The sequence below is a fragment of the Equus asinus genome, chromosome 7 (assembly GCF_041296235.1).
Source record: "Equus asinus isolate D_3611 breed Donkey chromosome 7, EquAss-T2T_v2, whole genome shotgun sequence".
Classification (NCBI taxonomy): domain Eukaryota; kingdom Metazoa; phylum Chordata; class Mammalia; order Perissodactyla; family Equidae; genus Equus; species Equus asinus.
The window spans coordinates 14,294,327-14,366,415 of NC_091796.1; the positions used below are offsets into that span (position 1 = coordinate 14,294,327).

A 72,089-nucleotide genomic window follows, 5' to 3' on the forward strand; every position below is an offset into this window, starting at 1 on the left:
TGACTTTCATGGAATTGACATTTTGAAGAGTGCAAGCCAGTTATTTTGTAAGATGTTTCTCAATTTAAGTTGGTTTTCTTTCTTTTTAAGTTTCCTCATGATTAGATTCAAGTCATGCATTTTTGGCAAGAAGAATACCTAAGTGATATTGTGTCCTTCTCAGGGTATCACATCAGAGACCCACGATGTCCATTTGTCCCACTACTGATGATTTTAACTTTAATCATTCATTTGGGTGGTGTCCTCTAGATTTATCTATCTTAAAGTTACCACTGTCTTTTTTATTTTATAAAATAAGGAGGGAAATATTTTGAGACTGTAAATATTTTTGTCTTCATCAAACATTTTCAAATTGTAGCATCCATTAATGATTCTTGCTTGAATCAATTATTACAATAACCTTTTCAAAATAGTGATTTTCTAATTCCATTTATATTTATTAGTTAGTATTCTAGGAAGTCATTCTTAAAATCAGTAAGCCATTAGAAAAGCCTCTGGTTGAACATAGCTTATTTATATTTTGCTTTCAACCTCTCATCCAAACTTTTATTTTATTTTTTTATGTTGGAGCTGTCTAACCTCTTTTTTTTTTTTTCAGGGAAAGGTTAGCCCTGAGCTGACATCTGTTGCTAATCTTCCTCTTTTTTCTCCCCAAAGCCCCAGTTCCTGGTTGTATATCCTACTTGTAAGTCCTTCTAGTTCTTCTATGTGAGCTGCCACAATACGGCAACTGACAGATGGTGGTGTGGTTCCCAACCAGGAAACGAACACAAGCCACCAAAGCAGTGAGAGCACTGAACTTTAACCGCTAAGCCATCACGGATGGCTCTCATCTGAAATTTTTTAGGAAAAAGAATGTCATTTTGGGGGACATTGGCTCTTTTCATAGAAAATCTGTGGGTGTCCCACATGATTACGTGATTCTGGTCTGCCTTACTTTGCTGGTCTTAATGTGGTGTGAATGAGTCCATGTTTTGCAGTTTCAATTCGCAAATAAGTTTGATCACAGGCACTCACCTTCTTCCGCCACTGAGGCACTACACCAGGAGAAGCCATAACACAAAAGTGCTGTTGCAAAGTCTTACCATTACCGAAAAAGCAACTCAAAAGACTAGTACTGATAACTAAGGGACAGAGACATTGCATTAGAATATGAATGAGTACAAATCACTGGGGATTTCGCTTGGCTGGGTTACTCCTAAACATCTATTCTTTCTGCTGGGACAAAGAGAAAAAAAAATTGTGAACTCCAAGGTCCTTCCATGTTCCATTAGATTTATTCCCCAAAATACAAGAGTATTGTCAAAATCAGCGAGGTCTAGCTCTTCTGTGCTGGCCAACATCATACTTGTTCATGAAAGCTCACAAAACAAAACAACTTTGTAAGTAGTAAGTTAAGAAATCTGGTCCTTTTGTGTAATTGATCCTACTCTAAGGCAGAAAGACATAGCATGAAAAATTCAGGGCCCTCTCACGGTAATAAGTCCCTACAATATTCACAAGTAGTTTTGTTGTTTAACGAATTGTCTCCTTCAAAAATAGAGTATCAATTACGATAGATTTTATGGTTGCTTTGTTGTTGTTGTTGTTGTAAGTGGTTTTTTTTTTAATTGTATTGAGGTCATAATAGTTTATAACATTGTGAAATTTCAATTGTACACTATTATTTGTCAGTGACCATATAAATATGCCCTTTTACCCCTTATCCTCACTCCCCAACCCCCTTTCCCTATGGTAACCACCAATCTGTTCTCTTTGCCTGCGTGTTAATCTTCCGCATATGAGTGAAATCATACAGTGTGTGTCTTTCTCTTTCTGGCTTATTTAACATAAGTCTTAATATACTCAAAGTCCATCCACGTTGTTGCCAATGGGACAATTTTGTCCTTTTTTATGGCTGAGTAGTATTCCACTGTATATATATACCATACCTTCTTTATCCATTCATCCGTCAATGAGCACTTGAGTTGCTTCCACGTCTTGGCTATTGCAAATAATGCTCCAATGAACATAGGGGTGCATGAGTCTCTTTGAATTGTTGATGTCAAGATCTTTGGATAGATATCCAGTAGTGTAATAGCTGAGTCATATGGCATTTCTATCTTTAATTTTTTCAGAAATCTCCATACTGTTTTCCATAGTGGCTGAACCAGATTGCATTCTCACTAGTGTTGTATGGGGGTTCCCTTTTCTCCACATCCTCTCCAACCTTTGTTATTTTTTGTTTTGGTGATTATAGCCATTCTAACAGGTGTAAGTTGATATCTTAGTGTAGTTTTGATTTGCATTTCCCTGATAATTAGTGATGTTGAACATCTTTTCACGTGCCTATTGGCCATCTGTATATCTTCTTTGGAAAAATGTCTGTCCATATCCTCTGGCCATTTTTTTATTGGGATGTTTGCTTTTTGTTGTTGAGTTGTATGAGTTCTTTATATATTTTGGAGATTAACCCCTTGTGGTATATATGATTTGCAAATATTTTCTCCCCATTGGTGGGTTGTCCTTTCATTTTGTTCCTGGATTCCTTTGACTTGCAGAAGCTGTTTCATCTGATGAAGTCCCATTTGTTTATTTTTTTCTTTTGTTTCCCTTGCCCAAATAGACATGGTATTTGAAAACGTCCTTCTAAGACCAGTGCCAAAGAGTGTACTGCCTATATTTTCTTCTAGGAGTTTTATGGTTTCAGGCCTAACCCTCAAGTCTTTGATCCATTTCAAGTTAATTTTTGTGTATGGTGAAGAATAATGGTCTACTTTCATTCTTTTGCATATGTTTGTCCAGTTTTTCAAACACCATTTATTGAAGAGACTTTCCTTTCTCCATTGTGTGTTGTTAGCTCCTTTGTTGAAGAGTAGCTGTCCATAGATGTGTGGTTTTATTTCTGGACTTTAAAATCTGTTCCATTGATCTGTGTGCCTGTTTTTGTACCAATACCATGCTGTTTTGATTACTATAGTTTTGAGGTATATTTTGAAGTCAGAGATTGTGATGCCTCCAGCTTTGTTCTTTTTTCTCAGGATTACTTTAGCTATTGAAAGTCTTTTGATGCCCCATATGAATTTTGGGATTCTTTGTTCTAATTCCTTGAAGAATGTCACCAGGATTCTGATTGAGATTGTATTGAAACTGTAGATTGCTTTAGGTAGTATGGGCATTTTACCTATATTTATTCTTCCAATCCATGTACATGGAATTTCTTTCCATTTCTTTATGTCATCATCAATTTCTTTCAATAGTGTCTTATAGTTTTCATTGTATAGATCTTTCACCTCTTTGGTTAAATTTATTCCTAGATATTTTATTCTTTTTGTTGAAATTGTAAATGGGATTGTATTCTCGACTTCTCTTTCTGTTAGTTCATTATTAGAATATAGAAATGCAAATGATTTTTCTAAGTTGATTTTGTGCCCTGCAACATGGCTGGACTTGTCGATTATTTCTAATAGTTTTCCAATGGATTCTTTAGGGTTTTAAATATATAAAATCATGTCATTTGCAAACAGTGAGAGTTTCACTTCTTCATTGCCTCTTCGGATTCCTTTTATTTGTTTTTCTTTCCTAACTGCTCTGGCCAAAGCTTCCAGTAGTATGTTGCATAACAATGGCAAGAGTGGACACCTTTGTCTGTTTCTGTTCTCAGAGGGCTGGCTTTCAGTTTTTGCCTGTTAAGCATAAAGTTGGCTGTGGATTTGTCATAAATGGTCTTTATTATATTGAGGTGCTTTCCTTCTATACCCATTTTACTGAGAGTTTTTATCATAAACGGATGCTGGATCTTGTTGAATGCTTTCTCTGCATCTATTGAGATGATCATGTGGATTTTATTCCTCATTTTTTAATGCGGTGTATCACATTGATTGATTTACAGATGTTGAACTGCATCCTTTTGTCCCTGGTATAAATCCAACCTGATCATAGTGTTGGATCCTTTTGATGTATTACTATATTCAGTTTGCCAACATTTTGTGGAGGATTTTGCATCTATGTTCATTGGCAATATTGACCCGTAATTTTCCTTCTTTGTATTGTCCTTGTCTGACTTTGGAATCAGGGTGATGTTGGCCTCGTAAAATGTGTTAGGAAGTGTTCCCTCTTATTCAACTTTTTGGAACAGTTTGAGAAGGATAGGTGCTAAATCTTCTGTGAATGTTTGGTAGAATTATCCAGAGAAGCCATCTGGTCCTGGGCTTTTATTTTGGGGGAGGCTTTTTATTACTGTTTTAATCTATTTACTTATGATTGGTCTATTCAGATTCTCTATTTTGTCTCGATTCAGTTTTGGAAGGTTGCATGAGTCTAAGAATTTATCCATTTTTTTCTAGGTTATCCAATTTGTTGGCACATAGTTTTTCATAGTATTCTCATAATCCTTTGTATTTCTGTGGTATCTGTTCTAATTTCTTCTGTTCCATTTCCAATTTTATTGATTTGAGCCTTCTCTCTTTTTTTTCTTAGTGAGTCTAGCTAAGGGCTTGTCAATTTTGTTTATCTTCTCAAAGAACCAGATCTTAGTTTCGTCAATTCTTTCTGCTATCTTTTTGGTTTCAATTTCAATTATTTTTGCTCTAATTTTTATTGTTTTTCTCCTTCTGCTGACTTTTGGCTTTGTGTATTCTTTTTCTAGTTCTTTTGCATCTAGTTTAAGTTGCTTATTTGAGATTTTTCTTGTTTTTTAAGGTGGGCCAGTATTGCTATGAATTTCCCTCTTAGGACCACTTTTCCTGCATCCCATATGAGTTGGGATGGTGTACTTTCATTTTCATTTGTCTCCAGATATTTTTTGATTTCTCCTTTAGTTTCTTCAATCATCCATTGGTTGTTCAATAGCATGTTGTTTAGTCTCCACATCTTTGTCCCTTTTTCTCAGCTTTTTTCTTGTAGTTGATTTCTAGTTTCATAGCATTATGGTCATAAAAGATGCTTGATGTGATTTCAATCTTCTTAAATGTATTGTGGCTTGCCTTGTTTCCCAACATATGTTCTATCCTTGAGTATGTTCCACATGCACTTGAGAAGAATGTGTATCTACTGTTTTTGGATGGAATGTTCTATATATATCTATTAAGTCCATCTGTTCGGGTTTTTCATTTAATTCCACTATTTCCTTTTTAACTTTCTGTCTGGATGGTCTATCCATTGATGTAAGTGGGATGTTAAGATCCCCTACTATTACTGTGTTACTGTTGATATGTCCTTTAATGTTTGTTAATAGTTGCTTTATATACTTGGTGCACCTGTGTTAGGTGCATATACATTTATAAGTGTTAGGTCTTCTTGGTGGAATGTCCCTTTTATCATTATACACTACCCCTCTTTGTCTCTCATTGCCTGTTTTATCTTGAAGTCTACTTTATCTGATATCAGTATGGCAACACCTGCTTTCTTTTGTCTGCCATTAGCTTAGAGTATCATCTTCCATGTCTTTAGAGATGAGATGTGTTTCCTGGAGGCAGCATATTGTTGGGTCTTGTTTTTTAATCCATCCTGCCAGTCTGTGTCTTTTTTTTTTTTTTTTTGAGGAAGATTAGCCCTGAGCTAACATCTGCGGCCAATCCTCCTCTTTTTGCTGAGGAAGACTGGCCCTGAGCTAACATCCATGCCCATCTTCTTCTACTTTATATATGGGATGCCTGCCACAGCATGGCTTGATGAGCAGTGAATAGGTCCACACCTGGGATCCAAACTGGTGAACCCCAGGCTGCTGAAGTGGAACATGTGAACTTAACCACTGCACCACCAGGCTAGTCCCACTCTTTGTCTTTTGATTGGAGAATTCAATCCATTTACATTTAGAGCAATTATTGATATATGAGGGCTTAATGCTGCCACTTTATCACTCATTTTCTGGTTGTTCTGTATTTCCCTTGTTTCTTATCACAGGTATTTCAGATTACCAATTCAGTTTGGTAGTTCTCTATTATGATTTTCTCAGTTTTCTCTTTATTTATAATTTCTGTCTCTGTTCTGATTGTTTGTTTAGTGGTTACCATGAGATTTTTATTAAAAAAAATCATAGGAGCTGGCCTGGTGGCATAGTGGTTAAGTTTGCATGTTCCACTTCAGTGGCCCAGGGTTTGCAGGTTCAGATCCCATGTGCAGACCTAACACTACTTGTCAAGCCATGCTGTAGTGGCATCACACATAAAATAGAGGAAGATTGCCAGAGATGTTAGGTCAGTGACAATCTTCCTCAAGCAAAAACAGTAGGATTGGCAACAGATGTTAGCTCAGGGCCAGTCTTCCTCACACACACACACATACACACACAAATCACATAAGTGAGATAGTCCATTTTCTGATGGTCTCTTATTTCCTTAGTCTAAGCCAATTCTATCCTTTTCCTCTTCCCCTTCTACGTTGTTGTTGTCACAACTTATTTCATCTTGTGTTGTGAGTTTCTGGTTAAAATGGCAAGATTGTAGTTATTTTTGATGTTTTCCTCCCCTTTATTTTTCTGTTACAATTAAGTGTTTGCTAACCTGTTCTGATAGAGAGCTGCAAATTTCTGATTTTTGTCTGCCTATTTACCTCCTTGCTCATGGCTTTGTATACCGTTTCATTTTTTTTCAGGTATGAGGGCCTTCTTGATAATTTCTTGTGGTCTTATGGTGATGAAGCCCCTTAGAATTTGTTTGCCAGGAAAAGTTTTTATTTCTCCATCATATCTGAAGGATATTTTCACCGGATAGAGTATTCTCAGCTGAAAGTTTTTGTCTTTCAGAATTTTGAACATTTCATTTCACTCTCTCCTAGCCTGTCAGGTTTCTGCTGAGAAATCTGCTGAAAGCCTGATAGGGGTTCCTTTGTAAGTTATTTTCTTCTGCCTTGCTGCTCTTAATATTTTTTCTTTGGCATTGACTTTTGCCAGTTCTACTACTGTGTGCCTTGGAGAAGGTCTTTTGACATCGATATAGTTAGGAGTTATATTAGCTTCTTTTACATGTATTTCCAGCTCCTTCCCCAGGCTTGGGAAGTCCTCAGCTATTATTTCTTTGAACAAGCTTTCTGCTCCATTCTCCCTCTCTTCTCCCTCTTGAATACCTATAATCTTTATGCTGCATTTCCTAATTGAATCAGATATTTCTCAGAGAAATTCTTCTTCGTTTTTGGTTTTTTGTTTTTTTTTTGGTGAAGGAGATTGGCCCTAAGCTACCATCTGTTGCCAATCTTCCTCTTCATCTCCGCCCAAAGCTCCAGTACATAGTTATATATCCTAGTTTCAGGTCATTCTAGTTCTTCTATGTGGGATGCTGCCACAGCGTGGCTGATGAGCAATGCATAGGTCCATGCCCAGGATCCTAACTTCCAAACCCTAGGCCACTGAAGAGCAGAGCACGTGAACATAACCACTCAGCCACAGGGCCAGCCCTTCTTCATTTCTTTTTAGTCTTAGTTTTCTCTCCTCCTCCATGTGAAGCATTTCTATATTTCTCTCCTCCAAATTGTTAATTCTGTCCTCCATAATATCAGCTCTGTTATTTAGGGAGTCCAGATTTTTCTTTATTTCATTCATTGTGTTTTTATCATCTCCAATATTTCTTATTGGTTTTCCTTTATAGTCCCAATCTCTTTTGTGAAGAATTCCCTCTGCTCATTAATTTTGTTCCTGATTTCATTGAATTGTCTATCTGAATTTTCTTATAACTCATTGAGGTTTTTTGATGAAGTTTATTTTAAATTCTCTGTCATTTAGATTGTATATTTCTGTGCCTTCAGGATCGGTTTCTAAGTGCTTGTTATTTTCCTTCTGGTCTGGAGTATTAATATATTTCTTCAAATTGTTTAATGGTGTGGATTTGTGCCTTCACATAGTGACAGTATCTGGTCATAGATTCCACCTGCTGCCGTGGGAGCAGGGTGGGAACTCTGTATTCTGAGCTCGCCACAGTGCCTGGCATCTGTGCCTGTCCTTTGGAATCTACGTTGACAGGGCCTGTCTGCAGTGGCTTGCTCTCTCACTCATAGCTGCTGCTCTTCTAAAATATGTGCAAGCGCTCTGGCTAACTGGCTGAGCTGAAGCACCTGGTGGGGGGAGGGGTGCTTTCTTTCATGTGCACAATCCTGGGGTCATTTTTACTCTGCCCTCACTATCTGCTCTCCTGGGGTGCTGGCTTGATGAAGACACCCTCACAATAGCTTAGCCTCCTCTGTGTGGAGCTTTCCCACAAACTGTGAGGGAACCTGGAGAAAGAAGGCATTCACATGGAGAGCACCCCTTCCCTGGGTCCCTGCCAGAGAGGGAGAGGAGATCCCCTTACCTCATTCCACTTCCTCCTGGGGTGTCCAGCACCTCCACCTTAAACTTATGGCTGCATGGGTCTCTCAGATGTCTTTCGTGTTGTGTGAATGTCCTCTGTTGGTTTGTGAATGTCCTTTTCATTGTATCTTAGTGGGGGAGAGTCTAAGGGAAGAATTCCCTCCACCCTGATGCTGACATCCTACAAAAAAGCCATGAACTCCTAGAAAATAGGTCATCCTCCTACCAAAATTAAAGTCAATCAAATGGCTCTTCAGAATAGTGTCTCTTCCTTCTACAGTGAGTTTCTCATTTATATCAAAATATTTTTTTAAAACATTTTTTGCAATTTCAGCATAACTTTTCAAATAGCTTTTGGAAACAAATGCTTTAAAATTTTCAAATCAGAATTTAGATGAATGGTTAAAAAAATGGAAATTTAAAGCAAAAGCTTGACCCAAAACATCAGTTTTAAGTGAATGAAAACACAATAACTCAAAAGAATCTAAAAATCACCAATGGTTGTGCTTGATATTTTGCAGTCTCTGGAGTTCCCCACAGTGAAACTGAAAACCAAGCAGGTGAGAGGGAAGGAGAGTGGTAAATCTGAAACTGCACTTAGAGGCCTCTTTAAAAATAAGGTTTTAGTATATAGAGGCAAATAAACCTGAACCCTGGTGTTTCTTTTGGGGAAAAAAATACCCTATGTCATAAGGTGCTTAAATGTACCTTAAATGCATAAAACCACCAGTCTTACAAAGACATCTAAAATTCAGTTATCACATTATGGAGTCTTTAGAATTTTTTTAATTAAGATGATTCTTAGCTAGAAAAAAATGCAGTAAAAAATAGCATCAAATACGCAGTAAAAGACTTCTTGGAGATTCCCTTAAGGTCAGGTTCAAAATCAGTTGGAGGGTGAAACTCTCTATATAATGCAGAAAACTGTGGTAGGCCCTGAGCTCAAGATATGGTCAAATCCACTTAAGGGTGAAGAAGAGGCTGGAAAAGTGTTTCCATCAAAGAGCACATTTTCATGTGCTCAATAAATAAATAACTGACTTACTGGCTAAAGTAAGCCAAATTTTTTAATCTATAGCTTGGTGAAACATAATCAGGCCATTTTATGGGTTTTGTTCTTCATTTAAATACTGAGACTGTCAGTGAAGTCACATTCATTTGAAAATACTGGTAAAGAAGTTTTCAAGAAGGCATATGAGTTTAGTGATCAGGATATCAACTCAAAATATCACGCAGAAAAGGAAAAAATGGAATCAAGTCCATGGCAAGGAAAACTAGAAGCAACAGCCTGTGTCACTGTGATTCCAAATTCTGAACACAGCAGTCTTTCTGTGCATCCTAAGACCACCTCACCCCACAGACTTTTTCTCTAGAGGTGATATATATCCAGGGGAGAAACTATTGAAGAATTCAATCCACTCTCATTCAACCAGTATTCTCTTTATCTAAGCCTATTGCATAGCCCAAAAGTTTCAAAAGGCCATAAGAGTTTAGACCTACAAAGACATTGAGGAGGAGAAAAATCACCACCTCTCCAAATATGTACATTTCCCACAGATCTGGGAGGTTGCTATAATTTTACCCTTGTAAATATGTTCCTTTGGCTGTGGAAACCTAAGAGTTGGGAGGGAGCACTGAAAGGGGAGTGGAGAGGTTGCCAAAGTTACAAATATATCATTATAGATGGAGTTGTGCAAATTAATCTTTAAAATCCCAGCTCTAGGTCAGCAAAGAAGATTAGCACCTACTCATTACAATCACAAGGGAATCTGGACTGTCATGTTTTTAGAAGAATTAAAACTATGCCTCTGTTTCATTATCTGTAAAATTAAGGGGTTGGACAAAAGGAACTGTCAGCTCTGACATTTTGTAATTTCAGACTTGGTGTGAGGTATAATAAGGGGCCATATTTGTTCACAGGATAATTGAATGGGAGGACAATGACTGAACTGACTGATTATCACACCAAGATATCAAAGTTGAAAGGCCTCATTAAATGCCATATTCATGCTTCAACCTTCTTGCACACCTCAACCTCAAGAACTTGTCACTCATTTATTTAATAAACAAGTACAAGTGCTTACTATACACCAAGAATATATGTCGTAAGAAGCTTCTGTTCCTACCAAGGTCAACTTTTTCAAGCTCAATAAGGTTTAAGGACACACTACAAACATTTCCTTGTCCCTAACAAGCAAGAATGGGGATGGGGTTTGCAGTTGCTGTTGTTGTTGGTGGTGTTGCCATTCTTGTTTTCCTTATTTTTCATCATCTTCATTTTCAAACATCACTCAGAAGCCAGAATTTGTACCACCTGATTTGCAGACACACTCTTAGAGGTAGCACAGTGTTGTTCATAATAGCAACCCTTTAGCAAACTCTTTCACACTGAGCTTCAAGAATTATTTGCATCTACCATGGAGACAATCTCTTTCATCTCAAGCAACTCTGGTCTTGAGGAAGAATACAGGGAGGGGTGAAAGACAAAACTGTAGAATAGGCAAACTTCATCCAAAGCTTTCATCTCAATCTCCAAAATCCCCACTGCTCCTGGGGAGACCCAGCCCGGAACTCCACCAGGTCACACCCATTCCCTTAATCAGCCTTCTCCTGCTGTATCCCAAACCCCCAACATTCAGGCCTCAACCAGAAACTGACTTTTCCAACATTCCCTTTGAAGTGGAAGGTGCATCAACTAGCCCTTGATAAACTAGTGCTAAGTGGAACCTTTCCTATAATATATGTGGCCTTCTCTAGATACCCCAGCCTTGATGGACAAGCATTAACACATCAATGGGGAGCATTTTCAAACCTGTGAAAGAGAATGTCAGGGCTCTGGCAAACTTGTAAGTAAAGGCAGGAGATAAGCAACCCTTGAGTCTCTTGAACTAAAATGTATGATTGAGTCCTATATCTGTGCAGGGTGTCTGCCACCAAAATGATGTCTTCAGTCTTACCTGGTAGAATATAAGGAATAAGGAAGAGAAATTTGGAGTTAGAGTCCCATTGGCCTTGAGAACCATCTAATAGGGTTGTACTCATTAGAAGGATACTATTTCCAAGATCTCGAAAATAAGCTTTTAAATCAATGGGTATTATGTGATTACATGGTTACCATATCACATGGAAAGGCACCATTCCCGAATCACACTGGCTGGAGGTTCTTGAGCTATGCTCCCACAATGTCCTGGATGCCACAAATTGGATCAAAATGTTCCCTGACTGCAATTAAATAACAACATTTCCCCACTTCACAGAAATGAAATATTAATAGATATAATTGTTTAAATTTCAACGATTTCTTAAACCTTTGGCATTTGTCATGAGTCATTTATTTTAGAAATAGGTGTAAGACAGTATTTAATTTAGAGACTGGAAAAATGTTTATTCAATACAATTTGAGTTTCTGAACTATTCAAAGTCTACTGTCTCTATAAGGCTTTACCAACTCATTCTCCCCTCTCTAACCCACCTCTCCCATTAAAGATACTGTTCTAATTATTGCCCTTCTGCCAACACACACTTAATTATACACTTGTCCCTGTATATCCTTGAGGGAGGGCCTGTGCCCATAAGCATGATGTCTTACGTGATCTGTAGGAACCTGATAAGTACTTGCTGACTGATTATGTTGACGGATATAACTTGGTATCAGGCATTGAGGTCAACTCTTTGGAGGTAAGACATATTTTGAGGGCAGCAGTGTGACAGAAATTTCTGATTTTACCAATATTGTTTTGATTGATATCTAACAAGTTGAGTAAAGAAATATCCATCCTACGACAATTAACGGAAGCAAACCCTGAATCCAAGGGAAGGAGGATCTTCCTCTGCTTTAAAGGCTGAGACATGGAAGTTTGGGGAGAAGGGTAGGTCCAAACCTGGCCATCCTTTGACATCCCCAAATGGCTGTGAGTGTATACAAATTAACAAACAGCAGCAGCCACAAAATGGGAGTGTAACTGAAAAGAGTCCAGACCCGTGGTGGTGTGGTCTTCACAGCTGAGAAGAACAATGGGGGAAAAGGTCTCTCCTACTCTACCCTCAAAACACTGTCACATCAGCGATGGTAGCTGAAGCCTTAAGTCACCACAGAGCTTTGCTTCAGTGGACAGGGATGACCTACCACTGCAGGGTAACCTGGCTAGTGCCTTCCATGCCCAGGTCCCCTCAAGCATTTGGTGATGGATGAAGTCATGGCACCCAAGATGGCGTGTATTTCAACAGGGACAGTGACCATGGCGATAGAATGGGACTCCTCTACAGACTTAGATGGCTTTTTTGTTTTCTTTCCTCAGTGGTATCGTAACGAGCAATGACTCCTTGGAGTAAGTAAGCATGCTGCAGGTTTTAAAATTATTATGGGAGGGAGTACACAAGAAGGGAAGAAAGATATTCCTGCAATAAGTAAGATGACTAATCACAGAGTCATTTAATTTGAATAGAGTTTTTTTAAAAAAAGATAGCCTAATTTTGTGCCCCAAATTGATATTTTTGAATGATAAATTATTTTATTTTTAAATTGGCATAGTTGGGTTTTCACTGATTTGAACTCCTACTCCCACATCAAGCGGCCCTCCCCACCCCCTCCAAAAACACTCAACACTGTCATTTATGTTACCATCTTTCACGCTCTTACGAAAGGATATTCTAATACGTGATTGTATATTGAAGTGCTGATGTTGGAGCCAGCAGAAAACTGCCAACGCATCCAATTCAACATGTCCAAAGCTGGATTCAATCTGTTTCTCCCAAAGTGGCTTTCCTCCTGTGTGTCCTATCTTATAGAACGACCTCACTGTCTGTTCATTCACTGAAGTCTCAAATCTTGGAGGTTTTGTTAATTGTCCCTCTGTTTTACCCACCCCTACCTTCAACTAGGCATCAGCAGTCTTTGCTTCTACCTGCCAAGTTTCTCTACTTTCTCTCCCTTGTTCTCTGTTCCTTCTAGCACTGTCCTGATTTAAGCCCTCATTATCTTTATTCTGAACTATTGTGACAGCCTCCAGTCAGCTTTCCTATCTTCTCCTGAGTCCTCCTATTTCAGTCCGTCTCCCCTTTTCCCTCACGACGTTAATTTGCAAGCGCACACCTGCTCATCCCCGTAGCCAGCATGAAGGATGAGCTCCTGTCCAGGCCCTTCCCATCCAGGTGCCACCCCACATCTGTGGCCTCATTCCCCACCCTTCTCACACACGCGCACACTCACCACACAGGCCTCTTCTGTGCTCCCCACACACACCTTGCCCTTTCACTAGTCTTGCTTCCCTCTGCCAGAAGTAGCTTCCACCCCACCTTTATCCTGCCTGAGAAATACTCTTCATCCTCCTGGGCTGGGAGGGAACACCACTTTAGTCATCATTAGTAATTCTGGTCCCGTGCTCACTCCACAATCAAGACATTCTATCACCACTGAGGCTGCACTGTGGTGAGGCCGTGCCCTCCCTCACGTATGGGGGTGGGTCTCACCCAAAGGTTGAGGGCATCCATGGCATCACTCTCTGAGGGAGAGCCAGAGCCTCGCACCTGAAAGCAGAGCTAACAGGGAAGACATTGGTCTGGACAACAGAAGGTCCCCAGAGGCTAAGATACAGCCCCCTGATGGTAGGCTTGACATGGAGTACCACTCATAGAGACAGGCAGGGAGCTAGGAAGCAAAGTGTCTGTGAGGATGCACCAGCCCCACAGGGCTAACACAGCTTCCCAGCATGGGATGCTTGAAAACTGCTTCAGAATCACTTGTGGTGCTTGTTTCAAAATACTTATCCTTGAGCCCTGCCTTAGAAAATAAACCAGAACCTATAGTGATGGGGCCTAAGGATCTGCATTTTAACAAGACTCTCAGGAGATTCTGATGCACAGAAAACTTCTAGAACACCTAAAATGAGCAATAAGACATCTCATGACAGCAAGCGAAATAAGGCAAGCTCATGAATACCCAGGCTTCCTCAGTGGATTCTGCCCAGAAAACCCAGTTCCCTGACATAAAAGAGACTCATTATTTTCATCAGTGAATTGCGATAATGTACCCACGGTACTGGACTCTAGGGAACAAAGCTAGGAAGGCAGTCAATTGGTATGTCAAGCTGAAAGGGATGGCATGGGTGGGGTTGAAAAGGAAGGAAAGAGCGATTAGCAAAAGTCCAAGAAACAAAGTGAAGATCAAGGTACCAGTCTCTACCGCATAGGGTTTTTTTGCTGCAAATAAAGGCAGTAGTGTAGAGAAAGCATATGGCACATGTCTGGAACAGTGCAGATTCTTAACAGATGTCAACTGCCCCAGGATTGTTTCCACTTGGTTTTCCCTTCATGTGCATTTTGCTGAGCCTGGAGAAGGTTCCAAGGAAGCAAAACCAGATGGGCACCATCCCCCAGCCCCATACCTCTGGTGCTCACAGAGCTATGTCAGGTAAGTGAGGCTGAGCTCACTGGTCTCACCTGCACATGGATGCTCACGCAGATGGGGACACCCTTGGGCAGAGCATGCTCCTACTCGCTAAGGCCCAGTGCCGCTGGCTTCTGCGAACCACTCTACCAAATATTCTGGTCTCCCCATCCTGAATTGTAGGGGTAAATCAGAGTAAGACGGGATGCAAGATGAGGTCAAGAAAGACTGAAAGTAAAGAAATTGTGAAATCCAAGATGAATGTACATAGAAGGCAAAAGATGATGGCGTCCACCACACAATGGGTCCTGGAACTGTCTTTCAGCTCTTCTTGGTGCCAAGCGCCTCAAATATGACAGGAGGAAGTCAGAGTAGATTTTCACTCCCTTCCTGATGTGCATAACCTGTTGGCTGGGGCTCCCTTTGGCCCAGCACAGGGTGACCTGTAGGTCTTTCTAGGTGATACAAAAGTACCTCCAACACCACTGTGCTGGGGTGAGCACCTTGAACACAGAATGTCCCAAACTGAACTCACTTCTCCCCTAAACTTGTTCCTTCTCTAGTATTGCCTTTTCTGATTAATGGCATTGCCACCTGGCTACTGCAATCCAACGCTAAACCTGAATCATATTCCCCTCCCCTCTTCCTTTTTCTCTTCTGTCTAAAACATCCTGTCAACCCTTATTTAAATGCTATGTCTCTTTTCTCCTCCCCACCTCCACCGTCACCGACTTAGTTGGAATCCTCAACATTTCTCAGCTGGAATACTGCAATACCCTCCTGGCTGTATTTCTTGCTTCTAAAATCTTTCTCCCCTCTGATAGATTTGCTACAGTGCTATTTTAGTGATTGTTATTAATAAACAAGATGCATACCCTATCTTCTGCTAAAAATCTCTACTGTTTTCTCCATCGTTTACTGCACTGGTATCCAGGGGAAGATGCATAAGATGATCTTTCTATTATACCTCTGGTGGTATGGAATACTGGATCCTCTGAAGGTCCCTTTCTCTACAAAACAGCTTGCTCCTATAATGCACACTTTTTAATGCATTGTTGGGCTCCCATGGTGTAAAATTGATGTTCAAGAACAGTGCTGTCCAGTAAAAACGTCTGCAACGATGATAATGTTCTACACCCCTGCTGTCCACTGCCGTCACGACTAGCCGCGTGTAGCTATTGATCTCTGGAAATGTGACTATTGTGATCGAAAAACTGTGTTTTTTACTTAATTTTAATTTTGACGGTCAAATTTTACTTAATCTTAATAACCACATATGGCTAGTGGCTATCATATTGGACAGCACAGTTTCAGAATCTAAAACAACCACCACCACCAAAAAAAAAAAAAACCTGTGAGCTGAAATCTGAGCTTTAAAGGGTAAGGAAACTCAAGAAGTGGGAAACCTGATCCCTAGACCCCACATTAAGCTCTCGGGCCCCAGAACAAAGCTTTAAGGAATGTTCACACTTAAAGGGCAGGTGGGGGACAGTTTCAGAGTGTTGTGTCTTGGCGGTGAGGGGAAGAAATCTCGAAGAATGTCCCGGAGAAGCAGGAGCAGAGGTCTAAGGCACTGCCAGAGTTGATGTGACTTTTTTTTTTTTTAACTTGGTATGGTTTATTAAATATCATTTTAAATGAAGCTAACGCAAATCACCAGCATTGTAAGCCCACCACAGTTCATTAAATTGCATGGGATTATCCCACCACATTAAGAAATTTGGACCTGTGACTTGAGTTCCTTTGGAATTACCTTTTACTTAAAAAATACTACCTGCACCTTCAGATTACACACATCAGACCTCGGAAACGCACGAGTTCAAAGTTCAGTTTTAAATGCAGTCCAGTGTGGCCTGTGAGTGGGTGGAACAAGGAGGGGAGCAGCCAGCACGTCACCTGGGGAAGGTAGTGTATTTGGAGGAACACCCCGCCCTGCACCTGGCACGTAACTCCAGACATTCACGGCACATTAAGTTACACTTTTGGGGGGGAAAAAAAGTTACACCTTCGTTCATCTGCTGCTGCCTGATGCAGTAATGCAGCAACCACTACGGCATGTTTGGGCTTCAAACGCTTCCCACTCTGACCACTGATTACCCTCCGGGGATACCTGCTATAGAAACCCAAGGCTTTTGACTTCGCGGATATCTAAAGGCCATCGGCTGCCCAATTAACAAAAGCTTCAGTGCCCATCTCAAATGCTACCTTCTCCAAGATTCTTTTGAACCTCTCCCCCTTTCTCCAAATCTGCGTGCAACAGTATGGATATAGCGGAATTGATGCGTGTTAGAGAAAAGCTACTGCAACTGATTTGCTGGAGACGGGGAGCGGCACTGTTATCGAGTGGCGAACAGCACCATCTAGTGGAAAGTAGGATGAACAGACGAGAGAAAACCGATTCTCTTGATAGTTGATAATCGCATTGAGTTGGAGTTGGAATGAACCTCAGCGATAGTATTTTACAGAGGAAGCTTAGGCCCCAACGACTAAGTTTGATTCGCCCACAGGTTATGGCCGCTCTCCAGGGAGAAAGCTAGGACTAGTACCTGGCTTGTCGGTTCTCAAGCCAGGACCCTCTTTACACGGCACTGCCTCCAACGGGTTGTAGGCCACAGGCAGCTCCCAGACAGGACCAACTGTGAAACGTAAGACGAACTGGGGTCTCCCTGCTCCTCAGACCTGCACAAGGCTGGCATCAAATCCTCATCCGCTGCGCTGCGGAATGTCCCATGCCTTCCCGAGGCGTATATGAATTCCCGGACATCTCTGGTTCGAGAATCTTCCTCCAGTACATTCCCTGCCTCTACTCAACTTTTTAGGGCCGTTCCTTCATCTCAGCCTTGGCATCAACCCAAACATGGAAACAAACCCTTTCTATGGCGCCAGGGTTGAGAGAACAACCAAAAACAGACAGCCCCACGTGGCAAAAAGGAAACACCTCACCCAGGCCAACATGCAGATGAAGGAGGACTGAGCATTAAAAAGCCCGTTTCTTGACAGTATTTGACTATTCCACCACATTACACGGGTTTCCCTTCTGTCTCCTTTCTTCCCCGACACTTTCAGGAGAAAACAACTTTTTCACATTGTCTTCTATAGAAGTGTGACCATATAATTAGTCTTCCAAACCAGGACACTTTGAAAGTGAAAAGGACATCAAAAATAGTTAACGATACAGATATATAGATATAGACACCTGAAATCTGTACTTGACTGACAAACTGGTTTTATTTTTCTGGTGGGTGATTAAAATAGTTCTATAGAAAAACTATTTTCAAAAATAAAATTTTCCTGGGGCAGGCCAGTGGCACAGAGGTTAAGTTCTGCTTTGGCAGCCCAGGGTTTGCTGGTTTGGATTCTGGGCGCGGACATGGCATGGCTCATCAAGCCATGCTGTGGTAGGCACCCCACGTATAAACTAGAGGAAGATGGGCACGGATGTTACCTCAGGGCCAGTCTTCCCCAGCAAAAAAGAGGAGGATTGGCAGCAGATGTTAGCTCAGGGCCAATCTTCCTCAAAAAAATAAATAAATAAAATTCTCTTTCAAAATAGCATGAATCTGTGCACACTAAGCAAAATGTGAAAAATTTAAACGAACTTCCTTGAATTTATTATCTGAGCGTTAAAAAAAAACATAACCATAAGCAGGATAATTATTGTGTAATTGAAACAATGTTTCAGATGTACTGGTCTCTGAATCTTTGTCACAAGTATTTTTCCAAAGAATGCAATTTTTCAGTATAATTTATTACTTTTAATTCTTTCATAAAATTGCGAGAAATCTTCTTCAAGGCTGTATTTTATGATTAATAAAATTGAATTTATTGAGAAAAAGATCTCTCTGCAGGTGCTGAAGTCCGTGGGAAGCTCAGGGCAAATTCTGCTGTGTGAAGGTGTTCTCCATTCGAACTTTCCACATCTCAGGACTCAGCTAATCCAGCTTCAGTGATGTCACAGCTACAGTCTCTTTGCCTCTATTCAGAGAACATCCCTTCAACAAGCCAAAACTTATCAAATAAGTTATCTCTACCAAATTCAGATGATGCAAAATTGATGGCCTCAGTTTTATTCTATTCTGGTAAGAAATATAAATGTATCCAGTTGAAAAAAATGACTTCTATCGAAAAGATTCTTCCCCCAAGTGGAGATATTCTAAACTGCAGTTATAGAATTTCAAAATTAAATTTTGTATACACTTGAGCAACAACTGTTCTTAAATTTATTCACTTCCCCCCCTTTCTTTTCCAGTAATTAATTTAAATGTCTTCCTGTCTGAGAGTTTTGTTTTCAATAATTACAATTAGCTAAAAGCACCAAAAGCTGAGGTTTTAGGGTTCTCTGTTCGTTAAATGCTTTGATTCGAGTCTTCCAACTGATAGTGAACAAAATACAGCCGAAAGATACAGGATTCATTTGCCAAAAACAAGAAGACCTTAAGACTGTTGGGATGTAAGTTGGTTTCCAGCATAGTTCTTCAAAGATTCAAGCATTTCTAAAATCCAACTGGTGACGGCTTCTCAAAAATTTTGTAGTTCCTCTGTGTTTACGTTTAAAACTTTATAAATTTTTACAACTGCACCTTCTGTTTTGGTATAGAGTCGCACAGCATATTTGGGCACAATTACGAATTTTGTGAGCACCACAACCAACTCCAAGCCTACTGCTGTTTCATGAGAATTTTTTCAATTTGGGAAAGGAAATTGCTTTCATTATAACATTGAGGTGACTAAAGTATTTATGCTATCACTATAAAAATAAATAATTTTATCTTTAATATTGAACTTTTTAACTGAATTCACAATTGAAAACATAATAATGTCAGATGTTTTTCATTTGATAGACTGAAATTACGAAAGCTTTATGAACCAGCAAAAGACAAAGGGAGCCATTACTGAAATTACCGCAAATGATTGTCCATTTGAAACAGCTCGCGACACTGACATAAAAGTGCCATCATTTAACTGTTTGAGACGTTCTTCTTCCAATGGAACCAACACATCTATAGCTGTTGCTTCACTTGGCCTCTCTGCCCAAAAAACTTGGAATTGAAAATGAGTTAATTTAGAAAAATAATCACATGATCTGAATGAAAAATGACACTTCCAAGACTGCCCTCCTCAATGTGGTGTGTATAAACACACATATACATATACAATGGAATACTATTCAGCAATTAAAAAGAAGGAAATCCTGCCTTTTGTGACAACATGGAGGGACCTTAAGGGCATTATGCTAAGTGAAATAAACGGCTTCCATTCTCATGAGTCCCAACAACCAGGCCTAACCCTGTGCCTCTCTGCTTTGCATATGCTGTTCCTTCCCTTGCTTTCTTCACCTAATTAATGCCTGCTCATCCTTTAAGACTCAGTTCAGATCCTGGAGGATTGCTGCTCATCTTCTGTATGACTATGGCCTCTGTCTTATTCATGTTTTTCATCCACCACATTTTGGCCAGTGTCTAACACAATAAATGTTTATCCAATGAATTAATGAGTAAATGAATGAACTGAGGAAAATTTTCTTGATAATTTTGTGGACAAGTTGGAGATAGGAAAAGATGGTCTATTGGGTAAGTTTCATAGCTAGGTGGGCAAACAGCTTTGCCTCTTGGATGCTCAATACAATTTTATTTAATGAAGAAATAAATCCATTACTCAGTGGTTAATTCACTCCCTATTGGAGCTCCATTATTGGTGCCTGTGTTCCCACTGGGATGAATTTTATGGCAAAAAGAATGACACTCAGGATGATCTCACATTGGCCAGCTCAGTCAGGCTGACTTTCCTGCCAACAACGTCAAAATGCTGCCTCCCCAAGCATGGGAAAATCTGGTCTCCACCTGGAAACCATTGACCTAGTTAACCTACTCATTTAGTTCCTGCTTTCCCCTAAGTCAGCAAAGAAGAAGAATTAAGGGCAGGGGGAAACAGCTCATCCCAGCTCCCCATAACCCACCTTCAGTGTTGGATCCCACTTAGTAATCAAGACCAGGCTCTTGAAAAAGGAAAGGAGGCGTGTTGATTTGGGCACAGTGCACCAAGTGCCCAAGCTTTGGTCCTTAGGCATAAAACATCCTTTGTCCACGTGTCCTCCCTAAGGAGTGATGGAACTGGAGATGGTGATGGTAATGACCTCTTTTGAACCGTAGGTTGGCTGAGGAGGAGGCAAGAATGAAACCAAGGAGTTGAGTCAGATCTCAACTTGTCATCTCAGTGAGTAGGATGCTCATTCCAACAGTCCCTGCTGTTACCAGTACTCAGAATATATACAGAGATTCCCCTGCCCCCACTAGCACTCTCCCCCTGGGTAGTTATGGCCTCATAAGATAGCTTATTTCTCATAAGCTTATTTGCTCTTAAAATCAACTACTTCTCTTTTTTTTAATTGTGGTAAGAGCTCTTAACATGAGATCTACCCTCTTGACAAATTTTGAAGTGCACAATACAGTATTGTTAACTATAGGCACGATATTATACAGCAGATCTCTAGAACTTATGCATCTTGCATAACTGAAATTTTATACCTGTTGAACAATTCTCCATTTTCCCCTCCTCCCAGCCCTTGGCAATCACCATTCTACTCTCTGCTTCTTTGAGTTTGACTATTTTAGATGCCTCATATAAGTGGAATTATGCAGTATATTTCCTTCTATGACTGGCTTATTTCACTTAGCATAATGTCCTCCAGGTTCATCCATGTTGTCACGTATGGCAGGGTTTCCTTCTTTTTAAGGCTGAATAATATTCCATCGTATGTATATACCACATTTTCTTTATTCACCCATTGATGGGCACCTAGATTGTTTCCTTCTCTTGGCTATTGTAAATAGTGCTGCAATGAACATAGGAGTGCAAATATTTCTTTGAGATCTTGATTTCATTTCTTTTGGATATATACCCAGAAGTGGGATTGCTGGATCATATGGTAGTTCTATTTTTTATTTTTTGAAGAACCTCCCTACTGTTTTCCCCAGCAGCTGGGTCATTTTACGTTCCCACCAACAGTGTGCAAGGGAAAATCTACCTACTTCTAATTGGCCTAATTTTACATAAGGATCATTGTCCTAACAAAGTAAAATATTGAATTGATGATGGTGATATCAGCAATGGTAATTATAATAGTAGTAATAATGATTGTGTGAGGATGCTTTTATTTCTTTTGCAAATTTTACTGAGTTCAGAGCAGGGCCCCTGGTAGGCTACACAGCACCTTTGTGTGAATTCAACAGACGTGACCCTTCCTCAGACAAGCACAGCCCCACACTCTGATGCACTGCTATAGGAATAGAATGCCCTCTCACCCTCTCAGTGGGGTGCCCTTGTGCAGTGATCAACCTACATAACCATATGCAGTGGTGCTTATGTAAGAGAAATCCAAATAAAGAGTAAAAAACTAGGCCAGTCCGGTGGCACAGCAGTTAAGTTTATATGTTCCACTTTGGCAGCCCGGGGTTTGCCAGTTCAGATCGTGGGCGTGGACTCATGCACCACTGATCAAGCCATGCTGTGGCAGGCATCGCACATACCAAGTAGAGGAAGATGGGCGCAGATGTTTGCTCAGGGCCAATGTTCCTCAGCAAAAAGAGGAGGATTGACAGCAGATGTTAGCTCAGAGCTAATCCTCCTCAGAAAAAAAAAAAAGTAAAAAACTGGCTAGCCTGCAGGAAAACAGCCAGGTCTGTGTTTATAATTAGACAGAAAAAACAACCATATGTTGTCGAGGAGAAGAAGCTGATTTTATTGCCTTGACACTTCCCACCTCCCTTAGTAACTTCCTTCCTGGGACTGCTGGAAAAGGAGTCATTTGACCACTAGGGTCAGACCCTAGAATTGGCACAGGAGAGTCTCTGCCTCAGGTGTTTCCATCCTTTTGCTAAAGTGAGGGGTCGTAGCAATCATGCCTCTTCACCTTGGGGAGGCCAACCTTGATTCCCAATGTCAAAGAGGAGAGTCAGCTCAGGCAGCCCTTGACCATGCTTTGGAGGTGGAGGCAGTGCTTGGTTCCACGTAGATGGATGGGTAGGATTGGCTCAGGTAAAGGTTCGTCTTGGCTCAGGGGACTATTGGCGTCGCTAGGAATCTGAGATGACTGAGATGAGGGCCATGCTTGTATCAAGTAGAACCTGTGCCCCTGAAGGGCGAGCGTCTTGGACGCTGGAATCCAGGCTTCCTGCCTCCACACTGGCGTTCTTTCCACAGCACTCACCTGGCAACTTGACAAACCTGGATTTTTCTCCTCAAGTTGATTTCCCAGATAAGTTTACTTTTCCCAAAACTTGCTCCACAAAACAATAGCCCTCCAAGATGCAGGGTGAGCACCAGGGTTAGAGGTCACATAAATTCTAGAAACGAGGCCCCACACCCTCCCCGAGAGAGTCACAAAGCACCTTGACTCCTCAAAAGCTTAGAAAGCACACGGAATCTGTTTAATGCTGTTCAGCACAACCTTTTCAAGACTTTTTAACCGTGGGCTTGTATTTCACAGCACAGAACTACTGTTCCACCAGACACACTTTGAGAAATACTGAAATTTTTTTTTAAAGTCAGCAAAGAAACTTTTGTTAGGTAGAAGAGACAACCAAGACAACTCAAATACATGGGTTTATCTGCCCAATCAGGTGCTCTTTTCCCATCAATCAAAATTATGAGTTGATATTTACTATTTGTGGGAGGCCCAAGAGAGGCTGTGGTAGAGACAGGGCCGGCTCCGTTCATGAGCTCAGGCCACGTGGGCCTGACAGGCCTCCTGGAAGGCCGTGAGAAATTCTAGGCACACATCTGGGTCTATCTTGTGTCTAACAGGAAAAACACCATCTTCTTTTTCTGTTCCAGGAATTGGGTCAGAAACAGTCATTTACTCTTAGTAAAACACTTTGATGCCCTCGCTTGAAAACCCTCACCAACTGGAGCAGCTATTATTGTCAAGGCGGAGGATGGGGACAGGCTCAGAAGCCACTGAACAGGAAAACGCCCACCTACTAAATATTCCGTGACAGTGGGGTGGGGTTGAGGGCAAGAATGTTGAAGAAGCAGTTTCAGGTCTAAGAGCTAAAACCAAAGAAGGGAAGCCTTTTAAATCTGGTGTGAATGGTAGATGGCATAGAGTGGACTGAATGTGACCCCTGAGGAAAAAGCTCAGAATTTTCAGAAAATGTGTTACCTTTAACCAGAAATGTTTGAAAAGGAAACATTCCTAGAAGGTTGGCTGATTGTGTAAATATTTAGGTAAAGTTTATCTCTATCTACATTCATTTGTCTTCTATTTAACATAATATTTCATTTCTAACATAAAGAGAAGAAAATCTGCTCTTGAAGTTAGACGGTTTAATTCACAGAGTAAAAACTTTTTAATGTAACCCAATGTGTAGGGATGAAAAGAGTAGGCTCTGGAGTCAGAGGGCTGGGGTTTAAATCCTAACCACAGAGCTTACCAGCCACGTGTGTTCGGCAAGTTCATGCAGGCCTCTGAACCTCAGCTCCTTTCGCCTCAAACAGGTCTTCATAGGATTGTTGCGGAAGCTGAATTGTAATATATGTCATGCTTAGCACAGTGCCCACCTCATAATTACTGCAAGACGGGCAGTGGGTTGATAAGAGTCATAATTGGAAAAAGTAATCACCAATAGTAATAACTTAATAATAATAATAATAATAATAAAAGATAGGGAGGCACTGGGAGAACCACTTTGGAAAACTGTGTGGCAGTATCTATCAAAGCTGAATATTTGCATAATCTTTGGCTCGGTAACCCTATTCCCTACTGTGCGCTTCTGGGTGTGCATAAATATGCGGCTGTTATATTTTTATATCCGCATTATACATGGCCTTCCCACAAGCAGCTCTGGTGTTAATTCCATAGCCCTGGGCATGCTGTCATCAGGCAATCTGGACACCTGCTGCACAGCCGCAGTTTCAGTCTGGGCGCCTGTTGTTTCCTTCAGGTTCCACTACAATCCAGAGGCCCCCACAGGTCACCTCGTTTTTCCCTCCATAACCAGTGGGCACATGCTTCTCCCTCATGGGATTTCCTACCGCCTCGCTGTCTTTCTACATCTAACTGGTGCTCCCGGCCCAAACAAAATCCCACCTCGTTCTCAGTGCTTTCTGGGCCCAGCCACCTCAGGCAGAGGTATGCTCTCCTGCCAGTGAACACCAGTTAGCCTGTGCCCTCCCACAGGGCAGGAAAGGGGTCTTGTTCCTCCTGGTGTCCTGGTGGGGACTAGCACAGAGTCTGGCCAAGAAGATTTGTTTTGTTCTGTTTTCCTGAAGGACAAGCACAGTCTAATTCTTTTGGCAACATTGGGTGGCCAGAGGTGCCATGTGATGTACAAGTCAAAGCAAAGCCATCTAGAGGGCGCCTGCCCCAGTGTGTGGTCCAAAAGCCATGAGTCACAGTGGAAGGAATGTGGGCTCGGGGGTCAGAGAGAGCTGGAGCCATACCCTGCTGTTTACCAAGCTGGATGCTTCACCCAATTCTTTGAGCCTATATTTCTTCATGAACTAGGTGGCATAGCCCCTAAATCTGGGGTTATTGGGTGAGTGAGCAAATGGAGTAACATCCATAAAGCTCTTTCACATATAACACCTGGCCCATTAAAGATGCTCTATGCAACTGGGCTGGTTGCATCTAGGGATGTTTTGGTTGACAAGAAAGGGACTACCAGGATAAGACAAATATTTGGGGACTCTGAAATGGAGAAGGTATAGAGGAGAGAGGAATTCTTCTAGGTGCATTCAGTGTCCATTTTTCAAGGGTTAGTGCCAGTTGGAGGATGCTGGCATCAAGTACAGAGGTTAGGAGTTCTATATCTGAGCTTAGTCTGCATGAGTTCAAATCTAGCCACCAGCTTTCATTAGCTCTGTGACCTTGAGCTGATTATATATCTATTCTGTATCTCAGTATCCTCCTTTATAAGAGGGGATTTCCTTCTCATATGTTTTTTGTGATTATTAAATGAGATAATATACCTGTAACCAGTTTATTGGTGAACTGGGCTGGGCAGGTGGTAGGAAAATGCGACTTAATTCTTTCTTTCCAACGTCCTTGCAAGCCCAATCTGTTGCATCTTCCTCCCCATCCCCAGACCTAATCCCCTAAACTAAATGCCTTAGACAGCACTTCTCCAGTCACTTCCGTGTAATAAAGACATTTTCAGAGATGATAAAACCCAGAATTCTTCTAAATCAGAACTTCAGTCTCTCTTGATTTAAAGCTTCTCCAGCCACCACAGCTGGGGTCTGGTTCGGGCTCACTAACCCAAAGGGGAAAGGAAGTAGATGTGGGCTTCCTCACCATTTTGCCCACCACGCTCTTCCACCCCTCCCCACCCCCCTCCCCCCCCCACAATACCCAAGATAGGGCAAGGGAAGGAGGGAGGGGGGAGCAGCAGAAAGACCTGACTTGACTGGTCAGTTGTAATCTAATATTTGGTACAAGAGGTGCCAAATGTCATCTCCTTCTCACAGGGTGCTCCTGTGGGTTCTTTGGAGACTCCACACCCTCCCTGGGTAGAGCTTTTGAGCAGAGTCTCAAAATAATCAAGCCTGGCCACCTCCACGTGTCACTGTAGCTGATAGCAAGCCAGCATTCTCCTCTCCACTCCCGCTCTATCCTATTTTTCCTTGTTTTGCCTTAGGGGCCCCTCCAGCCGGCCTCTGTCCTGTAGTTCGAGTCCCAGGTTTCTCAGCCTCGGCTCTGTGAGATTATTCTCTGCTATGGGGGCCTGTTCTGGGCATTGTAGGATGTTTAGCAGCATTTGTGGCCTCTACCCACTGGATGCCAGGAGCACTCCTCCCCTTAGGTATGACAACAAAAATGTCCCCAGGCAATGCCAAATGTCCCCTAGGGGGCAGGATTGCCCCTAGTTGAAAACCATGGGACTAGACTCTTCCAGACAAGAGCTAATCAAAAATCTCAGTGCTTGCTAAATTCCAGGAGACACATTAAGCCCCCTGAACACTTGGCTTTAAGAGGCACTAATCCCTGCCCTCCTCTAAACACTCACTAAGCTTTTCCCATACTTTCTATTTCGTAGCGTGGCGAAAGGGGATAACGAGCCAAGAGTGGCGAAACCTGATTTGGGCACCCTCAGCAATCCTGCCCAAATGGTCTTTCTTTTTTAGCATGTGGGGGCATTTGACACTCTTTGTACTCAATAGACACATTCTATTTGAGTATGCCGCAGGGACAGGAAAAGGGCTGCGTTGAATACTGGGTTCAGGGACACCATAATTAATTTAAAACAAATGTACATGACACTGAGAGAAATGTACTTAATAAGAAATTATTTTAAGTATATATAGCTGAGTTACTAAAATCACATTTTGAAACTGAGTCCAAAGTGAAAAAGGCTGGAGAAAATTCCCGTGTCGTCCTGGAGGCTTCTGGTTCCATTGTGGACGTTTATGTGGTGGGAAGTCATTCTAGCACTCGCCTTGTCCTTTCCTCCCGAGGAAGAAAGGGAGCGGGAGGAGGAAACAGAGCTGGTTGCAGGAAGAAAGGGAATAGGGGCAGTAATTATCCTCGCTCCTTTTTGTTCTGCATCAATGCCCCCCACAGAGCGTTTACATACAGGAATTCTTTTGCAAGTGGATGGCTTCGTTCTCTTTCAAAATAGTAAATCCAACTTCATGGGGAAAAAAACAAAACTTGTAGTTCAATAATATTTTATTGTCAATAGCATAAAAGAAATTCAATATTGAACGTTCAGAGCAAGGAGAAAGTGGAACCTATTTACAATGAATGGCAGAAGGAAGGAATGTCACAAAATCTTCAGTAAATGTGCTCTTCTGGTAGCAAATTAATACAAACATGCAACACAGATAACCTATCAGAGCAACTTTAAGAATTACTATTAATGTAAGTTAATACATTAGCTCTCTAAGTAACTAAACCCATAGACTTTGAAAAAAAAATACATGTCAAGGCAGCGTGAACACTTCCATAGCTTTAGTGATATTTTCTACAGGCATTAAGTTCCTCTTCCTTCCCCATTATTACATTAGACAAAGAGACAAGTTCCTTCAGCACTCATCAGATTCTTTCAGGCGCTACTGTGAACGTCCCTGTGCATTTTAAGTTGCTGCTTGTCAGACATGCAAAACCTTGTCGAGTCAGTGAAAATTCCCTGCCTGCGGTCGACTGCCAACCAAAGGACGGGGCGGGCGTTCTATCAAAAGTGAAAGTGAATGTTTAATGAGATCTGAAATTCCCCTTGAGGTGCTTGCACTTCTGCTACTATAGGTCTGCAACTTCTTCTCCAACGTTCCAAAAGTTCAAAAAGCTCTGAAAACAAAGTTTTTTCATAAGCTGGTGGCACGCTCATTTGGCAGCAAAATCTGACTCTTATGGGCTACTTAGAGTCTTTATTTATTCGCTTTGTGTCAATATTCTACATTTTGTGGCAGGAATATTAAGGTATTGGTTTATAGGGTGCTGTCCAGACTCTATTAATGGAGTGCCACAATATACAGCATGCGCAACATATAATCTTTCTAAAATCCCAAGAAATCAGAGTTTGAAGAAAACATTTGTCCTGCAGCATTTAGCAAAAGGAGCTGTGGACTGAACACATGCGTGTACATGTGCCCAAGTCTCACTGGAGCCAGGAAAGTTTTGCAGATCCCAGGCACCACAGTTTCTGTAGTCTTTCAGGGAAGTGAGAATATCTGGAACATTCTGTATCCCCGTGAAGGAAGGCAAAGCTCTGACAGTAAAATCCTCCAGATCCTCCTTACAGGAATTTTCTTTGTGGAAGACTGGATTCCTGCCAATAACCCTAGATAGTCTGACGAATAATGAATACGTATTTTTCCTTTAAGGTGATTCCTTTTCATTAAAAGCATTGTCTTTTATGAGGCAGAAAAGGGAACAAAAGAAAGGACTGGAAAAGAAGGGCCTATTAGTGTGAGGGCTACTTATGACAAGTACCAGCTGCTTCCTGATGTAGCGAGAGTAACAATTTATTCTTTTAGAAAGTGATTCTCTGGATGCCCAGGTTACAGAAAGATCAGGTGGGACTTAACCAGGGCTCTGCCACTTAAGGAGAACAGAACTTGCCAAAGAAAATGATGTTTCGAGTTTTGTTGTGCCTGATGATGTAAATAAATGGGTGGTCAGCATTGAATTCATCCTTGTGTTGTAGGATGCGTGATCCTGGCACCTCTATGGAATCCCCACCATCCTCAGTTATTTCTAAGCACACTCTGTGAATAACATTTGAGAGGGCCACTCCCTTGGTCTCTGACATTCCAGAGAAATCAGATGTGTTCTCGTTAAAGATATTTTTCAGCCCTAGATTTTCCAGACTAGCCTTGGGATCAATCATCTTTTCCACCTTAAATTTTGGAATGGAGAGTTTGACTTTGGCATTGGCCATGATGCTGGGATTGGTCCACTGCAAGAGCGTCTCTGAGTCAAGTTGTTTTTCAATCTGAAGGATAAAAAAGGAGAGGAAATTATGTTTTTATTCCAATTGTAAAAGATCCTGCTTGACTAAAAACATGAAGCATCATTGCGAACCCAGTTTTGAAGCAGTGTAGATGCACCATCAAAGGTGGAATTGGCCCTGTGGTTTTGCTATGTGACTAATTTCTCTTATAAAAGATCCACCCAACCACCGAGCATTGTTCTCCTCCACCCCACCCTACAACAATGGTCGCTTTGCACTGAAATTTATGACGGCATTTCTTTTCTATACAGTAGCTCTATAGAAATGAATACATGGATTATGATATTGCATAAATAATAGTGAAATAAATATAAAATTAGAAGAGTTTTTATGCATTTCTTGAATGCTTATTTTGATTTCTCTGCTAGGAAATCCAGAATATTCATGTACTAGGCATGGCATCAAATTTGATAACTCACATTAAAGCTAAAGTTACTCTTTATTTTTAAATGAGAATTAAACTGTCGATCATTCTTTAAGATCACAGGTGATGAATGCATCCATTTCAGTTGGTTATTTTAAAAATGAGAGCTATGCAATGAAGCATAAAATGGTTCAGTCATAAAATTGTTCATTGAGCAAATCTTAAATTGTTCCTTGCCCTTCCAATCTCCCCACTGGCTGGAGGAGAAACATGTACAGCAGAGAATGATAATACCTTGACTATTACTATCATGGGACAGTCCTGCACTGAAGTCACTCACGTGAAACCTATTAAAATCAAGCAGATGGCAAGGTCACAGGCTGGTCACAAATTTGTTTTTTAATGGAGGTGGGAACCATTGGATTCTCTTGCTAATCTATAGTTATTTTTTCAATGGTACTGTTTCATTTAGAACAGATTATCAGGACCAAAAGATTATCATAAGTAACTAGAATTCTTGAGCCAAAAGATATATCCTCTTGCCCATTTACTACCTTGAAGTGAGAAGAGAGGAGAAAATTCATCCATAACTCAAAATGATCATTTAGAAGAAAAAAAAAGCTTTTTCCTCCATCTTGTGTATTATTGGTCAAATTATGTCCCCTAAAAATTCATATGTTGAAGTCCTAACCAGCAGTGCCTCATAATGTGATCTTACTTGGAAATAAGGTCCTTGTAGGTGTAATGACAGCCATAGGGTACTTAACAACAAGGATACATTCTGAGAAATGTATCTTGAGGCAATTTTGTCATTGTGTGAGCCTCACACACACAAACCTAGATGGTATAGCCTGCTACACACCTAGACTACATGGTATGAATTTTATGGAACCACCATCGCACATGCAGTCCATCATTGACTGAAACGTCATTACGCAGAATACGATTATAGTTAAGATGAGGTCATTAGGGTGGGCCCTAATCCAATATGACTGGTATCCTTAGAAAAATGGAAAATTTGGACACACATACAGACACACATACACAGGGAGAATGCCACGTGAAGGTGAAGACAGAGATTGAAGGGATGCGTCTACAAGCCAAGGAATGCCAAAGATTGCCAGCAAATCCCCAGAAGCCAGGAGAGAGGCCTGGAGCAGATTCTCCCTCACAGCCCTCTGAAGGAACCAGCCTGCCGACACCTTGATCTCAGACTTCCAGCCTCCAGAACTGGGAGAAAATACATTTCTGTTGTTTAAGCCTCACAGTTTGTGGTGCTGCATTATGGCAGCCAAAGCAAACCAATACAATACGTATTCTTGAATATCCCTTTCTGAGACTCGGAAGATCATTTCCTCTCTTTCCGTACTTTAATAAGAAAAAACTTGGCTTGAGAGTACTTAAAGTAAGTAAGGTAAAGTGCAGGACAGCTGAATAAGGCTGCAAGAAAAAATGAGGCCACAGCGAGAGGCAGAGTAAGAAAGAGAGAGAACAGTGAATAAAAGAAGAATGAAGATGGGAATTATAATTCAGTCAATAAAGTGATGGATAAAACGTAATGACAACTGAAGTAGCAAGCAAGATGGAGACCGAGGGAGAGTGTCCCCTGAAAGTCAGGGAGTGCTGAGGTGGGACAGGAAATAACGCAGGTGACCCCTGGTTCCTGAGAGGGCCCCTCCTTCCTCCTAGCCAAGGGCTGAGGCCCACTGGAGGGGAGAGCTGAGGGGGAACAGGTGGACCAGGGGCGGCTGGATGGGGCTGATGGTGCAAACAGAAGCTAAAACGTCATTCACCAGCAGATAAAACTTCTACTGGTATTTAAACCTTGTGCCTCTAATAACCTGTGTAAGATGAAGCATAATACAATCTCATATATGTGTATGTATAAAAGGACTTTTTAAAACCCACAGAATGTATGACACAGAGTGAATCCTAATGTCAGTGGACTTTAGTGAAGCGTGTGTCAATATTGGCTCATCGATTGTAACAAATGTCCCACACCAACGCAAGATGCTGATCACAGGTACCCGAGCCTAGAGTTAAGACCACAGATTCTAACTTCCTGGGCTCAAATCCCGATTCTACATACCGCCGACAAGTTATGTGATCATGGGCCAGTTCCCTACCCTCTGTGCCTCAGTTCCCTTATTGGTAAACAAGAGTATGGTAATACTTTCTAAATCACAGGATTGTTGTGAGAATTAAATGAGATAGGACACACAGGGAACTTACAGTTCCTGGCACATTGTAAGTGCCAAATAGATGCTGACTGTTTTAATATTAAGGAGGAAGTCTTGGAAAGGACCACGAAACCCTTGGAGACAACCAAGCAAGTGAGATGTAAGGCAGGGCCCTTTGCACAGCCCCACGCAGCACCATCCACACGTCTCCTTGCTACGGCTGGTGGCACCATCATTCTGAAGACCTGCCTCCGTCCTCACCTTCTCCAGGCCCGTGGACTCATCTTCCACATCCTTGGGTAGCAGGATGAGCATGCTGAGGTGCTTATTCTGAAAGGGAAGCTCTATGATCTTACAATTGATACCATCGATGTTACCCATACAGAAAGTGGCCTCCATACTCATCATTTGCACTGGTTTGGTGTCCGTCTGTAAAAGGAGGAGAAACGTGGTTTGCATACTTTTCAGTTTACACACTCACACATATACACATAGATATATTTATAGATACACACAGATACACATACACACATGTATATACACACACACAAATATATATACACACATCTGTGTATACACACACACAAATATATATACACACATCTGTGTATACACACACACATATATACATAAATTTGCTTTTCTTATAGTTTCAGATCATTATGGCTTAATGATCCATCACTGGCATCCAAACTGTAATGTAACCAAACCATCAGAGACTGTCCTGTAAGAGTTTATGACTTCCTTTGAAAAGTTATTCGCATACTTTATAATTTCACATGTTATATATTACAAGAACTATACCTAATATAATACTATATTTGCTCATATAAAACATTAAAAATAAGATGGTATGACTGAAAATATAGGCAAATTTTAACTTAGTCTTTGTAGATACCTATAATTACAAGGTCTTTAAACCATTCCTGGTGGAGCTGACTTGAAAGGAAATTCTAGCACAAACCCACATACCCATTTATATAGCTTTTCCTAACAAAATACCTAATAAAGAAAACTTAGCAACTAGCAGGACAAAATCACATTTGTTTTCTCCTCTGTCACCTTTGGTTTTAGTCACCTCTCCCTCAGTCACCTCCTCCCTGCACCGCCACCTGCTCTGATCCGAGCACATGAAGAGGGCCTAGATTAAAGATAAGAACCTGGTGACAGAAACAGATGCCGTGACCTTGAGCAAGTCACTCAACCTCTCTGGGCCTCCGTTTCCTAGTCAGGAATGAGGGGATCGGAAATTTCAGGATGCTGTTACCTCTGGAAAAGAAGGGAGAAGGAGACAGGAGGGGAGAGGGCTACACAGACAGAGCAACTGTTGCTATAGTTTTTCTTTAAACTATCTGAAAAAAATAAGGCAAAATAGAAAGGTTTTGCAACGGTGGTTGTGGGGTTTTATTATTCTCCATAATTTTCTGTATGCTTAAAATATTTCGTAATTTTTAAAAAATGAGAATGTTAAAAAAATCATCTTTAAGTCCCTTCCGGATTCAACACCCCTCCCCCCGCCATCATGCAGGGAGCCTGGGAAAGGGTCTTATCCTCAGGCCTTTTCTCTTCTCTGTCCTCATTAATATCTAACCTTGTGTGTCTGATACAGAGGTGACTGATTTTCTGAAGGAAAATTAATTCATACTAAGGAGAAAAGACTGATAGTAATTTAGCATAATTTATTATTTTGATTTATACCTCCCATGGGATATTTGCTGTTAACTGAATCTCTTCGAGGAGAGATTTCAAACTTCATGTAACCCCTGCAGGGATAATATTGCAGTAAAACTTCTATCTGAAATCTTCAAACTGTAAACTGAATCTTACTCCACACCACTCTTGGAGCTAGACCTTACCTATTTTATTTTTTGTACATATCTCTATTTTAACATGTCACATTGTTAGAAATATTTATTTGTGTGACTGTCTTTTCACTCCCCACCCAACTAGCCTGTAGTCAAAGCAGAAACCATGTCTTATTATTTGGTTTACGCCAGCACAAAGTGGTTGCTCACTAAAAGACTTGGTTGATAAATAATTGAAGACTTTGACTTGCTACATAACTGGAAACAGAATTATGAGAGAAAAACATACTTTTGAAATTAATTGGTAATTTTTACATTGATTTCTCTTAAAGAAGATATACATTTGTCTAAAATTCCCCATCAAGTTAGACTGCTAATAGTTTCTGAATTTGCATACTGTTATGATCTCTGAAATTTGTCATCTATTTCATTTATCAGCACTGAACATGGATACAATAATCCCATTTTCTGAACCATAAATCAAGATATAAATTCTGAAAACAGGACTAAATAAAGATGATCTCAGAAAACACCAGATTTATATACGTGTGTGTGTGTGTGTATGTGTGTGTATCTACCTTGGTGGGAATAGGCACCATGCTAAACTGTGTTAATAATATAACTCCATCAGTTTAGTCTAGCCCTTAAAGGAGACACCACAGGGCAGGAGAAAGGTTTAGTAACGTCACTGCAAAACTTCAGGGGCTGACAGAAGCAAGTCAAAGGAAACAGAGGACAAGTAATAGCCTCTGCATTCAAAAGGAGGGTGTCTCCCCACGCAGCCTGAGTTGTTTTATTGCTTTGTCAGGTGAAACAGAGATCAATGACACTTCAAATCCTTATTAATTCTCTTTTTAGAGTCTGAGTTTCCAGGATGTGAAACAATCGAGCTTTATGACTTAATAACAAGAATAAAGGAAGAGCACACATTCTTCCTCCCTTCACAAAAGACACGCATTAACACTTTCTTAAATGTAAAAACTACAAATCTGAGGGTGGTCGGCGCAAAAGTCCACGGTGTCCTCACTGACTGTGCCGAGGTTTTGATGATGCTCTGGGCTGGTCCTGCGGCCATCAGGCGAGGCACCATCAGCAACACATTTCAGGTTTCACTTAAACATATACAGGGCCCGTTTGTCAGCCCTTCCCAGGGCGGAGGGCCAGCCAAACACTCAGGAAGGGACACTCCGTGTCAGCGTCACTGAGGCCAACACTCCTCCCCCACTCGGAGCAGAGGCTGCGTTCAGTCACGGTCCACTTCAGCTCCAGATAAAGCGCAACACTAGGAAAGTCCCAAAGCCACATTTAAAACGTAAGGACCTGTATATGAAAAACACAGAGTCTAAAGAGTCTAACGTTTTGTGCCTGGTATCTGAGGCACGCCCCTGTGTGCAGGGTCAGTCCTGCCCCCAAAGGTAGCTTTGAGAAGACCACTGTAATCCGCCGGGAGGCTAAACCGAGGAAGAGGAATTGGAAGGAGGACCTGGCTCCCTCCCTAGGACCAATGGATATTCTGAGCAGGGAAGGAACACAATCAGTGGTTGCTGTCCTCTCCCAGTGAAAAGGCTGAATGGATCTTGCACAGGGACCCAGGCTGGTCCCAAATGCCAATCAGGTTTTGTCTGCTTTTGACTGTTTATTCAAACTGACCCTTAAGGATTGGTCATTCATTCAACAAACATTTGCTCAGCACCTACTAATGTGTCAGGGACTGGGCCAAGAATTTATAAACAGAGATGAATAAGGCATTATCCCTGCCCTTAAAAAAGCCCGTGCACTAGTGAGGGATCTAGATAAGTAAATAAATAATTTGATTTCGCTGTGGAAAGCACACTTGGGGGAGGGTGGAGGTGGAGAGGAATAACTATGGATACAAAAAAAAAGGTAATGGAAGCCAGTCCAGCTAACTCAGGTATAGATTGTATCTGGAAGGTCTTTTCTTCCTGCGGTCTAGCATTACAAAGATGCTATTACAATATTTGGCAAAAACAAAAGTGATTAATGCTAGGTACTCTAGGTGCTGGGAGAAACTTGAAAACTAGAATTGATGCATAGGAGTTCCAAGGTAAAAAAGCTACCTTCAGGTATCGTGCCAACTGAAGCATAGGTTTGAGTGTGCGTTCTTAACACAAGTCAGATCTCATCAAAGGAGACCAAATCGCATCATCATAGAGCATCTTGGGGATTCCTAGGTCCTCTAACGAAGTCAGTCACTTTCCCAGTCTCAGTTCTTTGGTTTCCTTTATAGAAGAGGTACTTTACCTATTTATGTGAGTTACTTTGACACGGGACATGGCTTCATTATTCACCTCAGTAGCATTAATGAGACTTCGCTGCACAACAGGTTTCTAGTTCTTCCCCATAACGACTCCCAGCACGGCAGATGAGTAAGCCATACTTTTTCCCTCACAGCCAACAAGTCCCTCAAAGCATCTTATAAATTAAAGGATTAGAACCATTTACTTCACTATTAACAGGTGAGAAATGAGATCACAGAGGAACTGATTCATCTGGAAGAAGATTCTCAAACGGTCAATGATGACCCAAAGGCCTCTGATGTTGGGGTTTGGTTTCTTTCTTTTCTTTTCTTACCCTTTCTTGCTAATGGTCCCAAATATTTGTGGCTATTCTCCAGTTGGTGATTTCGCTCCACCCACTGGGTAATAAATTCTATGAGATCTCAGTCAGCTCAGACCCTGAGGACATTCTGGAAAAGAGTGAGAGTCTCTAGATTATGGTTCTTTTTCTCCCACTTGCCTCCCAGCTGTTCATCTCAAGAAAGACACACTACCTCCTGTGCCCTCATTTTCCTCACTGGAGCAAATGCCTCTGGTCCCCTTTGTTGCTATAATTTTTCAGATCTTAGCTGGGATCCTTTGACACGCGGCCCCACATACCTTGTTGACTCTGAAAGGGCATTCTTTGGTTTCTGACTCAGGAAATTTCTTCATCCATTTTCCAACAAAGTAGGCAGCATTAACCACAAGGATTTTGGTCTGGTCACTTACGCCGTTGTCAGTTAAAATGTTCTCAAAGCGGCCTGCAAACAATTTTAGGAAACCACACATGGCACAGGGTTATTCTTCCAAACCACATCTGACACACACACATGTCCACTCACTGAGTGTTTGACACTTGCTGGAGCCACACCAGGGAAGGCTGGCAGCCCAGACCACCTCGTGTCAGAAAGACCCCTTTCTCTCCTTCCATCTTGCCACAACAAGACTTACCAAAGAGACCGAGGGAGGAGAATGAAGGGAAAAAAGGAGGGAAAAGAAAGAAAGAGGAGGATGAAGGAAAACACAAGCTCCCACTTCTGGATGCCTATCCTATGCCAGGCAGTGTGCTAGACAATCAGATACACGAAATCAAACGTTTCTCCCCATTTTACAGATGAGGAAGCTGAGACTCGGTGTCAAGTCACTTGCTCAAGATGACATACAAGCAAGGGTGGAGTCAGGATTCAAAGTTGGGTCTCTCCAACTTCAAAGCCTGTGCCATAGAATGGAAATGCATGAGAGCTTCCTTTACGCCTGGCCCTGTCCTTGGCATTTCACGTATATTATCTCCCTTCTCTCACAATGATCTTTAAGGCAAAGATCATTACGCCCATTTAACAGCTGAGGAAACTGAGGCTCAGAGAGGCCAAGTGACTTTCCTAGTTCGCTCAGCTGGAAAGCATGTCTGATGCCAGGACAGCGCTCTCCTCTCCAACCCACAGCTCTCCAGTGCCTCCCCAAACCGCACTGTTTGCCTGGAGGTCAGCTCTAATCACTACCATGGACTCAGTCACAACTATACTTACTACAGAGCTCAAATCCCCAACAGCTGAAATAGTTCAATGGTGATAATCCCTCGATAAAGGAAAGTCGTCACATTTCAACAGCATTGACATTTTGTGCAAAGGATTTGCATTTACCTAATCTCTCGGGTCTTCACACCACTGCTCAGAGCCCTCCTGTCCTGGGCCTGTGACCTGCAGGTGAAGGGAGGGCCCTGCACTGGTTTAATGCTCTGCCATCTTAAAATTCTTAATACATTTTTTAACAAAGGGCCTGCATTTTCATTTTGCACTGAGACCTGCAAATTATGTCACCGGTCCCAGCTATATGATGTATTATATACATGTTATTTAAGAAACCCAAAGACCAGAGAAATAAGGGAGCCGGTGAGTTGCAAAGCTTCAGCTTAAATCTCGAGCTTCTGATTCCAAATTCAGAAGTGTTTGCACCAAACTTTCTTCTCCACTAAAAATCTTAAATTTATGGAGATTTTAAAACAAAGGCCCTTGGAGAGAAAATACAATTATTTAGCAAGTCTAAAAGCAAAACTGTTACACAGCAATTTAAACACGAGCTGCTTTTTGCTTGTAAATCTTAAAAGTCTGCTTAAGCTGGTGTTATTGATACCAGTTTTTTTCTTTTCATACAAAGTTGAAGAAAGTTCATTTCAATGACAATCATGTATGTGTGTATACATTTGTGTGTGTATCTGTATCTATGGCTACCATATCTCATCTTGACTATCATATATTATTTGTTAGTATGTATTATCTAATTTGTTCCTCACCACAACCATGTAAAAACTACATTAGATAACATATGCTCCATTTCACAGTTCAGTAAACTGAGGCTCCAAGTCCAAATACCTCAGTTAATAAGTGTCAGCGTCTGGATTTGAATCCAGGTCTTGGCTGCTCCAAGACTATGTTCTTCCCATGTCCTCAAGCCTCAGCTCCAGAGGGGATGCCAGCATTCCTGAGTCAGTGCAGCGAGGGAGCCGCTGGGGCCCCTCTCACAGGCTGTGTGTCTCCCTTGCCCCCGAAGGGTGTCCCTCCCTAAAACGCTGCGACTACGGCTCAACTGAAAAATCCATCTGTACAGTTCACTCTTTCACGATTAGGTGCTGTGTCCCAACAGGTCCCTCCCTATACACATAAATATATCCCCTGGGAAGGGGGACATGCATACTTATTTGCACTTGATCTCATCTTAGCTCCAAGTCCTCTTTAGCACGGGGTACAACTCACAGCGAATTTTAATGGAGGGAGGAATCATCGGGGAAGGGAGGGGCCTGAGGGGAGCTCCGAGCAAGAGGCAGGGCCCAGTAGATGCTGCAGAAGAGACTCAGGGCTATCAGAGGCCAGCTGGGATAGGAGCTGTGGACTGGGGACAGGTATCCACTGAGGTTTGTTTTGTTTTTGAGGTTTGTTTGTTTTGATTCTACATGTATATCGATTGCCTGAGACCTTTTTGTGTTTTTTTCCTTCATAAATTTGGAGAATTTTTAGCTGGAAGTGGCCTTAAGGATCATCAAGTTCTAGTCCAAGCCCTTCACTTCCAGACTGAAAAACTTGTGAAAAGCTCGTGACTTGCCCAAAGCTGTACTTTGAGAGCCGCACCCCCCCAGGCACCAGAAGGGCCGGCGGCAGCTCGGTAGAGAGCCCGGCAAGGAAGCTACAATGGACGCCCCAGGAATTCCTGCCAAGTGGTGAGATGGGGCAGGAAATGCCCAGAAATCCAAATGGCTGAAATGGCTTTATGGGCAAGAATCTAGCTTGTGAACCCAAAATATGCAAGGAATCCTCCAGATGTTCAAATTTTATGCTTAGCAGAAAGATTCATGAGAAGGCAGGGTCTGTTTACACAGACTTATAGCAGAATCCGTAAAGGATACTTGCCATCCGTGAGATCCTTAATTGAGTTGTTGATCTGAACTTTTGTTTCTTCCAATTTATCTTTGAAGTCAACAGTTTCCATTTCCTGTGCGTAGGGTCTCTTCGTAGAGCTGATGAACTCCTGAAAAACACCCGGTCCACAAAAATCACAGAGTGCCCAATCTGTAGTCAAACCATTGCGTTGTTACACGGTTCTAACAAAAGGATTTCTAAATATCTATTACTGTAAATACACTTTCATAATCTATAACACTATGTAAATTTAAACATCATGTAGAAATCAATGAATTTTCTTTGTATTAAGTGCTTCCTGTCCTTAATTCTAAGACAATATTGATTATTAAATGACTCCATCAATTTAGTATCAGCTTTGGGGAAAAAAAGAAACGCAATGTTAAATATATACAATTATAATATGGGTTCCAATTTCAGAAACATTAAAATGTAGATATGTATGTCTTAGAATAAATGTGCAGAAAAGGGAACTCTATGAGCAGAAAGCTCTTATCCTCACTGAAATAAAAATCCTGTAGGCTCTTGCTACTCAAAGTGGGGTCCAAGGACCAAGAGCCGCAGCATCACCTGGGATCTTACGAGAAATGCAGAACCTCAGACCCCACCCCAGACCTGCTGAATCGGAACGTGCATTTTAACAAGATTCCTGGGTGATTCAAATGCACGTTAAAGTTTGAAACACAGTGCTGTAGAGAATTTAGCAGTGGCTCTAATTCTACTGCTTGGTAAATATGCAAAACCCTAAATCCCACCCCTATTGATCTTGACTGAAGTGATCTGAGGCCAGGAATTTGCACTAGTAACAAACACCCGGGTAGTTCGGATGCAGGTGGCCCTCCTCAGCCCACACTTGTTTGTACCATTACCAGTAAATCTGCAGGTGATAGGCAACCAACAGGGTCAATGGAATGCAGCCTTAAAAAAAATTCCTTGCAATAATTCAAAATGTTTAACGAAAGTTCAACCAAACTAAACATGGCTGATTAAATGTCATAAGCACAAGGCTCCTTGAATTTCTTCAAAGCAACTACAGCCTTAGCCAATTTCATAGTGTTAATTGCAACCCAACCTTAGGACTGGGTATTGCCATTGACTGAGAGGGCTGGAGGCCCATAAGAACATCAGAGAGCCTCAGCAAGATGCAGGGCCTCCACTGTCCTCACTGCCAGCAACAAAATGTATGAAGCATCTCTTTAAGGACAGCCTAGGAAACTTTTTAAAATTTTTCCATGCCCAAGTCCCAACTCACATCTCAATTTTTTATTTATTTTATTTTATTTTATTTGTTTATTTTTTGGGTGAGGAAGATTGGCCCTGAGCTCACATCTGTTGCCAATCTTCCTCTTTTGGCTTGAGAAAGATTGTTGCTGAGCTAATATTTGGCAATCTTCCTCTATTTTGTATGTGGCATGCCACCACAGCATGGCTTGATGAGCGGTGTGTATGTCTGCTCCTAGGATCCGAACCTGCAAACTGCAAGCCACCAAAGCAGAGCACATGAATCTAACCACTACACCACTGGGCCAGCCCCTCAATATATTTTTTTTTTAATTCACCAGGTGATGGTTGGAAGAAAAATGGCTGTGTATATGGGTCTTCAAGCATAAGAGTAAACTCACAACCATATCTAGTGACCCAAGTCCTCAAAAGTTCTCAACCAGAAAAGCAAAGATCTACTGCAGAAAGTAGTAAAGCTGTGTGAAACTGTTTAACTGGTAGTCTACCTTTTAGATTTGCAGAGCTTGAATTTTTTTTTTTTTTTTTTTTAGGAAGATTTGACCTGAGCTAACATCCACCGCCAATTCTCCTCTTTTTGCTGGGGAAGACTGGCCCTGAGCTAACATATGTACCCATCTTCCTCTATTTTCTATGTGGGACGCCTGCTACAGCATGGCTTGAGAAGCGGTGCGGAGGTCTGCACCTAGGATCCAAACTGGCAAACTCCAGGCCACCAAAGCAGAGCATGCAAACTTAACTGCTACGCCACTGGGCCGGCCCCGCAGAGCTTGAAATTTTGACCATCCAAACACAATTGAATCAACTCTATATGACTAAAGTAGAGAATGAACTTCTATGTAGTGTAGGATGTTGGCTATATATTTCAAATACAGATTGTTTAAATATTATGATATACGCTGGGGCCAAATTTAAGGACACTATACTACATTGTTCTTTATATGATTCCTTCAAGAAATGGCTGAATTGCCAAAGCTACCTTGGATAGATACCCACATGACCAGTCTAGTAAAACAAACAAAACCGATTTGTGACTGATGAAAACTGTTAATCCATACCGTTATTATTCTTATTGATTTGAGAAACATCAGAACATTGTGTGCATAAACAAGTGAGGTGGAGAACTTAAAATGTTGTCCCAGGCCCTGTGCCCTGCTGTTTAAGGAGAAAGAGATTTAAATCATGAGCTGTCTTGCGCCTATGGAGGTATATTTATTAGAGAGGCAATAACCCCATTCTCCATTTCTCTCAGTGAGGAGCTAAGAGGAAGGGTGGGATCTACGAGTGTTTGAGAGGGAAGAGGGAAGCCCACGAGTTTCCCTATGTTTTGAGCTAGAAGATGTGGCTGCAACGGATTCCCCTACATTCAACCTCTCCACTAGGATTGTTTTATTTTAATAAGCCTCAAATCTTAAATGAGCATCCTGGAAGTGAACTTCACTGAAAAAAAGATGTGGGTCTAACCACGTGAAAATGCCACTCCCAGGAAAAAGTTAAATCTTGCTAATCGCTTTAAACCACTTACCGTAGAAGGATTCAGAGATTTGTCCACATAGAGCCGTTTGATTAGTTTCAGGGAGTAAAAGGAACTAAGTTTGTTTACATCCGATGTTACGGTTTGAAATCCAAAGGGCACATCTTTGACATTCTCAAAATGAAGGACCTGTGAAGAGAAAACATCCATTACCCATGAAGCATTGCCTCTGCCCACTGCAGTGGATGCACGACAGTGGTCAGCCTCTTCAGGGGATACAGTGTATCCCTCCTCAATTGTTTCCATAAAGCAAGGCTTCTCAACCTTAGCACTGTTGACAGAATTCTTTGTTGCAGGCGGGGCGTTGGCTGTCTTGGATATTGTAGGATGCTTAGCAGCATCCCAGCCCTACTAGGTGTCAGTAGCACACCTTTCTCCATTTGTGACAACAAAAGATGTCTCCAGACATTACCAAATGTCCCCAGGGGGAGGGTGGGGGCAAAACTGTCTCCATTGAGAAACACTGCCATAAAGATACTCTTCTCTTGATTTAACTGTAGGAAAATTTGCCCTTTCTCCAAAGTGATACCTCTAATGCTCATACAGAAGGCTTTCCAAACTTGGAAAGGAATGAAGCTGGCTTATCATTTCCACCCAATTTAGAGACAACAAGAAAGAGATTAATACCAAGAGAGACAATCACTAGGCAGGTATCAGATTCCAGAACAGAGGTGTCTCTAGCCAGGCACTATGAAGTCCCTTCAGTTGCTCTAACAAGAGTCAAATGGGCTGATACATCACTGATGGTCAGCAGCAGGGCTGCCCGGGGTAGGCTAGAGCCAGACAGCTCTGCCTTTGAATCCCAGGCTGTTCCTACCAGAAACATAACCTCGCCCAACTCTTCAGGGCTCCACTTTCCCCTCTGTATGATGGACTGAGAATACCTACTTTTCTGAATTGTTACGAGGATTACAGATACTGTATATAAAGCACCTAAAACATTATATGGATTCAGAATGTTAATAATTATTCTTATAGTAACATTCCAAGCCACTCAAAACTAGGACACTATCTTCTGGAGGACTTAAATCCTTTTCTTTTGTTCCAACCCGGCATCTCCTCTGCTTCATGGTGCCACAAACATGATGTCGGGATAAGGTGACTGTCTCCTCACTCCTAATTCCTAATAACCATGCCCCGATGCCGCACCTCAGGTGACGTCACTAAATGGGCACATTGTGCCAATGAGTCACACGGCCTCAGCACAGCAGGGTCAAACGGGCTGGACCAAGGCAGTGTGTAACTCTCATGCCTAATGACAGGTAAAAAGACCAGAAAATTAAAGAACCCAGTAACTACTCTGGGGGAACAACTGCATGTACTGGAAAGACCTTCATTATTATCATTATTGAGGAACAGACTCCTTACCAGGAAGTTCTCTTCTATCCCTTCTCTAATGGGAGATGAGAAATGAAGAAGGGGAGATGGGGAGTTGAGAGAGGAGGACAGATGAGAAGATAGAGCTCCTCTTCCCACAACCAAAGCCTCCTTTCCAACTCCCACTCAGTTTGCAGCATAAGTTCTTCATGCTAACCCAAATAACATTCTGTGGGTCATACTTTTGGGGAATTTGTGGATACAAGAAGACGTTCCCTTTTGAAATGCTAATGAGCTCATGGAAGGAAATATCCTGTTGCACCTAGAATGATCAACTCAAGAACAATAATGAAATGGAATTCGTCTGGCCTTCGCCTACTATCTAAAAGTAAATGGGGGGGTGGGGGGTGAGAGAATGGGTGAAGGGAGTCAAAAGGTACAAAGTTCCAGTTATAAAATAAATAAGTCCTAGGAATGTATAGTATAGCATAACGACTATAGTTAATAATATTGTGTTGCATATTTGAAAGTTGCTAAGAGCGTAGATCTTAAAAGTTCTCATTACAAGAAAAAAAGTGTTCTAACTGTGTATGGTGATGGATATTAACCAAAGTCATTGTGGTGATCATTTCACAATATATAGAAGTATTGATTCATTATATTGTACACCTGAAACTAATATAATGTTATATGTCAATTATACTTCAATTCAAAAAAGTAATTTAAAAAAAGTAAAATATAACACCTGAGAGTTGTCTCATTTGAAGGTCTAAGAATTTTACAAAGCTAGATAGTCAATCAAAGCCAAAAAGAAACTCTAAAAATAATTTTTATATATATGCACACAGATATACACATACACCTATAGACATATACATGTGTGTGTGTAGCATCATTTTACTTCACTCTTCTCAAATGGGATACCCAAGCCCCAGGGAGTATTCTAAAACATAAGTAAGCGTAATCCATCTTCTTATTTATCCCTGTTACTTGAAGGTAGATAGTTTAAAATGTTATTTCTATATTGAAATAGCATGGATATATTATACCTACCAAATATGGATATATTATAGTTTAGAATATATTAGAGAGTAGAATGTAATTGAGCCTGCATCTTAAAATAAACCCTGATGCTGTAAATAAGTTTCGTGCATAAAACAGGGGTGTGGATTTACACTCTTTCTCGTCGGGATATATACTGTGGAACATTTAACAAACACCACCCTGATTGATCCTCACAATGTAGCAGATAGAAAGCTGTCCGGTAACTTGCTAAAGGCCAATCATTAGTGAAAAACTTGCAATTACCTACCAGATCCCCAGGTTCTCCATCACAACGTGGTGCTTTTTCTAAACGTGGGTTGCAGGGCAGATAAATAAGTTTCCACATTTAAAAATACATTAAGAGAGTGCTAGAAATGGCGCAACTCTCCATCCTGAGCAATTCTGACCACAGAGCCCCCTTTCATTTTTCCCAGGCACTGCCTCTGTGTGCTAAGAATTTTGTTCCCACTCAAAACAGACGCAAGGTATGGGGCTTACCTGTCCAATTTCATTTGCTGTGTCACCTTTGGCACCTACTTGAGCAAGTGACAGAGAGGTGGAGAGACAGATGGGAGAAAAGAGGACATTGCCTGCTGGCTCCTTCTCACACAGTTGTTTGAACAGATCAACTGCAAAAGCTGAATTTGCCAGTCTCAGGGCGTCCATTGTGGGCCTGGAACAAAGGACAAGGGTGAAGCTTTTTCAGAAGCGTCTTTAAGGTATTCTCAACTGCATTCTGTGAACGCAAGGATTTTATTCAAACAAAGTCATGGTCCTGGATAGACATGAAGAAAGCACTTTCAGTAAATACAATTTAGAAAGCTGATGCTGAAGAAACCTCTGGGAAAATGTCCTAAGGTCTGAAGGGTCCAGTGTGTGAGGTCGTCTGTGTGTACACCTTTGCTGGAATCTCCAAATTCAGGACTCCTTGGCCACAGTGGCCACTGTCAGGAGCACAGTGGTCACACCTCTTCCTCAGCAAGTGGACAGAACAGTTGAAGGCATTGATCAAAATCCTTGGTTTTATTTATCCATATTGTTTCAATTAGGATTTAGGTTAAATCATATAAAGTTGAAATTTTTATAGATCAAAACAGTCATATCACAGTTTTATGTGGTTCCGGTTAATATTTAGTAAGTGTCGTGCATTGATTTGTGTTCCCAAAAAAGATACGTTGAAGTCCTACCCCTGGGTACCTGTGAATGTGACCTTATTTGGAAACAGGGTCTTTGCAGATTTAATCAAGTTGAGGTCATTAGGGTGGCCCTAATCCAATATGACTGGATTCCTTATAAGGACTTCAGTCATTACAAGAACCAGAGAAAAGACACAGAGACAGACGTGCACAGAGCGAAGAAGATGTGAAGACACACAGGGAGAAGGCCATGTGACAAGACAGGCAGAGAATGGAGTGATGCTTCTACAAGCCAAGGAACACCACGGATCGCTGGCGGCACCAGAAGCTATGAGAAAAGCATGGAACAGATTCTCCCCGAGAGCGTGCAGAGAGAGTGTGGCCCGGCCAATATCTTCATTTCAGACTTCTGGCCTCTAGAACTGTGGGAGAATTGATTTCTATTGTTTTAAGCCACTCAGTTTGTGGCACTTTGTTATGGCAGCCCTAGGAGACTAATATAGTAAGTAATGGCACCCAGTGAAGGTCAGGCCCCCAACATGTAGCAATATTTATAAACAGCAGCTGTTATTGTTTTTGTGTTAGTACATATCCACTATGTGGAAGACTCTACACCGAGTGTTATAAGGATCAACTGAGACCCTTCTTCTCTGAGTCTGCAATCTCTTCGGGCAGATATGTAGACAAATAAGTAGAATGCAGGGCTGCCCATGCCTTGTGAGTGGTGTAACAAGTAACATGGGAGTTAAAGAAAAGAGAGGGCAGCTTCAGCTAAAATCATGGAGCCTGGTAAAGCAGAGACAGCAGAGGGCGGGCGTCTAGTCTTGGCTGAGAACTCTCTTATTTTAACTCAGCGGTTCTGCCAGTGGTGTCCTAGACCCCTGGCAGTCACGAAGACCCTTTCTGTAGGCCCATGAGGTCAAAATTATTTTCATAATAATACTTAGACATTATTTGTCTTTTCGCTTTCAATCTCTCCCAAATGTACAGTGGAGTTTTCCAAAGGCTGTGGGACGTATCTTCTATTAAGCCAAATATTATAGAGATTTACAGAAATGAAAAACAATGTTACTCTTCTCCCTGCATTTTTTTACTTTAGAAAAGTTATTTTTCATAAAAATCTGTTATTCATGTTTTGTAATGGTTACATTATTGTTATTTTTAATAAATTAGTAAACAAATATTTCAAAATTTTTCCAGTTTTAATTTCTAATTTGGTGAGTACCAATAGATGTAATCAATAATTTAAAAAAAAAAAAACAGCTCTTTGGGATCTTCAGTAATTTTTAAGAGTGTAAAGGGGTCTTGAGTTTAAAAAGTTTGAGAACTGCAGTTCTGATGAAAGGTCCACCTATCTATCTAGTCCAGCATTCACCCATCAAGCCTGAAAGCACCTGAGTAAATTGAGCAGTCAGGGCATAACCATTTCTAGAAGCCAAATTGAGCTGCATGGCCTCTCTGGGCTCTGCCTGACCCCAGGATGGCGTGTTTCTCAGGGACAGGATTCATATTACCACCCCTGGTTGACTAGTGCATAGATCAAGGCTTGAAGCATTCCCCCAAGCAGCCAGGCACTGTGCCATCAAGCACACAGACACGAAGAATGCACATGACATTGAAGATATTGAAGGTCATCATGTAGGACATGCTCGCTGATGTCAAACAAAGCATCACCACTCAAGACAGAGGGCTTCCTTCAACCAGGACCCAAGGATGCGGCAGAGTCAAATGCACAAGTATGATCTCAATTTTGCAACTTAAACCTGAACATAAATTCAAAATGTGAAGATGTGATGATAAGATCAAGGAATGAGCCCCTGGTCTTCAAATATTTCTTCAGAATTCTCCCTTTTATGGGAAATGTGGCTTGTGTGTAGGATGGACTCAAAAAGACTATAACATATCTCCGAGTCTGTAAAAGCAAGTTCATGACCAAAAAGATGTTGTGTTGACCCATTCATGCTCTCTGGTCATCTCCAGTGACTTCTTCCTCCTTCACTTTATGCCCCTGATGAGCACAGCTAAGTGAACTCAGGTCACGTTCTCCTTACAAGCTTATTACAAAGTAACCTGCAGTCAGGGTGGGCACCTCACATTTCCTTTAAGGTCCACTACCTTGTTCTCTCTCCTCTGGGGCGGGGTCAGGACATGGGACAACATCACATCCAGTTGAAGCAGGCCAGCCTCAGGTGTGCAGAGGGCAATGAGACAGAAATGGAATCATGAGGAGTGTTTTAACCAAAATGTCCACCACAGGGAAATTAAAAGAAACTTCACAGAAGATTTGGAGAATCCTATCACAGACTTTCAGGACAAGAAGTCTGGCTTTCTCCCGCAGCAAACTGAACACTGATAATACTGAGTTCATCCACAACTAAAACCCAATATGAGCTATTTTTCCACCAAATAGAGAAGCCTGAATGAGCTATTTCTTCACCAAATAAAGAAGCCTAAATCCAGATCCCCATGAAGCTCTCAAAGCTTCAACAACTTGAGGCCTACTCACATGAATAACAATATGAAAACATACAAACTGTTTTAACAAACACAAGTAGTTCTTCCCAGTGTATTTCTTACCCTCCAAAAAGAGAAATTAGGATAATTTGGCACAGTCAGTAACAAACTTTACTTTTTGGGGGGGAAGATTAGCCCTGAGCTAACATCTGATGCCAATCCTCCTCCTTTCCTGAGGAAGACTGGCCCTGAGCTAACATCCATACCCATCTTCCTCTACTTTATACGTGGGACGCCTACCACAGCATGGCTTGCCAAGTGCTGCCATGTCCGCACCTGGGATCCAAACCGGCGAACCCCGGGCCACCGAAGCGGAACATGCAAACCTAATCGCTGCACCACCAGGCCGGCCCCAAACTTTACTTTTAAAGTTTGATTTCTTTTATGTAGAAAAACTGTGTTTAAGACCTTGGAGTAATCAGCTGAGGGAGTTTGACTGCAAACTCCTAGACGTGGATCCTCGAAGTAGATCAAAGGGGAAGGAATCCTTTGTGTTAGCATTTTGTTCCAGTGAAATATTATTCATTCATTCACTATAACATTTTGAGATACATTTCGTCTAAATGGCTCTATGAGTACAAGATTGTGGTGGCTTTGCCTACAGTTAATTACACAATGTAGTTACACTGTGTTGCAATTCGAGGCTTGGATTCAGGTCCCTGTTGCAGAATGCAAATCAGCGCACACCTGACAGCTGAGGCTTTCCTGGCGGTGGTGGTCCCTCCCTCTCAGAGTCCCTTCCTTTGCATGAGTCCTCAGTGCATGAGTCAAACAGGTCCGCCTTCCCATCCACATACTGACTAGCTCCTTTCTCAGAAAATTCTCCTCAGGTTGAAGGTCCTACAGCCCTTCATATCTGAGGTCCCAGCAACAATAACGTTTGCTGCTTGACAAAGATATCAGAAAAGGGCTGTACATGGGAATTGTTGTAGGGGCAAACAATCACCAATTAAGTAATGAGTCAGATATTGCACGGTAAATCTGATCAGTTGCTCAGTGGTTAGTCCCAAGAGACCTAAAAACACTGTTCTGAGTTAGTTCAAAGGATGACTTTGGCCACAGCCAATTGCCACCTCACTGTGGCTGCAAGACAATCAAAGAATTTAACAAATCTCAGCATTGTTAGCAATACATGTCCAGGAAAATGCATCAGGTTCCTACATGGACTGTTTTGCATGAGCAAATGCTACGAAAATTACGGGTACAAGAATAGAGATGAGCAATTCCTGTAGGGTAATCTCCACGTCTAATGACTTGTGTTCAGAGCGCTAATATCACTGCAGATTCTTTCCATTTTATTATTACTTTGTTACAGAGATAACTTCTTTGGTTTTCATGAAAACCTAACAATTATAACAAATAAAGAGAATTTTGATTACAGCTCCAATGTAGAAAACACTACATCTTTTAGTAACTTAAAAGTCTAAAAAGGGGCTGGCCCTGTGGCTGAGTGGTTAAGTTTGTGCGCTCAGTGTTTCGTTGGTTCGAATCCTGGGCGCGGACATGGCACTGCTCATCAGACCACGCTGAGGCAGCGTCCCACATGCCACAACTAGAAGGACCCACAACAAAGAATATACAACTATGTACCGGGGGCTTTGGGGAGAAAAAAAGGAAAAAAATAAAATCTTTAAAAAAAAAAGTCTAAAAAGCACTTTTATTTTAAGCAGAGAAAAGTGAAAAGGAAGTTTAGGAAGTAATACAAATGCAACAAACAAGCTGTAAAAATTTATTGCGAAGCTGCCTGTTTTTCACACTATGTCCTAAAATCATAAACCTTTAAAGTGGGACAAGATCTTGGGCTGGATCTAGTCTGGCCCCACCCCTTCATTTTACAATGAGGAAAGGGAGGCTGACAAAGATGAAGTGATTCTCCCAGGCCACCCACACAGGAAGTGAGGATGGTAAAACCAGACCCGGCATTCACTTCTGGCTCCCAGCCTGCTACTGGCCGACCACACCTTACCACCTTCCTCCGCAGTAATTGTGTCTTTGCTGGCATCTGTTCTCTCTGAAGTCTTAAGAGTTCCAAAAATCCCACGAGTCCTAAATTATCCCTTTAGAAGTTCCAAGATACCTTGCATTTTTTTAAATCAACACAATACTTTTTTTCTGATTTTCCTACTTAAAGAAGCTCTTGTTCTCTTTCTGCCATTTATGTTTGAAACTATTAATATTATATTGCTTCCACTTAATAAGTAATCAGTACCTAATGCACGTCAGGCACTGAGCTAAACATTAAGCAATCAAAGGTGAACACAACATAGAGGGTTGTTAACCTAGTATCATGGCACGTGTGGCAGGTATGATGAGTGTTTTGATGGAGGGCACAAGCGTCCATGGGAGCACTTGGGGAGACAGCTCACTCATAATAGAAATCGCAGGGAAGTCTCCCCAGAAACGGTGACATCTAAGTCAGTCACGCTAAAGGTGAGTCCCAAAGGACAGTTAGGAGTCAGCCATGCAAATGCATGCCAGAGAGAACTGACACAACTCAGAGACTCAGAGACTAGTCCCAAGGGAACAGAGACGCATGTGCTAAGATGCTAGGTGGGCCAGGAGGGCTCACTTCTCTAGACTTGCAGCTTCTCACTGGCCCTGCAGAAAGATTTCTAAAGTTTTTAATGCATCTAAGCCAATGGTCCTCACACTTTTCATCTGTAGACCATTTGGATGAGATAAAGGCCCTGTGGATAGGTTGACCATACGTCCCACTTTGCCTGGGACAGTCCTGGTTTATGTCTGTCATCCTGACATTAGCAATAGTACTCCTTTCACTCTCAAATATGCTGTATTTTGAACAAGATATGTTCACCGTACCTATAGATCATCTATCGTCTTCTATGCACATGCGTTCGCGCACATGAGCACACACACGTACAGCTATGTGCATAGTTTTTTCTTTCCTTAAAAACTAATTTTTCACTGTGTCAGGTTATTGTGGATATTATTTAGTCTAGTCTGCCTCATCTTACAGATTAAGAGAAATGATGTGGTTAAAAAACTGTTTAGTGTAGAGGGTCCTTAGGCAATGCCATGAGGAACCCTGCCTACTATAATAACTATCATGGAATGCCCAAAAACCTGGCCTCTCCTGTCCACATTCTAACCTCGAGAGGAGAAAAGTCCAAGCAGGATTAAGAAAATAGGAGATCTTGCAGCTTCTGCAGTGTGAAAAAATATCATGAGGATTAATGAAGTGATGAAATGAATAAGTGTAAACGGCAAGTGCTTTGTCACCAGGAAGGGACAACAACGTAAATATAATCAATAAGGTGAATTGCTTAATTTCCCACGGCTGGGGAGCCTCTGCTTTGCTCGGATTTTCTGAGGTCATATCTGCTCCCATTGGTTTAGAAGCCAGATCTTGACCACTGAGCCACCTCACTGCTGCCGAACAGTAAACTAGAGCAGAACTCGCCACCCCAGAATGACCAAAATTGCTGAGACTGCATCCCTTCAAAGTCAACCCACAACCCAGAGGGATTGAAGTGGCAGGATTCAAGGCGTTAGGAAGCAACGATATAAACCTGCTGAGTCACATGGAGAATCTTTTCTTCAGACATGTTTCCAACTCTCCACCCATCAGGGAACCCATCAAACACTTGCACATAAACGGTGGGGACTCAGGTTTGGGACCCCGCTACTTCTATTCCAAACCTCTTGAGTGATGTAGGGGGTGAAAAAGCCGTTAAGATTACCCGTGGTGTCATGGAAAAGTCCACGAGCTGTGAGTTTGAAAGTCAGGATTCTACATCTTGCCACTTATAAGCTGTATGGCCTTGGACACCATTCACCTCTGTGAGACTCTACTCCTCATCTGCAAAATGAGGGACTGAGCTACGATACGTCTAAGACCCCTCAGCTCTGTGAGTCTGAGCCTAACCTGATTACAAGTCTACGGAACAGCCTGGCATGTGCAGTTGATCTTTAGTATGATACACTTAAATGAAGCCGTAAAAACAGTAACGTCTATGAGGAAGAAATTATGAGCCAATCAATTTGAAAAGTCACCCAAGAATACACATTTGAAATCTGTAACTTGTTTCAAATATCCTGAAACCAAGAAATAGGGAGAAAGAACACTTTCAGTTTTTTTTTCTCCCCAGAGCCCCAGTACATAGTTGTAAGTCCTTCTAGTTCTTCTATGTGGGATGCCACCACAGCACGGCTTGATGAGCAGTGTGTAAGTCCACTCCCAGGATCCAAACTGGCAAACCACGGCCTGCCGAAGCAGAGCGTGTGCAAACTTAACCACTACACCACTGGCCAGCCTGGGAGAACACTTTCTGCCATGAAGAATGTGGTTGCAAATAAGTGAACACTGAACGCTTAAAAATGCCAAAAAGAAGAGCAGTTCTGAAGCCTGGATCTCAGCCCCACACTGCCAAGCAGGAAGATGAGCCAGACACTCAAAGGCTTTTCCACTTTCTCCAGGTTTAAGTACCACACCCTTCCTGAAACTAGCATTTCAAGTTCAATCTGAATTCCAAAGTCGGGCTGAAAGTGTCCCCCGAAATACTTTCTCCTCCACAAATCACTGTTGCGCGCCACCACCACCAAAACCTCCTAGCCGTGTTATTTCTTCATATTCTTACCTTGTATGGTTAAGTGATTTCGCTCCTTACGTGGCATTCCTGGTTTTCAAAGGACTGGGAGCTGGAGATGCCGCCCATGTCGGGGGGTGATAGGCGACAGTACTGAAACCGACAGCCCATCCTTGAAAATGACCCTTTATGTTGACTGTGTTCACCATCTCCAACCAGCTCAAATAACTGCTATGTTTTAAGAATTGCCAAAAAGAGGGAAATCACCGGCCTTGCTACCCCCGCTTTGCTTACCTGGAGTTACAGTTCTCCTGGAAAACGGACGGCAAGGGAAAAGGAAAGCGAGGTGCGGAAGGACCTTGGTGCGGAGGGAGCTCTCTAGGGCAGAGGCAGCCGGGCTCACCTGAAGCCTGGGCCCTCCCACTGTGACCACTCCCAATCTGCACTCTCTCTGTCCCGCCCACTTCTGCGCTCTCCGCTCTTACTCATGCCTCTTGGCAGCTTGTCCATGATTGAAAAAAATGATTCAGGCTGAACTTGCTGTTGTCTGCACAGCTTCTAAAGGCCTCCAACATGCTCAGGCAGGAAGGGCCTGTCGCTGGATCCTGCCTTGGGCTAAATACATACATACATACATAAGGGCAACCCTAGTAGCCCATGTGGGACCGGAAGGCAAAGTATTATAGGAAATAAAAGGAATATGTGATGGCCTTAATTATTCGTACTTCTCAAATACGGTGGCACAACAAAAAGCACTCTAACCTCCATCCTTTCTATGTAACTGCAGCACCTCATTCTGCTAGATGCCAGAGGTAGCTTTCTATTAAACGGAAAGACGATCATGAAAGACAGAAGAGGATGTATAAATGAAATAAATTATACTTAGCAAAATATGTAATAACAAAGTGATAAGAGAAATTGTTTGATGGAGTTCCCAATAAAATATGGTGATTAGGATTATACAGCTTTGCTCTGAAATCTCTTCGCGTGGGCCAGTTTTCCTGCCTTCTTGCGTCTCCTTCATTTGGTGAAACCTACTCCCTTCCCGTGAAATCCACTCTCAGGAAAGGAGCTGAAACTGAGCAAACTGCTTCTCTGCTGTGCTTACCTAATATTTTCTATTATTCATTAACCACATTGTTTCAAAATGATCTATTTATTTTACAGTCTCTTCTATCTGACTACGAGAATCTCAAAGGTAAGGACCAAGCCTCGTTCATTTTTGTAACGTCAACACTTGGTATGGACTTGACAGAGTACCCAGTCAAGAAATGCTTGTCCACTAAATGAATGAGAACAACTCATTTTGCTAAACTAAGATTGACTGATAGTTTCCCTTCCCCCCACCCCATGCCCTGGGTATTTTTTTGTTAACCAGGATCAAAGTCATAAACTAAATGAGTTGAACTCTGAAAGTAGAATTTCAGACATCAGTGGAGCAAGAGGAGGCAAGAAGGTCATAAGATGGTCATGTGGACAGGATACCTCTCAAAAATTACACTCTCCAGCTGTAGCAGGGAAATGTGGGTTGAGGGGCAGAGTCATACATTTGGAAACTGACTCTATCACTCATTGCTTGAAAACTGCTAGCCAAAGTACTTAGTCTCTCTAGTCTCAGTTTCCTCATCTGTAAAATGAGACACAAAGATGCATGAAGAGACAATATGTATAAAGTGTCTGGCACACAGCATTACTTCCTAGTAATGGTCGTTATTACCACTTTGCCTATTCCTCAGACAGGCACAGACTCAGGGAATTATCCTAACGGCCAAAAGGCTAGTGCAGGATATTCACATCTAATTCACTACAATCATTTATTGAACACCTGCTGTATGCTTGCTATTGTGACCCACAGATTTTAAGAGACTTGCATTCAAATCAGAGAGCTTTGTCCATTCTCCCTTTTGATGTTCAAATTCCCTCTACAGCTCTCCTGCTCAGTGCTTGTCTAACCTGGGCAGAAACAATTCCGGCAACAGGAATTCAGCAACACCCAGTGAAGCCAGAACATAATTCTGACTGTTTTAAGTAAATGTTTCTTTAAAAATATTTAGTGCAATATGGATTGAAAGAATAAACATAGTTAAAATGTCCATACTACCTAAAGCAATGTACAGATTCAGGCAATCCCAATCAGAATCCCAAGGATATTCTTCACAGAAATAGAACAAAGAATCCTAAAATTCATATGGGGCAACCAAAGACCCCTCAATTGCTAAAGCAATCCTGAGAAAAAAGAACAAAGCTGGAGGCATCACAATCCTTGACTTTAAAACATACTACAAAGCTATAGTAATCAAAACAACATGGTATTGGCACAAAAACAGGCACACTGATCAATGGAACAGATTTGAGAGCCCAGAAATAAAACCACACATCTATGGACAGCTAATTTTCAACAAGGGAGCCGAGAACGTACAGTGGAGTAGGAAAAGTCTTCAATAAATGGTGGTGGGAAAACTGGGCAGCTACATGCAAAAGAATGAAAGTAGACCATTCTCTTATGCCACTCACATAAATAAACTCAAAATGGATAAAAGACTTGAAGGTAAGACCTGAAACCATAAAACTCCTAGAAGAAAATATAGGCAGTACACTCTTTGACATTGGTCTTAAAAGGATCTTTTCAGACACCATGTCTTCTTGGACAAGGGAGACAAAAGAAAGAATAAATAAGTGGGATTTCATCAGACTAAAGAGCTTCTACAAGGCAAGGGAAAACAGGATTGAAATGAAAAGACAACCCACCAACTGGGAAAAAACATTTGAAAATCACATATCCGACAAAGGGTTAATCTCTGTAATATATAAAGAATTCACACAACTCAACAACAAAAAAATCAAATAATCTCAATCAAAGAATAGGCAGAGGATATGAACAGACATTTCTCCAAAGAAGATATACAGATGACCAATAGGCACATGAAAAGATGCTCAACATTACTGATCATCAGGGAAATGCAAATCAAAACTACACTGAGATATCACCTCACACCCATTAGAATGGCTATAATAACCAAGACAAAAAATAGCAAATGTTGGAGAGCTTGTGGAGAAAAGGGAATGCTCATACACTGCTGGTGGGAATGCAAACTGGTTCAGCCACTGTGGAAAATGGTATGGAGATTTCTCAAAAAACTAAAAATAGAAATACCATAGGACCCAGCCATCCCACTACTGGGTATCTATCCAAAGAACTTGAAATCAGCAATTCAAAGAGATTTATGCACCCCTATGTTCATTTCAGCATTATTCACAATAGCCAAGATGTGGAAGCAACCTGTGTCCATCAACTGATGACTGGATAAAGGAGATGTGGTGTGTATATGCAATGAAATACTACTCAGCCACAAAAGATGACAAAATTGTCCCATTCATAATAACATGGATGGATCCTGAGGGTACTATGTTAAGTGAAATAAGCCAGATAAAGATAAACACTGTATGATTTCCCTCATATGTGGAAGATAAACAAACATATGAACAAAGAGAATTATTTAGTGGTTACCAGGGGAAGGGGGGTGCAGGGTGGGCACAAAGGGTGAAGTGGTGCACCTATATGATGACTGACAAATAATAACGCACAACTGAAATTTCACAATGTTGCAAACTGTCATAACCTCAATAAAAAAAAATATTTTGTGTGAAATGATATACCTGTTTGGAGGAAGAAACATTTGCTCTATAACTCCAAAAATAATCTATAATTTTCTTCTCTCTCTCTTTTTTTTGCACGGGGGGCGGGGGGGGGGTGAGGAAGATTAGCCCTGAACTAACATCCATTGCCAATCTTCCTCCTTTTGCTTGAGGAAGATTGTCACTGAGCTAACATCTGTGCCCATCTTCCTCTATTTTGTATGTGGGATTCTGCCACAGCATGGCTTGATGAAAGCTGTGTATGTCCAAGCCTGGGATCCAAACCTGTGAACCCCGGGCTACCAAAGCAGAGAACACGAACTTAATCACTATGCCACTGGGCCTGCCCCCATTCTCTCTCTTTTATTTGCCACAAAAACCACGTTATTGACTGTATATTAAAAAGAGTAGATTTATTTTGCAGGGAAGAACTATAGCTTAAAGAATGAATTATTCATTCATTCATCATACAGTTTTATCAAACAATAATTTCCTCTAGTTCAACAAAAGTAATCATCATTCCAAATATTTTATAACCTAGGAAACTGGTTGGTTGGTGCTCTTTCTTACCCATAGGTTGACACATTGCAAACATTATAACTTGATTACTCAGCATGTTGGCTGAGGGATGGCTTGACACACCCAGCCACTCCTACGAACAACTCAAAGGAGCTTTGTTAGAGCATGCTTAGAATCATTCTCCCTCTCTTTCTCTCTCTCTCTCTCTCTCGCTTCTTTCTCTCTCTCTTCTTTTCCAAGAAGATAAACTTCAGCCACAAATTCTCGAGCACTCTCCCTAGATATCTAAAAATAATCAAGTATTTTTTTCCCCACTGACAAGTATGATTCCCACCAATGCGTGTGACAGCTTTCCTATACAACAGAGGAATAATGAGAACCCTGCACATTTCCAACAGTTCACAGAAATTGCACAATAAAGGCTCCCATCTAGTCACTGAAGACTATTATCTCCTTTTCATATGTGGAGAAACTGAGTCAGGAAAGATAAGGTAACTTTATCTTAGAGTTTCTGACTGAGACAAAAAAAAAATTGCTTTCAAAACCCCAGACTTATAGTCCTTTACCCTAATTATGTCCACTTCAAAAATCCAAGAGCTAACATGCTTTCATGCTTTTTGTCTTATCAAATTCTGTTTGAGAAGCTTAAAATTCTGTCCGGAAGAAATTTTAAATGATAACCTGAAATGATAACCTGTTATGAAAAATAATTTACATTAAATTTTCTACTAAGAAGCAAACTTAAGTGGAAAAAAAAACCTGACAACTAAAAAGAAATTCCCAACTCAGACAGTGCAAAAAATAAAGAGTAAAAGCAGGACTCGAGTTAAACCACAGACAACCAGGTAGCGTAAGAGGCATGATTTGCCTTTAAAACCCTTAATACTGTGTGCAAAGGCATATCCGAGCAGAAAATTCAATATCAAATCACTTAGATTTGGTTGATGGATGTAAAGAAAAGGGAGGTGACAGTGTGGAAAAGAGAATTCATCTTGGAGTTGATTCTGAGCCACACTCCACTGCTCATTAGGTATTAATCATCAGCAAGAAACTTAACTTCTCTGGGCCTCAGAATCCCGAAAAGTAATAAGGAGGGAGGGGTGGGACCCATGGTCCTATGTTCCTTTCAGATGAAAAGGTCAAAGAGTGAAAGTCTGCCTTTACCTGTCCAAAAAGAGCTAAATTCCTCTTGAAAATGCATAGTAGGGAATGCACTTGGATGTGACATAATAATGAAATAAAAATTAAACATATTAGTTCATCGGTGACTGGATTTTAACTCATTAGGTAATAGAGCTATGTGATCCATTGACTTCACATTCATTTGTTCAAATATTTGTAGACATAAAAGATTTTATAATTTTTCATATGTAATTCTTATAGGACAAAAGGACCAAATATAAGAATCAAAATGCAACCTTTCCAAAATATCCAGGAGAAATAAGAATTTCAATACAGCTGGTAAGAATGTAAATTAGCCAACTCTTCTGGGAAATAATTTGGCACTATGTTGCCTTTTTAGTATCCATCTCCTTTGACCCAATAATACAACTTTTAGAAATCTTTCTTAAGGAAATAATTACAGATAAAGTCAGTGATTAATGTACAAAAATGTCCATGGAGATATTATTTATGATAGAAAAACTAGAAACCAGCTGATTGTCCATCAATAAGGAAATAATTAAATGTATGTTTTCAAAGAGTAATGCTCACAAGATTAAGTTGCATAACAATAGGTTACGAAATATATATATATACTTAGAGACCTTTGTTCCTTGCTGTAATGCACTGAAAGCTTGCTTCATTTTGTATTAAGAAATTACATGTGTGTATATATGCTTAGAAGACAAAGAAAATGCATAAAATAATTTTAACACTAGTTATTTCTGATTGCTGAAATTAAAGGTGATTTTTATTTTCTTTCTATAGTTGCCTATATCTTCCAAATTTCCTAGAGTCATTATATATCACTTCTAAGGATTAAAAAGTTATATTTCTTGACAAGTTACTTTCAAAAAGCAGTCTGCCACATAATAAATGTGGGCTTTGCATAATAAATCTCCAGTTATAATCAATTACTACAGTGTTGTTCACGAGATACCTTCTATTTTAGTCCCTAATAAAAGGCTACACAACTCAAAAGAAAGTTACGTTTCTTAAGAAATAGAAATTCCAGAGTTTCCCTCAGATGAGGTCTAGAACCACTCAGCAGCCCAGCAGAAGCTGGTGTCTCACCCAAGACCAGCAACCAACCAGGACCCCTCCCAACATGAGCCAGGCCAAGGAGGACAGGAGCCAGGGAGAAGCTGTCATGCAGGAGCACCTCCAGGAGGATCCCCGCCCAGGGAGGGGACTGCAAGTGGGAACAGGCCTGACCCTCCTTCTCCTCCCTCCGCCCTCCTCCCGCACAGCATCAGTCAGTGTGCTGACTCAGTAGCGGGCTGTGGTCTCTGCCTTGCTACATGATGCAAGAAAGCATGTCAAGGAGAAGCTGACGCTTAGCTCTGAAGGAAACTTGGCCAACACCAAGTCAAAACCCCTTGTTTCCAAACATGAAACTTAAGCCCATGGTGCCTTGTGTGTGCATTTAAGTGATGTGAGTAAGACTTTTTACTACATGCCTTCAGACATAAGTTTACCATACCATTTTATGTAAGCACTATTTTTATTCTATTTTATAAATGAAAAGGGAAAATACTACAGTGGCACAAGGCTAGCAGGTAACTCCCTAGGTCACAATGTTAGTAAATGGCGGAACCAGATTTAAATCCAGGTGGCACTCTTAACAAATACACTATACGCTTATATTAAACACTATACTCTTGTATTTAATCTGAGATTAAATGTATCATTTAATGTGGAATATGGAATATATTGTATGGAATATAAGAGGGACTCCTTCCTTTAATAAGCGTTAGTTCTATATGATGATAGGACCGATTTAATGAGAAAGACGATGTAGGAATTTGCACGTCTCAGGAACATGAAGTCATCTGGCTTCACTTGGAAAGGGAGGAAATTTTCAAGGAGGCTTCCAAGGAATTTGGGGGAAGAAGAAGAAATATTCAAACCAACCTACACTATGTATGTAGGGCACCATGCTAGACTCTTCAGATGAGCGCTCTCAGTCTTGGTCTCTGCCTCCTAGATGGGATTTGAGGTTGATTCCTTCTATCCAGTGTCTTCATTTGCCCCAACCCCGGAGGACTCTGAGATTTGCTTGTTGTAGCTCCAAGTCCTTCCAACGTAGAAACTTGAGAGCAGACGTTTCTCCACTGAGCCCCATTCTGTGCTCGTAACCCTTCGTCACACCCACGTATTATGAGCATTTGAGCCTGGTCGCCCCCTAGACCCTAAGCCACATGGAGAGCAGGGACTATGTTTTATTTATCCATATATCCCCACTCCCCCTCCAAGAACTCACACAGGGCTTTGCACAATAAACATTAAATAAACATGCCTTAAACTGTGAAAGGACACATGAACTTATCCCTAGTAGCAGAAAGCAGTAAATTGCTTGTAACAACAGCAGACAATGATGGTTATAAAAGGAAGTGGTGTCCACCTCCAAGAAAGAGAGTTGCTATTTTAATATTTTGGAACATAAAGAATTAAAAATTATAGTCGGTAAATCAAAGTCTCTTTTTATCCAATTAAATAAAAATGCTTATGCTACTGGTTCTTCAACACCACTGTGCAACAGAATCACGTCGAGGCTGGGGTGTTGCGGAGCAGGAGAGGAAGTACAATCAAATTGCACACTCCCACACCCAAGTCCCCAGAGACTGAGAGTCGATAGTTCTAGGCCCTGGAATTGGAAATCTTTCCAGTGGTTGAGAACAGGTTGTTCACAGATCCCACTTTCAAAATCACAGGCTTCTGGCAGGTTCCACACTAACACAGGCCATCAAATGGTTAATGCTGATTCTGACATGAGACTAGCTGGTTCCCAGCTCTGCCATTTATTGACTCCATGGCCTTGAGCAAATTGCTAAATCTTACTCAGCCTCAGTCTGCTCATCTGTAAAATGGGGGTGACATTTTAGCAACTCCTCATAGGGTTAAAATGAGGACTAAATGATTTAACATATGTAAAGTGCTTAGAGTAGTGCCTGCCACCAATCAACGTCCAATAAATAACCATCATGATTTTTACTCTAAAAACCGTAGTGAAGTTACAAATAGCAGAGAAATTATTTTTACCTGTATAGTAGATATAAAGATAAAGGGTAGACTTTTTTTACTTGGAAGAAAAATAGGTAGTTTTTTTTAAAGATTGGCTCCTGAGCTAACAACTGTTGCCAATCTTCTTTTTCCTTTTTTTTTCCCTTCTTCTCCCCAAAGCCCCCCCGGTACATAGTTATATATTTTAGTTGTGAGTGCCTCTGGTTGTGGCATGTGGGATGCCGCCTCAGCATGGCCTGATGAGCGATGCCATGTCCGTGCCCAAGATCCAAGTGGCAAAACCTCAGGCCACCAAAGGGAGCGCAGGAACTTAACCACTCGGCCACAGGGCAGCCCCGGTAGTTTTTAAAGCTTGAAAGGAATTAAGATTCATTGGCTGTATCACACGCATGCAAGCACACACACACATATACATATACACACAATTTATGCAAAATTTCTACTTTCTACTTTTAGGTCTGGGTATCTTATAAATAGCAAAGAGCAACAGCAAAAGACTAAACATACAAAATGAAAGTAAAAGTCCAATTTACCAGTAGTAAGAGAAGAGAATTAAGACATTGAAGAGGGGAGTCTATATTTATTAATTCATATTAAATGACAGATACTTATCATTACTATCACGACAACTTATATTCTGATGCTTTGTAGTTTATAAGTTTTTTTGCATACACATATTTTTCCCCAAAGAAATTTTAGGTATTTTTTTCTCTCTCTAAAGTCAGTTATGTATTATGATTCCAATTTTATAAATGAGGAAAGCGATATTGGAAATTTAACCAACTGCTAGTAAGAGATGGAGTCAAGCTCACACGAGAACTGACCCCAAACCCTGAGCCTGTACAAATACCACACCACCCGCCACTGCTTAGTAAAACAGTTAAAAAATAAATATGGAGTCCTAAATATAGCCCAAGAATGGAAGAAAATAAATGAATCAAAGATAATTCCCTATATATTTATTATCAGTTTTCTTTCCAAAGGAGGCTTTGAAGGGGAAGCCCAAACGCTCACCACAAAGCCGAACCACCATCCTGACCCACTTGGTTAGGATCAAGCTCCGTCCCTCCCCTGTGCTAAGTGCCATTCATCCGAGAGAGTCATGACTGTCCTCTGTGATGGGTATCTCCCACAGGTCCCTCTATTAGGGAGCCATAATTCTTGCACACTCCTCAACTGAATTGTATTATCAGCTCCGCCACTTGTTGGTATTACAAAGATGATGTATTCACTCTCCTTGTGTAAAAGAATGTGTCCTTGATCTTAATCTTCAACCTCTTTTTTTCAAGCTCTTAGTATTTCAGGATTTGATGAGCAAACTCGCCGTGACTTCACAGGAGGATATCATCAGCCAGAGAAGGAGGAGCCGGAGGAAAGTGGAGCAAGTCTTTCACTACATGTAGAGAGGCAGCTTGGTGAGAATGGCAGGATCTCTCCTCTTCTCTCTTTACCTGTCTAAGATTACAAGGATCCCTTTCTTTAGCTGAGCTGCCATAAAATCAAAGCTAACTTTACGTTAGAGAAGGAGAAAAGTTGAGAAAGAATGCAGTTCCCTAAAAAAAAACAATAAATAGGTTTATTGGCACATGCGTTGAGAATTAAATAGAAGAAACATGAGGTGCAAATTAAACAGAGATTTCTCACCCACTACGTCAAACATGCAGCATTTGATTCTTGAATTAGAAGCCCACAGTGCATGACAGGTATTAGCAGTTCTTTTCAAGGAGATAAATTACCAAGTCATCGTAAAACTCACCAGATGGGTTTTAGGTGAGAGGTCTTGTCAGGTGGCTAACAAGACAAATCTAATGTCAGAAAAAGACTTCTGGGTTTCTTCCTTTTGAAAACCAGCCTCACGTTGACTTGCTTTTCCCATCACTCTTGTACCACTGATAGGGATGTTTGTGCTGATGAGGCAAGCTTACCCCAGGTCTAAGCAATTATAGGCTGTTGGGAAAATTAGTTTGGGTGACGAACACAAGTTTTGTATATTCCTGCACCAAAGCGTTGAGATCATTTTAACTTTAACATCTCTACAATGAAAAGTCTGCATGCCAAGCCCAATATTGAGAAGACAATTCCCCAAAATTGCATCATCTCTTGCTTGATCCAGGCTCACAGCTACGTGTGATCTGTTGGCATAAACTGAGCTTGTTCAAAGTTTAGTACAAATACTATCTTTTTTTACAAAGGAGTAATCAACATACACTAAATAGTCCTAACTTAGAGAAAAAACAGCTGTGATCTTCCAGTCACCTGGTGTACAAATAACTGAGGCATCTGAATCTAGTGGAGAGTTTTCTGTCCTTGTCACACTATAGGAATATCCATGTGACAAAATGTGGCAAATTACTTGTTTTTAGTCATCTGAAAAACATTTGCCTGTGTCAAGCATCACAATATAAAATGCTTCATTGATAATCCCCATGGCCCAGAGTGTCCTCAAATTTCTGCACATTGCACAATTCGTGGCGTCAGAATTGAATCAGTGGTCTCTAGCTCCCCTTTTCTCTGGCCCTCCCTGTATTTCTCTTCCTCAGCATGAAATTTAAGACTAAGCCATACAGAAATTATATTCTCATCTTTTACGGTGACGCCCTTTTAGCTGGGGGCAAGTGGTTCTCATATCTTCTTCAAGTCTCCATTTTCTTATCTTTAAAATGAAGGTAATAACACCTACCTCTAGAGGAGATGGGAAAAATAATTAGCCCTGAAATGCTTTGAAGAGGAAAAGTGCCACATTATTTTTTGTGCTCATTGTCTGACATAAGATGCTGCATTTTCCACTTGCCTTGGCATGTTCTTTAGGAAAACCAAAGATGAGACTGTACTAAAAGAGTTTGTGCAGTTAATTCTTGGCAAATTAACGTAGTCTATAGTTGCATTCTTTTACTGTCTTAAAGAGTGCATTCTCCTAACCATCTTACTGTTTTGAAAATGGACACGAAAGAGAAAGAACCCAACATTTATTTTGCCTGTCCTCTGTGAATCTCAGATAACCCAACAGGTGATAAAGAGTTTTCTCTTTATAGGTGTATTCCAGCCAATGATTAAGAAGAAATGATAGGATTAGAACATCATTTTTATAACCTGTAACGAGTTAACACACCTAGGCTATGATCCTCAATGGCTGATACCATCACAAAAAGAGACACAATCAGACATTGTGTATTTCTTTTCTTAAAAAAAAAAAAAAAAGCTGTGCTGTTTTTGGTGAAGAAGATTGGCCCTGAGCTAACATCTGTTGCCAATCTTCCTCTTTTTTTTTTTCTCCCCAAAGCCCCAACACATAGTTGTATATCCTAGTTGTAGGTCATTCTAGTTCTTCTATGTGGGATGCCACCACAGCATGGCTTGATAAGCAGTGTGTAGGTCCACGCCCAGGATCTGAACCAGCGAACCCTGGGCTGCTGAAGTAGAGCACAGGAACTTAACCACTTGGCCACAGGGCAGGCACCTTGTGTATTTCTTGACGGAAGTTCACATCATCACCTTTGAAGTAGTTTAACCAAAACAAATTGGACCTGAATATGATCAGGCTTCCAGATTTAACTACAAATTTCAGGAAATATAAGGAATAGAGGAGAACTTTACACTCTATAGAGATTCCATCAGCAAAGTCCAGACTACAGGAAACTCTGCAAGCACATAACCACTTTTCTTCAAAAATTAAACTGCAAGACCAAAAATAGTAAAATGGGAAACCTATAAATTCGAAGAAATGTATGAGATACTAAATAATCACAATTATTTAGATTGTGCTTCATGAAACTGTAAAAAATAAAAATGATTAGAAAACCAAGGAGATTTGGGGCCGGCCCCATGGCCTGGTGGCTAAGTTCAGCACACTCAGCTTTGGCAGCCTGGGGTTCATGAGTTCGGATCCCAGGTGTGCACCTATACCACTTGTCAACCAGGCTGTGGGGTGTCCCACATACAAGATAGAGGAAGACAGGCACAGATTTTAGCTCAGGGAAAATCTTCCTCAGCAAAAAAAAAAAAAAGAAAAAGAAAGAAAGAGCAGATTTGAACACTAACTGGATGTTGATGATGTTAAGAAACTGATGTAATTTTTTTCAGGTGTGATTCTGATATCAAGGTTATAGTTTTTTATCCCTCTCAATTAGAGATACCTACCAGTATTTTTACAGACAAAAATTAGGGTTCATTATAGTGTTTTCTCCACTTTGGAATATGTTTGAAATATTCCATAATAAAAGTTTAAGAAGAAAGAGAGAATTTAAAACTTAAAAAGAAAGATCCAATACAGCCTCTGGATGCAAGAAGCAGGCGAGACTGTTCGATATAGTGAGTCAGTTTTGAAGACAGACCGTTTTACCAATTCAAGAAGGATTTCAGGGGCCCAGCCCAGTGGTGCAGCAATTAAGTGTACACATTCCGCTTCTGCAGCCCGGGGTTCACCAGTTCGGATCCTGAGTGCAGACATGGCACCCGTTGGCAAGCCATGCTGTGGTAGTTGTCCCACATATAAAGCAGAGGAAGATGGGCACGGATGTTAGTTCAGGGCCAGGCTTCCTCAGCAAAAAAGAGGAGGATTGGCAGTATTTAGCTCAGGGCTAATCTTCCTCAAAAAAAAGAAAGAAAGATTTCAGGGGTGAGTGGCATCAGTGATCAGAACTAAGCAGACGGGGAGGGGAAAAAAGAGAACCCAAGTGCAAGAGAAGCAGTTTGAAGCAGTTAATAAAAAGCATTGGACTCCAGGTAGACAACACTCATCTATCAAGTATAGTATGGCAGTCGAGAGCCCAGGCTCTAGACTCAGGTTTAAACACTGGCTTCACACTTACTAGACATGTGAGTTTGGGCCAAGTGCTTAACCTCTCTGTGCCTCAGCTTCCTCATCTGTAAGACAGGAATGATAGTAGTACTTACCTCATAGGGTGATTGTGAGGATGAAATGAATTAATACTAGTTAAGGGCTCAAAAAGCCTAGCATATTTGCCATGCATGATGACAGTTATTTTTATTATTTATAGGTTTTAAAATCTAATCATCTGATGCTCAACATCATTGATTATCAGGGAAATACAAATTTAAACCACCATGAGATACCACTATATACTCTTAGAATGGCTAAAATCAAAACAACTGGGACTTCAATGTTGTCAAGGATGTGGAGGCACTGGAACTCTCATACATTGCTGGTGGGAAGGTAAAATGGTACAATTACTCTGGAAAGCAATCTGGCTATTTCTTATCCAGAAAAATGTACACTTAGCTTGTGATCCAGAAATTACAGCCAGGAGAAATGAAAACATATGTCCACACAAAGACTTGTACAAAAATGTTCATAACAGCTTTATTTGTAATAGCAAAAACGAAAAGAAATAACCCAATGTCCATCAGCAGATAAATAAACAAATTTTAGAATATCCATACAAAGGTAAACTACTAAGCAATTTTTTAAAATGAACAATGAAAACATGGATGAATCCCAAAACATACTGAGCTAAAGAAGCTGGACACAAAAGAATACATACTGTATAATTTCATTTGCACAGGACTATAGAAAACATAAATCAAATCTATAATGACAAAAGAGATCAGTGGTTGCCTGAGACCAGGAGTCGGGGATTGACTGGCAAGGGGCAAAGAGAACCTTTTGGGATGATGGGAATGTTCCATATCTTTACTGTAGTGGCGGATACGTGGAAGAATGCATTTGTCAAAATTTACTGAATGATACACTTGAAGTGAGTACATTTTATTATATGTACATTATACCTCAATAAAGTTTAATTATAAAAATCCAATTAGCTAGCTAAATTAATGTGTGATTCTGTATTGGATCCTGAACCAGATAAAAGAAGGAAGGAGAAAGAAAGAAGAGAGAGAGGAAAAATATTTTCTTCTTTGGCTCTGTAGGACATTATTGAGATATTGGGACAACTTTGGAAAACTTTGGGTGAGGTTTATGGATTAGATAACAATATTATATCAGTGGTAATTCCTTGATTTTGATACTTTTACTATGGATATATAAGAAAATGTCCCTGTTTTGAGGAAATACCCATTGAAATATTTAGAGGTACCAGGGCAAAATGTCTGCAATTATTCTCAAGTGAGAGAGAGAGACAAAGAGTGAGAGAGTGAAGTAATAATAAAGCAATCATGTAAAATGGTAACATTTGGAGAATTGCGGTGAAGAATATAAGAGAATTCTTTGTATTATTATTGCAGTTTTTCCTTAAGTCTGAAAAGTTAAAAAAACGATTTGAGCAACTTTAGAGTACGTGGAATTTTAAAACTTTAGTCATGACTTTATCTCACTTATGCAGTAATGTAATTGAATTGGGAACATCAAATCAAATGTTTGGAACCTGAGATAGAGCATTTAAATAAGCAGAGCCCCAGAACTGGCATAGAAAGAATTAGGGGGTCCCACCTGGTCAAGAAGAAACCAGGGCAGTCCACTGGTCAGATCTGAAGAACTGTCTCCTCCAACGAACAGAGTGGGATGTTGCAAACTCAGGAGCCAGCCATTTCTATCCAAAGTCTAGTTCTGAGAGAATCGAACTCCCTTCTCCAACTTCCCACCCCCATCCCTGCTCTCCTCACCCACAGAAGTGGCAAGAGGAAGCTCTGGAACCTGGCTGTGATCATAAGGATGGCAGTAACCAAAGCAACATAATTTTAGGAAAGTCAAGAGTATCCACTCTTTACAGAATATTTCTGTTTTTCCTCTTCCTTTTCCTATAGTATTTCAAATGCACTTCAGTTAACATATATAGTTTTGTAATTTGTTAAGACTCCACAGCATAAGTGACAAGAAGAGAAAAAAATACTTGTGCCTTTCAAAAAGATATTTCAGATAAAAACGTATGTATTATAATTATAATTACTGTAATTATACCAGTCAAAATAATACCCAGATGAATTATAAAAATAAAAAAAATCATGTAAAGCTAGAATGCAAGCCTACAGGAATCCTTTATGCATATAAAAATAAGTTTTCTCAGAATTCTCTGAAACAAATACAAAAGATTACATGTATATATACATATATATATGTATATTATGAACACATAAGGGAAACAAAATCTAGGTCTCACCTTTTACGGTGCTGTAGTTAGAATGCTTAACAGTTATGAAAGAGCTGTGGATGTCATGAGTCAGTGGTATTGTCAGCATGTGTAAGGAAAGGAGTAGGCAGTCACTGTGGTTGCTCATGATTCTCAGGATCTCTTCTGATCTAGAATATGTTTGTCAACACCTAAAATCCTATTTGTGTAAGCTGTGATTTTCACCTAAGGTGTGTGGTGCCTTTGCATAATCTTACAGACAGCCAAAATGTATAGCAATTCATAGTACTAGAAAACGTTCAAGTGTGAAAGAAAATTCTAGAGTGATGAAGAAAAACAGTATATGTATACGTGATATATATATATATATATCTATCTCTCAGACGTGATGAGACTATATATGTCTGATATATATATATATTAGAATTGTCTGTCACACAGAGAAGCACTTGAGTAACCAGTTTCTATGAACTGAATAGTTACTTCCTCCCAAAATTCATATGTTGAAACCTAACACAATGCCCAATGTGATGGTATTAGGAGGTAGGGCCTTTGGGAGGTACTTAGGTCATAAGTGTGGAACTTTCATGAATGGGATTAGTGCTGTTATAAAAGAGATCCCACAGAGCTGCCTGGCTGCATCCATCATGTGAGGACACAATGAAAAGTCAGTCATCTATGAACCAGAAAGCAGGCCTTCTCACCAAATACCAAATCTGCAGATGCCTTGACCTTGGACTTCCAGACTCCAGAACTGTGAGAAATAAATTTCTTTTATTTATAAGTCTTAAAATCTTATGGAATTCTCCTTGCTAGGTTTTGGGCTTGCATGGAACCTATCACTCTTTCTTCTTCCTTATTTCTCCCTTTTGGAATGGGAATGTCTATCCCATGCCTGTTCCACCATTATATTTTAGACGTACATAACTTGTCTTGTTTCACAAATTCACCAAATCAAGCAGCACCTTGATCTTGTACTTCCCAGCCTCCAGAACTGTGAAACATAGCTTTCTGTTGTTTGAATCACCCTGTCTATGGTGTTTTGTTATGGTGGTCCAAGCTGACTGATACAGGTACTAAGACAATTCAGTGGGGGAAAGAATAGTCTTTTCAACAAATGTTTCTGAGAGAGATGGATATCCACATGCAAAAGAATAAAGTTGGACCCCTACCTCACACCATATATGAAAATTAACTCAAGGTGGCTCACTGACCTATGTATTAAGCTCTTAGAAGAACATATAAGAATAAACATATGTGACCTTGGATTAAGCAATGGCTTCTTAGATATGACATCAAAAGCACAAGCAACAAAAGAAAAACGATAGACAAATTGGATTTCATCACAATTACAACTTTTATGCTGCAAAGAACAGCATCAAGAAAGTGAAAAGACAAAAAAAATTTACTCCACAGAGTGGTGGCAAACATTTGCAAATCAGATTAAGGGACTTGTATCCAGGATATATAAAGAATTCTTATCTCTGAACAATAAAAAGACAAACTACCTAATTTTTTTAAATGGGCTAAAGATTTGAAAAGATATTTCTCCAAGGAAGATATACTAATGGCCAAGGAACACATGAAAAGACACTCAACCTTATTGGTGACTAGGGAAATGCAAATAAAAACCATGAGATACTACTTCACACTCACTAAGATGGCTGTAATCAAAAAGACAGAAAATTACAAGTTTTGAAGATGTAGACAAGTTGGAAGCCTCATCCATTTCTGTTTGGAATGTAAAGTGGTACAGCTGCTTTGGAAAAGAGACTGGCAGTTCCTCAAAAGGCTAAACACGTGACCCAGGAATTCTATCCCTTGGTTTATACCCACCAAAAATGAAAACATTTGTGCACAAAAACTCGTACATGAATGTGCATAGCATCGTTATTCATAATAACCAAAAATGGGAAAAACTCAAATGTCCATTAATGGAGCAATGGATGAATAAGAAGTGGTATATTCATACAGTGGAATATTATTCAGCCATAAAAAGAAATGAAGTACTGATACCTGCCACAACATAGATGAACCTTGAAAATATGATGTTAAGTGAAAGAAGTCAATCACAAAAGACTGTACATTGTATGATTCTGTTTATATGAGATGCCCAGAATAAGCAAATCTATAGAGACAAAAAGTAGATTAGGAGTTGCCTAGGACTAGGGGTTGGAGTGAAATGGGGAGTGACTGTTAATGGGTATAGAGTTTCTTTTAGGGGTGATAAAAATGTCTGAAATTAGGTAGTGGTGATGGTTGCACAGTTCTGTGCATACACTAAAAAAGAAAAAACCACTGAACTGTACACTTTAAAAGAGTGAATTTTATGGCATGTGTATTATAGCTCAGTAAAGCTATTATCTAAAAAGGAATTCTATAGGGAAAGTCAGAGTGACAAATAAATACCAGCAGTAAGCCAGCTGCAGGTTAGAGGAAGGTCATGCTTTGCTGGATACTCCTTGATAGAATTGGGGGGGTGTTTTAGAAGCTCTGGAGAGAAGATAAGAAATGAGATAAGATGATGCAGGAGACAATCACCGGAAGATGGGATGAATGGAGTGGGTGAGCAGCAGGAGCAGCCATTCAGCTCTAAGGTTGAAGCTGTCATTTCAGACCTTGAGAAGGAGGAAAGAGAAACTTACACTGGGCATAGATATGTTAGGGAGTGGTTTATTTTGCAATCACGCATCAGACAAAAGTACAACTTCTCAGTAGCATTCTAGTTGTCATTCTGGAGCAGTATTGAAAAACCTAGAGTAGTCTTAGTCTTATAGACAGAAATAATCTATAAGCAAGCTATAAATCAAAATTGGGGGGACCAGCCCCATGACCAAGCAGTTAAATTCCTGCACTCTGCTGCGGCGGCCCAGGGTTTTGCCAGTTCAGATCCTGGGTGCAGACATGGCACTGCTCATCAAGCCATGCTAAGGCAGCGTCCCACATGCCACAACTAGAAGCAGCCACCACTAAAAATATACAATTATGTACCAGGGGACTTCTGGGAGAAAAAGGAAAAATAAAATCTTTAAAAAAAAAAATTGAGGTGAGTTTATTATAAGCTAATCCTGAGGACCATATAGGCCAGGAGAGTCCCTTCACAAAAGAAGGAAACACTCCAAAGAAGCAGGGTGTACAGAGTGGTTATATACCATCTTGGAACAAGGAGCATACATCACATATGACAGGAATGTCTCTTTTACAACAGTCAGGAGATTGCTTTGCTGGCACAACAGATCAGTGAACACAGCAAGGAGGTGGTCATAAGGCGAGTGGTCACAATGTGAGCATAGCAGGTCAATAATTAATGCTTAGTTTAGGGAGAGATGCTTATCCTTAAGGAAATGTCGATATGGGGGAAGTTACATCCCTATCCTTAAGGGTGTCATTCTGTTCTTTCAGACATAATAAATATTTAAAGCAGATATACAACACATGCTTAACGGACCACATCAGGCCCTTTTAGAAAAACAAGGTCAGGACAAATTAGTTTTAACCCAAATGGCTTCCTCATTTACTCCAAAATATCCTATTGCTTGCCACTTTTTTATCAGTCTCCAGCAATAACCCTAGTCCCTCTTTCAAACGCAAAGTCTACCTTCAAAATCAAAATTTTTGTGTTGCAATCCTCTGAGAAAAGTTCACCTAATCAAATCTTATTGACTGCAGAAAATATATGAGTTCTATATTTAATTGAAAGGAGTACTATTCAGAGAACCCCTCCCTTAATATGTGAGTTAATGGAGCAATGGGTGGGGCAGTTCATGGTAGTACCCAAGCAGCCCCAGGCTACTGGGAGCTCTTGGTGAGTAAGCATGAATCTGCCCAGAGTTAAGGCCAAGCCCCAACAGTGTGGCTGCCAGTGACGTCACAGGTAAGACAAAGGAAGGACTACTGCTGTGGTCACACCCCTCCACAGAGGTGGTATCAGTTCAGATGTGAAACACTGCAAACCAGGGGATGAGGGATTAAGTCGTCTCTTTCCATTTTTATAGGTGAATTAATGTTCCACTGAGATTCAAAACAACTACTGAACTGAGAGAAACAAGAGGCAATTGTTCTAGGCAGCCCCAGCCTGCAAGGAACTGACTAGCTTTTGTGGAAGGGATCTCTAGCCGCAGTGAGTGGAATCACTGGTGTGTATGGGGGAGACTAGATCTCACTCTCTTTCACATGACCAAGATTCCTGTCAGCAACTGACCAGGTTGTGCCTAATTGGTTAGCCATTCATCATATTACATG

At 40.9% G+C, this 72,089-nt stretch overlaps 1 protein-coding gene across 1 annotated transcript; it reads right to left on the minus strand.

Annotated features, from left to right (window-relative positions):
• Nucleotides 1-27,294: 27,294 nt before the first annotated feature.
• SERPINB5 (serpin family B member 5) lies at nucleotides 27,295-52,997 on the minus strand. Its single transcript, XM_014843798.3, has 7 exons — nucleotides 52,759-52,997; nucleotides 44,766-44,940; nucleotides 41,898-42,035; nucleotides 39,125-39,242; nucleotides 36,342-36,484; nucleotides 31,901-32,068; nucleotides 27,295-29,077 (listed from the first exon to the last, which is right to left on the minus strand). Exons 2-7 carry the CDS (start codon nucleotides 44,931-44,933, stop codon nucleotides 28,685-28,687), a joined length of 1,128 nt encoding a protein of 375 aa, XP_014699284.1. The 5' UTR covers nucleotides 44,934-44,940; nucleotides 52,759-52,997; the 3' UTR covers nucleotides 27,295-28,684.
• Nucleotides 52,998-72,089: the final 19,092 nt, after the last annotated feature.

What these genes read in the sequence shown, in the direction of transcription:
- SERPINB5 (XM_014843798.3), bottom strand. Translation starts at nt 44,933, where the DNA reads ATGGACGCCCTGAGACTGGCAAATTCAGCTTTTGCAGTTGATCTGTTC. An exon ending in AATCTCTGAATCCTTCTACG is followed by an intron (nt 39,243 to 41,897) that starts GTAAGTGGTTTA and finishes GGTGTTTTTCAG; the next exon opens with GAGTTCATCAGCTCTACGAA. An exon ending in AATTAAGGATCTCACGGATG is followed by an intron (nt 36,485 to 39,124) that starts GCAAGTATCCTT and finishes AATTGTTTGCAG; the next exon opens with GCCGCTTTGAGAACATTTTA.